The sequence below is a fragment of the Glandiceps talaboti genome, chromosome 7, assembly GCF_964340395.1.
Source record: "Glandiceps talaboti chromosome 7, keGlaTala1.1, whole genome shotgun sequence".
Lineage (NCBI taxonomy): Eukaryota > Metazoa > Hemichordata > Enteropneusta > Spengelidae > Glandiceps > Glandiceps talaboti.
This window is the reverse complement of record NC_135555.1, coordinates 23980693-24052781: the sequence shown is the minus strand read 5'-3', so window position 1 is coordinate 24052781 and position 72089 is coordinate 23980693. Positions and strand designations below refer to the sequence as shown.

Here is a 72089-nt window from a genome sequence, read left to right as displayed (position 1 = left end):
AATTTATTGAACTTTTGTTCGATATAAATGTTAATGTCGATTGCAAGTATATAGCACCAACTGGCCCAAAACAAAATGATACAGTAGGGTTAATTATATGGCGTACAAAGTCAATACAAATGTCATGTAAAATGGTGATTACGAAGTACGAAAATACCCATCGTCGCTCATAAAAGAGTCCATCCTTTCATTATTGTGTCTTACCATCAATAATGTTAAGATAGTCATATATACAGCTTTCTAATTGGAAGTCCACCACTCTTAGATGAACTCTATGACCTGGTGGAACTGATATCTCCCATCGACAATATGAATCGGCTGGATAGCTATTAGGATAATTGGGAGATGTCAACGTGCCTGGTGTGTCTGACGGAGATTTGTACAACAGCGTAGTTGTTGATGAACACTGAGCATCTGTTGAGGAAGAGTTTGTGAATAGATAAAAGGACGACAAGGCAACGATCAGCTCGCTAATACAGACACAAAGTAAATCCGATGTTATTGCAATATATTGATACAATGATAATCTATGTGACTGGACGTTGAGGTACTTAAACTCATCATAGTATGGCGGCGTCTCTGATAGGGAGTTTTCCTCAAGTTTTTTCAACCTCATTCAGTGTTTACACTATCTTGTGAGTACATCTACATAACCACGGCACCACTATCACCAACTTGTGTAATCTGCCATATGCAACATCAATAGTTTTAGTTTGTGTCTATTTAGTTTGCTGATAGTTTGCTTTCCATGGTAGTATTACCTACTATGTACACGCAGTATATACTGTTATAAAAAGTTTTGGTTAAAACACCAAAACCTGTCATTGCTCACGAATGCTAATACGTTCTGCACTATTTTCGTGAATAAATGGTGAAAAGGGCATTGCAGTTTTATCATGAATTTCTGTTACGGGGTCATTATTGTGTTCCAATTGTAACTATTAAATTCTACACAGACAGACGTCGACATTGACAAAACATTTGCATATCACGTTGACCTGGACACATAGAATTCTCACATTTGTTGTAAGACACAGACACATAGACAGACAAACAAACAGACAGACAGATACATAGCTATAGACAGACAGACAAACAGATAGACACAGACAGACAGACAGACAGACAGACACATACATACATACATACATACATACATACATACATACATACATACACACATACATACATACATACATACATACATACATACATACACACATACATACTTACATACATACTTACATACATACATACATACATACTTACATACATACATACATACATACATACATACACACACATACATACATACATACATACATACATACATACATACATACATACTTACATACATACATACATACTTACATACATACATACATACATACATACATACATACATGCATACATACATACATACATACATACATACATACATACATACATACATACATACATGCGTGTAAAAAGCATATGGTATAATAAGAAAATTGGAGATTACAAGTTGTTGAATTAATCAATCCAGGGTTTTTACGTGTACTCTTTTCCTGTTGTTAGATAATTTACTGGTTTATTTGTATCTAAGTGACCAGTTTGTCCAACAAATCCATAAATAGATGTAAAAAGCAATAGCTCTATGGATAAGCTTATATATATATATCAATCTGCTAAGACAGTGCTCTATACCGCAGTGGCAGAGCGCAATATATATATATATTATCAGTATATAACGACATTAACCTAGCTAGTTCCTATGTATGTACATTTAGTAAACTCATAAACTCACCTGACGGTCTTAGTGTTCTAGACATTATTATGCAAACTATCCATAAAATTACCACTGGAAAAAAGAAATCAAACGAAAATAGCTTAGTTAGTGAAAATGGGTAGGTGGATTCAATTATCATTGATTGATAATATCTTACAAAGACAACGATGGTTTGATATCATGTCATGTCATGTGAAATGTCCAGTGCATCAACTGTATTTCTCTGCATACCTTGGCGCATGGACCCTGCTTGGCGCAACGTCATTCAGTGACGTCAGAACAATAGAACAAGTCTCACATGACGCTGACGTTTACAACAGAACAAATTCTATTCATATGTAAATTTCAGAGTCAAAAAACAAATTTGGAAACCAATGACTTATAAGCTATCATAACCTATAAATGTTTTTAAGTTATTTGAAATTGGTCAATTTATAACATGTCAAACAATTCACGTTTAATTCATATTCAAATAAACTTACCCTTTGACCTTACTATTTTGATCAGTGTACACTGTTCTTTGAAAGTGAATGTTCTCCTCTTCTTCATATCTGAAGTAGGTATGAATACTGTGCATTGACTTGGTACAGATGTTTTCATTGAGATGGTCGACTGTTCGTGTGTGTAACCTTTACAGTATGATCATTTCTACATCTTCGTTAAAACGTTCCACGGCCACTGTGCGATCCCCACTGTCTATGTTACGTAACACGTCAACGAAAATGGCTATTGTCATTCCATATTCATACAATGCGTGCAATGGAAGTATCACGGTCTCACAATTTACAGACTGCAGTCCCACTCACTATATATTTGGTTTTATAAGCAAGGTTACCTAATGTAACAATAAGCTCCCACACCAGTAAACATAAATGACACCTACACTCTGTTTTTATAGGATACCAACTATAGTCCTAGCTGTCAAGATGTCGCTGAGTTCCACAAACGAATAGATCGTCTAAACGTGATCGTGCACCCACCATTCAAAACGTTATGTCTTGCCATGGAACACTAAGAAACTAAGAAGTACAAAACCCAAACTGAACTGTCCAGATAGAAGAGAAGACGGCAATGTTGTTTTGCATACGTCATGGAGTTGAAAGTCTGACATTGTATTCACTCGATCGACTGACTAGATAACGATTGAACTTCACAAGATCGATCACACTAGTGACGTCACAAAGGAAGCTCTTTGATTGTTTACAAGACAATAATGACATTGTTGATGACAACGTATTAATATTGTGACTTGCACGTACACACCAACAAGTGAAAGTAAAAACGAAAGTATCCGTGATCCTGCCGACGAGCTGTTTTGTAACGAAACAAGATGAATTTCTTTCGTATTTTTTTTGTAGGACGCTTTTGTAAAATAAATAAATAAATACTTAGTAAAATATGCAGAGCGACATCCCGAACTATTAAAAGAATGTAATACTAGTAGTACCGACTATTCCACATCAAGAAAGAGGCGTGACAACCTACTATTTAGTACTGTTACAAGCAGGAGAATTCTAAAGTACTTTTTTACACCTATTTTACACTTTCATATCTACTTTTAAAACTGTGTACATACTACGCCCATACTGTAATATATATATATATATATATATATATATATATATATATATATATATATATATATATATATATATATATATATATATATATATATATACACATGTATATATATATATATATATATATATATATATATATATATATATATATATATATATATATATATATGCGAAAGGATTATCACCACACAGGCGTAACACTGGCGGTGTCCTTTAGATCTCATCCGTGTTCAGGTACGTGAGCACGGTCTATGAGATCGATGATATTAATGCTTGAGAGGGCAGATTTGAAACTGTCTATTGTCTTTGCTTGTTGAATGGATAATGGCAAGAGATTCCATTCTGGAATTGTCCGAGGAATAAGTGGATATGCATAACTGTTTTTCTTAGCGATTATGGATAGGAAAGAAGAACCAGGTACATTTCACCTTGTAGTAGAATGTGATGATGATTAAGGTAGTTTATTATCTTGAAAAGAAATTAGATTGTTTGTAGCTTTATATAGGAAAGTTAATCTGCTAACTGCCATGTGATTATTTTCAAGGCATGGCCATTAGATATTCCATAGCATATCCATATCGCATACACTGACATCGGATACTCTGGCTTCCCTCTTGTAGTTTCCGGTGACAAACTGAGCTGCTCTGCGTTGAATTTTTTCAACAGCATTTTTGCAAACTTTGATGTAAGGGTCACAAATATTCACACAGTATACGCGGTCGTACAAGGAACATATATGCGGTTTGTTTGGTACTGGGAGGACAATCATGTAGATGTCTTTGTAGTAGTCCTAGGATCCTTGATGCTTTAGATGTGATATTTGATATGTGGTGCTTCCATTCCATGTCATGTGACAGTTCAATGCCCAATATATGTGGATATATGCTTATAAGTATGCGTGTCTGTGTGTGTGCATGTACATGTACATGTACATGTACATGTGTGAGTGTGTGTGTGTGCGTAGAATTACTTTTCTTTCATTGATTTTGATCTAGATACTTAAAGTATACACTACTCCAAACTGTAGACACATGATTTTACCACGATTGATATCTTTACGGACCTTTAGTTCCCAGTTGAAGCCAGAATTGATGTTTATAATACATCATGTAATGAATGAGGTAATCGTACAATTTCTAATGTCAAAGTGTCTAACTGTTTGATTGATTCAAAATATTACATGAAACATTGATTGACTTGTAACCATATTTTTATCTTTCATTGCACCCTTTTGACAGTCTATTTTTCCATTCCAAATTTCACTGAGTAATGTCAATATGATACTTTTTCACTAGGAATGTGTTTGTAATTCAGGGTAGGGTGGGGTGGTACACTCTTTACTGGTCGATAAGTTGATGTATTAAAGTTGTAGAATTGTATACCACTCCAATTTGATCCACAAGTGCACTAGATACTGTAGGTGAGATTTGACCAGTCCTTTCATTGGCTGTCGTCTCCTCTGAGACTTCTTCGATGTAGTACCAGAATGAAACAAAGATGACGGGCAAAATGTCCCAATCTCTACAAATATAGCAGTACAAAGTACCCCATAAGGGCAAAAGTTTGATGGGTTTCTTTTTAGCTGAGCTGAGATTCAGTAGTACTATGGGCATAGCAAAGCGTCTGTCTGTCTGTCTGTCTGTCTGTCTGTCTGTCTGTCTGTCTGTCTGTCTGTCAACAACTTACGGTCAAAAACCACTGACTGATTTCTATGTATTTGATGGGGATATAACGTTAGGTGTCTATTTTGGAAATTGTGGAAATCAAAATGGTCGCATCACAAGTGCGTGGGTTTTGTCAAAAGTGTCAATTTTGGTAAAAAAACCCCGTAAACTCAAAAACTTGGTCTGAAATTTGGTCGGAATGCTCTTAATATATCAATCGTTTATTCAGTACTGTTGGCCACCAGCCAAAAAAATACAAACCTTAAATATACAAAAATGAACGGATCACCAGAAAATGTCAAATTTGTCAGTCCCTTTGAATCTCAGAGTTTCTAGTAGCATCTTTTCTAAGTTTAGTAACATAAAATATATATTTACTAAGTTTTCTGAGAGTGTCAACCTTTGACACATAGAGGGCGTCGATTGGAACGCAGTACTGGCTAACCGTGCTCTGAATCTTTTACGAATTTTGACGAATTACAACTGAGGACACAGTAAATTTTCAGAGTGTGATAACTACAAAGTATATCTGTATCCCCTTGAGGGAAATTTAGGTCATGGGTATCTCTATTGAAGTACGGAGGACAAGAATTGGTACATTCAACCACCCTACCAGTGCAACAGGCAAAGTGCATTGTGGACTGCTCTGAAGGAGGTGTACAAGAAATCTTCAAGACACGATGATCCCATTAGTGATCTAAATTTGGTGCACAACGTGTCGTTTAGTGAAAATCCTTACATCTAATCGGAATATGATTGACTGTTCATTCGGTGTGGTAATGTCTCTGAAGTTGAGGTACTAAATGAAACGTCACTGTAACTGAAACCATGGTAATAATTTAATTACAGATATTTGTATTTATATAACGGGAATTGGTAGAAGTGAACTAATGAAACAAACTGAATAAAAATATATCGTTGGAAGAGAAGATTATAAGTTATCCTTTACCAGGGAAAGAAATTAAACAGCAGAACAATCTCTTTTATTTAGCCAGCAATACCAACAATATAAATAAATGAATGTATCGTACGTGCTTGCAGTGTGGATTTAACCTGGTACTCTTCACGGTGAAACATCACAATTTGTTTAGAGACTGGGTGGGTAGATTTTAGATGTTTTGCAAGTCGCAAAGCTTGGGCAAAAGCACTTCTAACACACCAGATGTTGTAGAAAGATTATATGTACATGGTATTTTTATACTCTTCCGGGCATTTTAGAATAAATGTAACCCCTTGGTTCCCTTGCTAGTACAATCGTCGACAACCTCAAAGGCCATGAGTGGTAGCTGTTTTTTTTGTGTGTGCATACACTGAAACATGTATGTTTTTTTGGGGTAAATCGTTCACTTCCTCTGTAAGGGCATGCAATAATTTCAAGAGCCAAATTAGTAGCAATCTTAAGTAATGAAATGTATTTCCCTCGGAGTGTTCTGAATAATACTTCGGTATGATTTCGATATTGATGTTAATAAATGAATAAATTAACAGATGGTAGGTGCATACAACGTCAGTTTACACTAAATGGGTGTGGTCACTTTGTACAAATATCCTCTACTTCACATCACTATACTGTATTTTGTTCTCTACACGGAAGAGTGTGACCAGGATATGTCACGTGACAGGCAAGTATTACTTTAATTCTTTGCATCCTCCGTGACTTTCTCACGGTTCTTCTGGACAAGTTTTAAAGATTGAAAGTATCTTAATTGGAAAGGGGGGGGGGTAACGATAGCCACGCATATCTACACTATTTAGACACAGTATGGATTGGAGATTCACTTCTACAATCACATATATACATTCAAGTCAATTACATCTATTGTCCCCATGTGGTTTTGATAACATGTCCTAACTGTTATATGGCATTTAGATAGGACCTTCAATCCCTACAGAAAATATGTGACAACGGCAAAATAAAACTTGTTGTAGACAAAATATTGAGCGTGTATTTTCACAAAGAGAATCGAATAATTGACTATTGTAGTCTTCATGGAAAGTATTTGATATGTATGCACTAAATGTCTTATGTCCCTTCACTTTCTGTCTTAAAGTAAATTGTCTAACGTTTGCTCTCATTGTCGTGGAAAGTTTATCACGTTATCACTGCACGATAAACTATAATGATACGATTATTTTTCAAATCAATTCAATTTAACGTGTTATTTTCATTGACAGATGTCATTGTTGAAGAACGAAAGGATGGATATAGCGTTATTGTGGATGTTTACACTGGCATTACACTACTCCACACCAGTCTTATCAAATCCTATCAACATCGACGATTTCAGCGACGACAAACGTATACTTGATGGTAGGGATGACTTTACAATCACTTTGACTATACTAGTCGACAATTTACAAAATTGTAACCCATCAAAAAGTACAGACTTTGACCTGGTGCCACACCCAGCCCACGGGACTTTTGTAATGCGATCTTGTGTTTTGTATCTAGAGATATGTGTTATGAGAATATGTTTCATTCTATCATTTTCTTTTCCAAAATGATCAATGGCACATGTACACACTATCTACAAATATCTAGATCAACATGTCCCTCCCCCATCAGTTAAAAATACATTTGTTTTAATGACTCTCACAAGGAAATAATTATGCAATTAATTAATGAAAGGGTATTTACTCGACATTTTAGAAACCTTTTTAGATCTTATCAATGTATGAAATATTGTGTTGCGTTAGTTGGCCTACCTTTGACATATAATATTTGTAGTGGTAAATTCAAGATTTATAGACAAAATACTACTTAATAATAATGAATACTTGTTGTGTTACGTAAACCTTTTTGAAATATAGAGGATTTATATACAGGGTTTATTACTCGTATCGAAAACGTGATGTTCAGTTTGTGGAACACTTGAAGTAATATATACCATAATTGTCTATATAATTTGCATTAAATTAAGGCAGCAGCACGTCGCTTTTTTCATTTATGGTGCTGATGATTTTATCATGCAATCATTTGAGTATTGTATAATTTATGTTTATAAGAACTTAAAGTTGGAATAGAGTATAGATTCATTTTAGAAAGGAGCGAGCTGAATGAAACAGCTGGGGCCAGACTAAGAGCTTCGATCTGCTCCGTGGCTACTTCTAAAATGATTGAAAGTTAACCATGAACATTGTATGCAGTCTGAGTTAATTCCCTAAAGGCCCAGTGATCCCGAGTACAATTGGAGATATGAGAGTGATTCTAGTATAGTTAAATGATCTGTCAGCTAGGTGCGGAGATCAAAGAGTAACACTGGTGAAAAAGTAACGTTATAACATTAGAGGTTGACGTGAGACTGTGAGTAGCGAGTCAATGACCCATTTGTTACAGTGGTGGAAGAACCAAACTTGGATAAAGGACCATTATGTGCGTAATAGCATAAAGTATAAACTTTACGAAGTATTATTGACAACCTTAAGAAGAAGAAAAACAACGCCGCTGGATGAGTAACAAATAATACTATATACTATTGAACGAGAAGGAAAAGTAGTTACAAAAATGACGTGGAGATGATACGAGACCTTTTTCGAAGGGAAACTTTAAACTGATTTGTTAGATTGAAGGGAATCCTACTCGAACAAGATATGGTAACATATTGCAGTGACGGAATAGGAAATCACAGAATGAGAGATTGTGTCTGAGAGCGTGGAATCGTGAATAAATAGAGAATGATAGAGATTATGACACCCGACATGCGATTGGTATAAGTTTTATTAACCCATAGTTATAGTGAGTTGAAAACTCTACAGATAAATGCGTTGCTCACGCATTGAGTCCGACTTTGTGATTTAAATTTCCTACAGTAAAGAAAGGAACCGTATTGATATAGTACTTTATGGAATCTGCAGTACGAGATAAAGATTTGATTTCAAATTTGAGAGTAAAACAGAGATCCGACCGAAATGAGCTGTACTATTGACTATGCAATATTCCTTTCAAATTTCGCAAGGATTTTGGAAATTCCTCAGATGCTAAAACCCCTTATTGAAAAAACTATCACTTGTTTAATGAAATTATCATCTATTTCATGATTTTTGAGTTGTCATTGAAGAGTACCTGTATGATTGAGTTTGCAAGTCGAAATTCAAAAGGGGTTTATTTTTTTATCTGGGGGAAAGACAGGTATGACTATAGTCTACGGAGCTGGGAGGGTCAGCATGAGAAACCCATGTTCAAATCCAAGTCACCTACCTCCCACCAAACCGCGCTAGTGAAAAATGACCGGCACCTAGCGATATCTACAAATCCAAGGATACATTGTTTACAAATCCTAGGATACATTGTTGCCCAAAATATCATAAAATGTGGCGGATATACTGATGATATTATGAAATGTGGCGGATATGCTGATGATATTATGACTTACAAGTATCGTTGATATAATTAATGGACATGGCTAACATAATTTGCATAATGACAATCAACAAATAGGAGGTGTATTTTTTCACATTTCATATTGTTGAAATTTCATGTACTGACAATGTGTAAATGAACAACAATCAAAAAGTGTTCTTTTTATCATTACGGAATGTAATTAGTTTATATTTAGTACATGATTCTACTTTCAGAAAAACAGCGTTTGCAGAAGGGCAATGAGAGAAGAATATCCAGACAAGCTAGTATTCCCACAGACACTGATATTGCGATGTTGCCTGGAAGCACCACAGAGATGTATTTTGGATACTTTCATGAACCATATGATCTGAAAATGCATGGTCCATTTGAACTATCATCAGCGACATTAGACATAGACATTATGGCCGATGGTACCCTACTTGGTATTAGTGCAAGTTACGAGTTACAGATAATGCGATTTGAAACCTTCGAATGGTCTGTCATATCTGGAAGTTGCTGCGTGGTATCAGTAACCGGTGATTCTGAAGAAGGCACAATTTTTGCATTAAATGAACGACACATGTTAATATTTCGAGAAGATATCAATGGCGTCTGGTCTGAACCAATTCCCGGTAGTGGCCCGGTTAAAACTATTGAGTTAACTAAGATTCACCTGTTGGCATTGTCCTTCAGTGGTAACGACATCCTTTTCCATGCTGGGGGTGATAATTTCTGGGGATCGACCAATGCTGATTTTCAGGGTCGAACACTTTTGGACTTTACTATAATGGATACTGATAATACTTTCGTGAGATTAGAGCCAGAGAATGATCTGGGTGCTATTGCAATATGCAGCGGTACTGTAGGATTGAACACTGTGGCTGTTACAGGTAAATTCAATGTTCCCATAATGTCAATAATCAATTCAGAAAAGTTCGGTGCCAGTAACCCTTATGGTATGACGTTGCCTTATTTTTAAGTCTAAGCTAGATTACAACTTTGACTTTGGGAATAGGAAGTTGAATACATAGATTCTTGATTTTAAATGGCAATGTACTAATTTAATATTGCTTGAAAGATTGTGCAATGTGATCTAGTTTAATCTCAATGTGGTCGAGAGGGAAGTAAGGTTGTGGTAGGTATATCTCCTCAAAGCATATATTTTGAATAAATTATCATATTGATTATTCCTTCATTTTTAGCACAACTGATTAGGTTCAGTAGTGTTATAGGCAGGGTGAAATGTGGTCTCTCTCTCTCTCTCTCTCTCTGGTTAAAAATGTGATTTTGGTAAAACACTTGAACTCCAAAACTACTTGGCAAATTAGTCTGAGATTTGATGGGAATGTCATAGGGGGTGTATACTATGAATTGATCATGACAGTGATATGCAAACTAGGTCTAAATATATGTTTACTTCCCTAATATATATTTTTATGGCTATCCTTTAGGTTATATATCATTTTCGCAAAAACGGCTGGCTCAATTCAAACGAACTTTGGTGCACATATTCTTTCAGATATTGGCTAGAACTGATTAGGTTTTGGTAAACGTGCCATGAATATTAATTAGTGCTTTACATAACTAATTGTTTTTGGTAATTAGTCTATATCTTAAGAATGCATGATTCAAATTTAATATAATTTGGTACATACTTTGTGATACCAAAGCACATCTGTCATGAAAATATTGTAGATTTTAGTTTTAATTAGATATTTGCACATTTATGTTTCGGCAATTATATCATCAGTAGGCAAAAGTATGCAAACTCTTGGCACTGTGTGACCTGTGCTAGCTTAATTTGAATATTGGCCAAACTATCTCATTGCATGTTGGCCATTCAGTACCACTATAAATTAGACCGCATCTGTGGGCAATCTTGTTACCTTTCATTTTGATAAAATGCTCTATTCTTATCAAAGAGAACTTCTTCTTTGTTTTAACGCAACTTGTCACTGTCAATGATGATTAATTTAGCCAATGGACAAATCGCAGACTGATCTTTGTTATGTTCTCATCACTGCCTTCATGTAATGACACCCCAAATTAGCATTGGAATCTTTTATATTATCTGTGGTAAAGTATCCATGGTATTGAACACAAAATTTCTTTGGAACAAACAGATCAATGGGTCATTCCCTAATTCGCTATAATTTCTGACATTTGAATCGTGCGATAAATATTGTTATTTAAGTTGTCATGTCAACATTATAATCCATAAAAAATCTGCGTGAATTATCATTTACATATTTTTAAAGTATTATTGACGTTGAATAAGAGTATTTTGTCATTCAGCTTCGGTATTTATTATTTACGAAAGATCCCCAGAGAGATAATTGAGAAATTATATGTGGAAAACTTACAGTTTTTCACATTACATTCGATTCAGCTGGGGCAAAATGACCAGGGGGGGGGGGGGCAACGGGCCTACTTCCATTTCTTTCTTATTATGTATTGATATTATGTATTGATCGGCACATACAGTGTATACATTTTATTTAGATTATATGCATCATCTGTGCCAAATCTATTATGTACTTATGTGATCTGTATTTCGTACAGATTTCAATCTGACCTAGCAAGTTGCGAAAGCAGTGTGGGTTTTATGACCGGCAGTGTGGGTTCATAGTGATTGAAACAACACAGAATATTTTGAGGTAGTAACTAATGGATATACAATTTGATGTCTGGTAGTGCATAGTTTTTTCTTTGCCACACAACATGAAGGAACAACAATCTAAAAGTTTGCCCTTACGGAAGGCATTCTGTTTACATGTATTTTTATGGATGGAAGCCCTTAAACTTTGCATACAGTTCGAACCGGCAACTTGAACAGCAAGAACAACAAGTAGGCCAGAACCCGGTTGCGTCTCGTTTCCTGTAGCAAACGAATACGTAAACGAATATAGTGCATGATTGTTACAGTGTCTGAAATTTCAAAGTTGTATTCATGTATGGTCGTTCTTTTCTCTTTATACAGGTACTGGAAGAGGGTCCGAGTCTAACGCAGGTGTTAGTGGGTCAGTAACAAATGGACATGAAGGTAAGGTGTACGAGTATAGCGCCCAAATATGAGAGCAAATTAATATTAAAATAGTTATTAATGACAAGATACAGAATTATGCAATGAACAAAGCATGGAAACTTCCTCGCGCATTCAAAGATATTGATAAAGGCAAAGATAATGACTTGTGGTGGGTTTGATGAAATAATTTGTTAAATATATACATGGCAAATCAGGTCGCCGTATTTCAGCATAGCTAGCAGATTGAATGCTTTAAATATGTATCCACTGTTTCATCCATGCACTTTGTTATCTGCAGGAATTGAAAACATCTCTTCGATCGTTTTTACAGACAATAATGGAAACCATCCATACCTGACAACCACTACGCAATATTTAGCAAGTCAGTATCTTAGTGGTCAAATGAATATACTTAATGTCCTCGCAGTGGGATATGACAACAGTTTATACACAGGCCGATCAGTAGGTGGAGGTGTCTATGAATACACAGGACCCCTGGAAGACACTTGTTGTATCATTGATATTGAGGTTCTACCTGACGGTTCGCTCCTCGCTGTTTTGGAAGACTATACCCTATCTGTGAAAATAGCACTCGATGGTAATGGTTGGTCTGACACTTTACCTAATAGCTGCTGTGTGATTGATATCAGTGTTACAGAAAATGGTACACTTATAGGACTTGACACTGGCAGAAATTTGGTTGTTCGTTATGATTTATATATGCAATGGAGCGAACCTCTGCCGAATGCTAATAGTGGCAGTGCCTCAAAGGTGAAGGCAACAATGAATGGTGTCATTATTGGTATTCACAATGGATATCTGATGGTGAAAAAGACGATAGAAGGATCCTGGATAAAGCTCACTTATGATGTATCTCAAAGTTCGATGCCAATTATTGACCTGTCAATCACTTACGAGGCTTTTGTAATTCTCCAGGAAGGAGACGATTCAAACAGTGAAACGTCCATAATATCACTAACAATTGGAAATCTTCCTGCTTCGAAAGGTAATGTATCAATTCATCTGTCTTCTGTTCATACATATCCGTAGTAAAGATGTTAAAGCTGGAACTAGGACATTTTTTTGAAATGTTTTGTTAGATAAAGTAACTTATTGTAATATCGTACAACCTGAACAGTATTGAATAACCTGTTGGTGAACATAGTTTTGTTGCTGTAAACGTGATATGGCACAATAATTTTGGGGTCCGCTCCCAAACATCAGCACCCTCAACGGCGATCACGATTTCACCCTGTTACTGCAATAATTACGAATGTGATATAACACTGATTAGCATGTATGATGTCTAATTATTGATGTGTTCAAGCAATAAGTGAACAGGCAAGGTGTTTGATCGAAAAATGATTCTACAGATATAAACTAGTGCAGTTTTAATATCATGCGTCAGATTCAATACCAAGCTTTCGCTCTAAAGATATAAACTTGTCACGCCACCAACGGAAATACTGATCACTAATTAACAGATAGAATGTCGTTTTATCAGTAATTGACCATTTTAGGTTCATCTTTGGTTACTTGATGAAAACAAAGGTCCTTGTTGCAGCTAGTGCTAATGAAAATAATTAAATAAAATGCACATTATTCATTAAACTATAAGCTACATCAACAAACTTTAAACTACATATGTAGAACTATGGACAACGTATGTACTAAATTGTATTGAATATGAAACATTCGTAAGATATCGCCTAATAACTAAAAAAGAGTGTACCCCACATTATCAAGTACAAGCTTTGACCTTGACCTCCAGATTAATTATCAAAAACAAGCTATTTCTTGCCTATCACATACACATAATATGAAAGAAGAGAAATATCATAGTGATATCACTTTGTACTGAATGACAGCCAACTGTGGAGTACAAAATCAATATGCCACTGCTTAACTCCAATAGATTTAATACATGGGAGATTCTGTTTGATTGTCTAACCCCATACAATTACATGCAGGCTTTCTTGTAAGACAGTGACCTTTCATCTTGACTATCAAATTTAAGCCAATTCTTGTAGGCGTTATGTAGCATTAATGTGGGGTCAATTTCTATTAAATCCCTACTGACTGTATTTCAAAATATGAAGTGCTCATACTAGTTTTTACTGAAAAGTGGTCATATTTGTAGTGAACAATTGTTATTTAACGCATACGTAACAGTAACGCCAAAACACTGATACATAGAAACTCCACCTAACTGTTTACACCTATTATCATGTGCAAACGTCTTTTGGGATCGTGATATTTGACCTTGACATTCAGGGTCAATCATTAAAATCCAGCCATTTCTTGCACATCACAGGCATTGTAGCATTTATTTGTAGCATTTATTTGGGTTGTCGGTGGCCGAGTGGTTAAACCACTTGCCCCTTACCACTGCGGTCGGTGTTCGAATCCCATTCAGGGTTCGATTAAATTTACCACGCTGTAGGTAAGGAGAGCGTCGTTCAGTTTAACTCTACCCCGGGTACTCCGGTTTCCTCCTGCATAACACTGAACCCATGAGGGATAGCCCTCACTGGACTTCTTGGGAGACAAGTGTTTATATCTTAAAGAACTATCCAGTATAAATAAATAAATAAATAAATAAATAAATAAAGACTATTATTATTATCATCATCATCATTATTATTATTTGTTGTCAAACACTTGCTTTAAATCTTGTCACCTTTCATTCAATATAAGTAAAGTATAGTTCATAGAAGCAAAGTATTTGAGGGACTGTATCATTTACGAAGACTTGGATCATGCCATTTTAATATGATTTCTCCCAAATGTGACATCAATATCGTCACTAATACCTAGATTTATCCAGGTAAAGTTTATCAAATTTCATTGATTTTATAGAAGGAGAATCAAGATCACGGGTAGTAGGATCAGACGAATTTCCTGAATCTGGTACGTGAAATGTGTTTGATTTGTCAAATCGATGTGATAAAGTAAACGAGAAAGGTGGTGAGAAGAAAACTACAGACATACATCGGGATTGGATATACGAATTGTTTATTTTGCAAATGTCTGGAATTCTCTGCGTTTTGTGTTAATCCAACAGATATTTTAATATCATTGCAATTTACTTCGTCATAGATATGAGGACTGACATGGAGAGCACTGCGGCAGCTGTGTCGAAAGGTAACAATATGAACAGGCTAACTTTCATGTAACGATGCAAACATTTACAAACGCATACATCGTATATATGTACATACGCGTATAATTGTATGCATATCATGGTACATACGTGGTCACCTTCTGTGCAGGAAATTTGCCTTTAGCTCTAGTCAAATTAAAGTTTGTAATTTAAGTCGTTTTGTTCTAATTTGAATTGTTGTCATTTGTCATTTGTGGTCCAATGTTAAGTTGATAACATACAACAAAGTTCGAGTTGCGTACAATAATTGTTTTAGAAGATGTTTTAATCTGTCCAGTTGCTGTAGTTCTGTGTTTGTTGTTTATTCAGTTTTGTCTTTTTGGCGAACTTGTCCTGAAAAGTGTCTACAACTTTGTCAAGAGCGTGGCAGACAGTAGCAATATATATGTGTAGTGTGTTTATTCATGTATGTACAGTCATTCTCTCCAGTGCAGGCATTGAAGAGATATTCTCTATTGATTTTTGTTCTTGGTTTTATGGGTCTCGAGTAGAGTATGTTCAATGATGGATTATTTACAAGGCAATTTATAAACATGACAAATGCGATTCCTTGTTGAAATGTAGGCTCACAGCACATTCATTGAGAAATCATATTTCTCGTGTAAACTTTATCTTTCACAAGAATATTCGCCTTTATCGCAGCATACTTCACAAAGATATGTTTTGGTAGGGGGAACAATTGATTACATTTTGGCGCACATACATCAGTAAATTAAATATAAGAATTTGGGTTTTGAATATGCCATTATGTGGTCAATGGATAGAGTGGTTGGCTTGGAATCTAGAGGTTGCAAATTCCATGTATTGAAGCTGCCAGTCGTATCGAGCTTCATAATTTGGTAGCTTGTATGCTAGATGTAGTAATGTGAATACTTTAATAATAGGCTACAAAGGGTTTTGTGCACCCCAGGTATTTGACAATGTATAAATGACCGTTTTGATTGTATAACTAAAGTGTTGCGCTAATTAATGATTACAATTATAACGAGCATTGAGCACAGGAAATTTCTGTATAAAAACTAACATTATTATTTCTGAAAACGTTTTTGTTTCAACTTTTAAAAGGGAACGTTTTCTGAAAGATGTACGTGTAGTCATAAACCGTTTTGTATATTTTTAATTGTACGAATTATAAGAATTATTATTTACTTTTTAATGTGCATATATTAATTTCAGCTACAATCTTGTTCATGTCTGATACGCATACTTGACACGAAGAACTTGGTTTTAGTTAAACAGTATGATAAATTGTGGATTAGAATTCTTTCATTCTCTTTAGAACAGTTAACGTATTTAAGAGATGGAAAACATTATCTCAGAAAGTTTTGAAGGAAATCTATTGATAAGAATACATTGTTAGGTAGACCAACAAGTTGCCAAATTTTGGCCTGAATGCATTGGTACTTTCAATCTTTTTACTACATTTTTGGTAATTTTTAATTTTTGTATGTTTCCTAAGGCTTTTTCTGTTTAAATGTTGACATTAAAATTTGCTAATGGTATGAATCAATCACTGCATGTTTTCACGTAAATGCATGCAATTATCATTGTATTGCCAATTTCTGTGATTTTTGTTTGTATGCCAGAAAGATAAATATATTGCAACTTTCTAAACACATAGTGATTAGACAAATTGTCATTTTCTAACGACATTAACGTGTTTGGAAAGGATATTCTTTTTAAAGGTTGGAATATTGTGTTTATTGTGTACATGGATAGCTATTCAGAGGCACAAGCTGGGTTTCTGAGCAAGTGAAAATACTTAAAGGTGATTTGAAATGCCCCATATCACAATCTTAAAAAAAATCTTTATATCTCCTGACCAGTAAATGCAAGGCTAACTATTCAAAATTGCGTGATAAGCGTCCGACCCGAGCAGCCATGACTTTGCATATACTGGTATATTGTTTTCCCTTTTGGGGAGTATGGCGTCATAGAGAGGAACAAAACCACATTCCAGTATATGTTAATGTTGATGTATGTCTTCTATAACATTACAAGTGTCTTCTGACATGGTTAGAACGGCTGATTGCATAGATAGGTTTCCTGAATATGTTTTATACGTATGATAAATTATGTCAGCGGATCGTTTATGGATTATATCTTGATACCAGGTTTGAGTTCAGTCAATTACGAGTGATGGTTAAATGTATACCAAACAAAGTACAATACTGCGAGTGCCTTTTAAATAAACAGCGAAAACTACGCCTAAATATGTATAACCTCAACTTGTGCTCCTTTAGGTACAAGAACAAGTGATGACATTTAATTTGCATGAATACATAAGTACATGTACTTATTAGTATTTAGGTTTTTGATTTGCCTCATTTCATATCTTTCGTGATGAACAGTTTTGTTTTGCTGTACACAAAATATATTTTCAACAATCGTGTCATATCTTATGACCATCTTTAGTTTCAGTATGATGTGTCATATTCTTTACAGATGATCAGCACCAGGTTTCTCTATTGGGCACAACCGACATTGGGGATAAAGAAAATAGTAAAGAGATGGAAATATTTGTAGATACTGAAGAAGAAAAATTTGGTATTTAAACCCATTCATATTACTTTGGATATTATTCTCTAATATATGTTTTGTTGCAGTCGAGAAACATACAAGTGACCTAAGGAGTCGTTTCACCTAAAGCCGAACACGAGTAGTGACAGAACATGCATGTCTCAAGTATTCATATAGTAGTCAAACAGTACAAAGTAGTCAAATACTAGAAAACAATGTTAGCAAACTAATAAAAAACTGTTCTTTCTTTTTATATATTTAGATAAATAGGTAAATATTCTTCAAAATCAATGCCTATTGCTACGTTATATACCCTAAGCAAAGTATATCATTTAAAAAAAGAGGAAATGTTATTTATTTTCTGATATTGTTCATTTTTAGATAACAAATATAAATACAGTTCGACCTGTACATGTACACTAGTGAGGTCCTGACAGCTATTATACACCAAGGGTCAACTTTGTTAAGAAACCGTGCGTTTACAAACATTGTGCTAAATAATTGAAACAATAATTGAAACATTGTCAAGTAGATTATACGATATTCCCTACAGAAGTAGCTTAATTACACCAAGTTCCAAATCCACGTTTGTACAACACGTTTGTAGAACACGTTTGTAGAACACCTTGGAAATAAACATTATATTGTGGTTGGGTGGGGTATGGGGGACGGACTACGTGCACACTTAACTTGAATGATCTCTACCATGACGGGCAGAAAGGGAAGCAAATCAGTCCAAGAGAACATATCACACTAAATACATTGGATACATTGGAATTACCCACGATGCTTAAAAAGGTCAAAACTCTATTGTACATTCCAGAATCCAATCAATCTATCGATGGGATTGTTCTACCGATTGCTCTTCTGGTCATCGTTATAATCACTGTGTGTGTGATAAGACAATACAAACAAAAGATGAAACGAAGAGCTGCTGATGCTGAACAGGACAGTGTCTCTGAAGTGCAGAGAAAGACCAAGGCAAGGCAAAGATCAAGGAATGGTTCTGACCATAACCAAAAAAGATAATTTATTAAAGATTACTTACTGTAACTGTTTATATTGTTATCAATTATTAATGTTATTGTTATTGTTATTATTATTATTATTATTGTAATTTACAAATTATGTGGCTTGGTGTAATATGACTCTGATCAACAAACTATTAGGTTTAATGCATTTTAGAGGAATGTCGCTTTTGGCTGTTTGGGTGGGAAGTGCAAGGTGGACGTTTCACACACATAATTGTGCAAATCATCTCGTTCAAGCTACTAATCGTAAAAGTTTAGACGAAGTTTGATACTTTCTATGAAAAACGTATTGTAAAGACTCTTTCCTTGAGTTGTCGTTATGGTGGAATCAGAATGAACATTCAATATTATATTGTTTAATAAACAAGGTAACTTCTGACACTCGATTTTTTGTTATGGTAAAATTATAATATATTATGCATTGGGTTATATTAGCATGACTGAGAAATTTTTAGCACTGTAATACTCCCAAACCAGGCATTTTGCACGTTACGTGGTTGACCTTGAAACCTGCGTAACGATACGTTTTCAAATATACTAATGGGAGATTTTAAACGGACTAAATTTGCAAACAAATAAAAGAATAATATTATTAAAAATATTAAAATGTTATCATAACTCTTAATTCGAGATGAATAAAAACGAGATTTGTTAACGATTGAAGAAAAAATACATTCAGATGACTGAAAGTCAATGTGTTGACCCTGTACTAGCTGCAACTAGGATAATTTTTGACATCAAGTAACCAAGTTAATTAGTGGTCAATATTGTCTGTAGGTAGTTTAGTGACAAATTTAAAACTTTACTAGTCGTATTAAACTGGAGTTAGGTAGTCTTCAGTAATTACAAGGGGGGGGGGGGCTGGGGGAAATTAGGCTCAGACTGTTGCGTAAAACGAGACCCTCCCCAACTCCGTTGTGCTAAAGAGTGGCCCTCCCTCAACTTTCAATCTCTAAAACGTGACCCTCCCCCTAATCAAAACATGAGTTAAATGGTGTCAGATATATGTAAAAGGACATGCGTCCCAGAATCAACGGTAAGGACTTCATCCCACCACTGCCACCAATGTTGAAAGTTTTAAAAGCATTAGATAAGTTCCCACTACTACCGCCATGTGGATGTGTGTGAAGGCACTGCATTAATAAATACCTGTGTTTGGATCTCATTGACTGAGTTCAAGGCTACAATTCAACTCCTCACTATTAGAATGCTATAATCCTGACATCGTCGAGAGCAAGGCCATCATCTCCATTACATTATCCCTAGTATCTTACTCAACTGCTTCTGTTTTACACATGTGAGCTCCATTCCTCTCCTGACACCACAACTGACTACTAATTCATTACATGGTTGTGAGCAGCAATTTGATATAGGCTGATATCATGGTACCTAACCCTAACCTAACTGTAATTCTAACCGTAACCGTAACCGTAACCTGAATGGCAAAAATGGGATTTGGAACCGGTGGCAGCGACGGGGTGACAAAAATCTCAAAATAATGCAATGTTAGGCAATACAATAATAAGTCAAAATTAAATGTGACCTGTAATCCAATTTTGTACAATATGGGCCTACCCTGAGATCGAGAGCCGATTTGTAAAAAGTGACCCACCCCACTAATTCCCCTGGCCCGCCCTCCTTGCAAATACTGTAGGCTCCCTTACATCATTTTTTGTTCAGACAACCACAATATATATTCACTGAAATTGTTAAAATACTAATAATTAGACATTGTATATGTTAATCAGTGCTCGATTTCAAAGTCTTTGGTGTGGACCCAAAAATCGATTTGATATGAATGTATCATGTACACATTCAATAATACGTTTATCCACAGGTAAATGCTATACTCTTCAGGGTGTACAATATTAAGTTACTGATTAAGTGACTAGATCAGGCAGAGTATTTAAAACATGGAAAGCACAGTTTAGATACTAATTAGGTTGTGTATGATTATATAAGAGAAAGGTCACTAGCCATTTTTTTACCATTTGTCAGAAAACTTTATATGTACAAATATTGCTTTCTAATACAGAGTCAAAATCATTTAATTTGTATGTATACATATAATGGGAATATTGATTAACATTCAGTATATGCAATTGTCATGGGGAGGGTCACGTTTTACAAAATGGGACAAAGGAGAGGGTCCCTTTTTACATAACTAAAAGATTGTAATACACAAACACTCCATTCTAGTGTCTACACATATAATCAGATACAAGCTACCTTTGGAGACCTTGAGCTTTCACCTTGTCCTCGACCGCCAGGGTCAATGCTCAACATCAAGCCAATTCCCACCTCTCCAAGACACATTGTAGTATTTACATTTTGCCAATTTCTTTTAAATCATGTTTACAAGTAATAATGAAGAAAAGAACTATACACAAGCATTATTTTTGGTGCTCATATCACTTTTACTGAATGGCAGCCATATTTGTAGTTAAAAATCATTATATAATGCATTACTCAAAAACCATTCTACATAGAGACTCATTCCAAGTGTCCATCGCCATATTATCAGATACAAGGTATATTTTGAAGGCATTGACCTTTGAGCTTGACCTTGAGAGCCAAGTATCAAAATCAAGCCAAATCCTGCCTATCACAGACACATGATGCAATGTTTACATATTGCTAAAAAGTATACACAAGCATTAATTTTGGTGTTCATGTAATTTTATTTGGAGTAAGAAATCACTATATTACTGCATAACTCCAACTCCTCAATACATAGACTCTGTTCAAGTGTCTAACCCCATGTAATCACATGCAAATTTTCTTGTATGGGTGACTGTTAACATTTACCTTGACATACAGGGTAGACCATCAAAATTAAGCTATAACTTACATATTGCAGACACTTTGTAGTATTAATGTGTGGTTAATGTCTTTTAGATCATGTGTATACATACTGGTAAACCAGATAACCATACAAATACATTATTTTTGGTGCTCATAATCACTTTTTACTCAATGGCAGCCATATTTGTAGCAAACAATCATGATAACTCAAAACACGTTAATACATAGCTAGAGACTAAATTCAAGTGTCATAATTTCTTTTGAAACATTGACCTTTCAAATTTGATGGGAACATTCTTAGTGGTGTTTAGATTAAGAATTGAATTTTGTTTATTATTTGCCAAGGAAACGGATGTGCATATCCCGCGTATGTAGGGGATCATGAAAGCCGAGCGAAGTCGAGGATGGCAATCTTGAAATTCCCGTGCTGAGAATAGGAGGCGGGCATTTGAACAATATTTTTGACAAATAACTTTCATTGGGACTTGAAAAATCACAGATATAGAGCTAACTTTCTTGCATAAATCATGAAATTGCAAGACTGTACCTTTATGGAAGCCAATCAGTAGTTTAAATCTGGTGAAGGAGTATACTATTTCATTTGCCTAATTCTTATCCCTAGATCGATTTTATTCTGTCCACTATGTGAACATGATTTGCGACTACAATCTGAGATGTGACTGACATTTAATTTTGTAAATGACATTCCAAATGTGGGAGAGCTAAATGTCACTAGCTGTCTGATGACCCAATTCTGTGTACAATGGACTGTAGAGTGCGCTGTATGTATAGGTGGTGATATTGTGGATGTTTTACCGGTCGTAGTATCCTAAAGTACTATAAGATAAATTCACGAGGTACTTTAACTATCAAGCTATATTATCTCACTAGGCATGTACGCATGACAGGATTTGTAAAGTATAATCATGGTTTTTATACGTAAATAACAAAAACTACAAATGTATATTGAAATAAATCATCATCATCATCATTAGCATCATCATAACCACAACCACCACCACCATCACCACCACCACCACAACAACCACTATCATCATCATAACCACAACCACCACAACCACTATCATCATCATAACCACAACCACCACCACCACCACAACAACCACTATCATCATCATAACCACCACCACAACAACAACCACTATCATCATCATAATCACAACAACAACCACTATCATCATCATAACCACAACCACCACCATCATCATCAGAACCACAAACATCACCATCATAATCATCATCTTAACCACAACCACCATCATCTTTATAATAACCACAACCACCATCATCATAACCACAACCATCACACCCACCATTATCATTATCGTAATACCACAACCACCACCACCACCACCACCATCATCATCATCATAAACACAACCACCACCACCACCACTATATAACATGAAAGATTCGAAACTACAAATACAAAATAGGACAATATTTCTGCTCGTTGGGATATTTTTTAAAGTGATAATCTAGCTATAAGACCGTTGGACTTGATTGATCTTGATATTGACAATTTTTGATCATTACAGATAGCAATTCGAAATTATGTTTTATTGGAATGCCATTCAAAGAAATAAAGGCATCATGACTCCCAAGCTCATATTTCCTTCAACGTAAAACATCTCTCATGAGTATTCATTGTTCATCCATAAATATATTATTTCTGCTAACTCCCATGATGCTTTGACCCATAGCAATGATACCCTATAAGGGCACAATATCAACTTGATGTTTATCTGAAATTGCAAGTAATTGTAGGCGATCTAAAAACCTGGAATGATTCTCCAGAACCCATACTTTCTGAAAATGTATCTATTTCCTGGAGTGCTGAGGGCGTTCCCATTTAAGTAAGTTTTATTTTATATTTTGATGAACAAAATAATCCAATTAAGAACATTCCAACGAAGTGAAAAACTTGTGAATGCTGGTAAGGTTCATAGAGCCTTACAGCCTTGTTGGAAAACCACCAGCTGCAACCAGTATTTCTCCAGTTATATATGACGCGTCTTCAGAACACAGAAATGCAGCTGCTTTTGTCATTTCATCTATGGTTCCAAGTCTGATATAATGGATTGAAGGCAAGGGATAAAAGCATTGAATATTATATGATATAAATATGAAGAAAGACTATATACATCCACTATATCGAGATTCATTTACGTTGTAAAAGTTGAGTTATATAAGCTTTTCACGAGTATAATGTAATCTGGGTTTAATATATATATTACATTATTTTGGTATTACACTGCTATCCCTGTGATTAAAATCTGATTTGGTAAATATGGCTGATTTCATTGTTGTTCTGAGAGTGAACGTCTCCTCCTTAGGGTGATGACTAAGACCAAAGCATGAACATATAAGGTTGGGGTCAGAATTAAGGCTGGGGAGAAATTATTTTGGTCAAAAAATGTTTGCAGCCTCAAAAACTTTCATGCCCCCAAATGAACCCAAGAATATTCGTAGCCGCCCCCTCCTTCCAGCTACACATATTTTAATGTGTAATTATACAGAACCCCCCCCCCCCCCTCAACTTCAGAGATGTACAGTATAGTGCACTACATTAAACTGACAGTGGAAATCAACTTCTATAAAGAAACTCAAAGTGGAACAGCCCTCCTATATAATGAAATCTAGATAGCGGTGGACTCATAACAAACTTACCTTTTCATGTCTATTAAAACATCAGCTAACTTCAAGATTTCAGGATCGGTTCGAAGCTGAAACCAGCCAAAAAAAATATGAATTTAAGTATTATGCACATATGCTTATGAACTTTATCTGAAACGGATGGCCGCATCGTTTACCGATAAGTGGTTTATTTTGGAAAGCAATAACTAATTAAAATGGGAAGGCTGGTGAAAATCAAGCGTGGCCTATTGCATAAAAGTGACCACTAAATTTTCCTTCTCCAAAATATAATCCTCGCCTTGTTCAAATATGTTAAGGGCCATGTATTTAAATGCTATCATTGTGAATATGGACCAAAGTTTGAGACTCGAAGTAAGGATTTCATCCCAACACTGCCATCACATTGATAATTGATAAGTTTACGGCATTGGTTGTTTCCCACTACTGTCACCATTGATCACTAAATTTGTGTGAAGACACTGCATCAATTGATCCCTGTGCTTGGATCAAGGGCCAAATAACAAATAGTGTGTTTCCGAGAACCCGACCCACCCTTGTTTAAGCCTCATACCCTTAACAGATTTTACATGCAAAAAGGTAAAATTATGACAATTTTCTTTATATTTCCCTGTAGAGACTTTCTTGACAAAGTATCTTTAGTTATTTTTTTTCAAATCACATTCCAGAGAGGAATGATGTCATTTCAGCTTATAACAGCAGTGTCTGCATTGTGTTGTCTACTTTTGAATCGATAACTGTCTTCATTTGCTTCTATTACACATCAACAACTGTTATTGAAGTAGTGTGACAAACGAGTACCTTGTCTTTGGATCGAAGCAATTAAAATAAAATAAAACCTAAAATAAAACAAATTCCCAAACCTACCTACCCTATTTTCTGTAGTCAGGTTATCGGAAATAAACATTTTGTTTAAATTTCTGCCTAAGGAGCCAGTCATTGTAAACAAGATGGGGGCTGCTGTTTTGAAGTTGAGCATGGGTTTTGTCAAACTACCCCCCCCCCCCCCCCTCTCTCTGTAACTCGAATGATCAACCTAAAGCAAAAACCCCTCCAATAGAGACCATATATTCCAAATTGCCCCAATCCAACCCCATGGATAATTTTGACAAATCACTTATTTCTTACCTACATACAGATGATCTTACTATAGTGCATTTACTATAACACCAAGCATAAATGATTTTATTTAAGGATATGAAAATACATTTTGGTATGTTTCTTTTCTTTGGACTCACCATATTAATATTGAATCTATGAAACATGTATATCATATCATTTTCGTGTTGATTTATTCTGTTAATATTATTTTCAATGCCGCTGATTTTAGAAATAAAATGTTGTGTTCAAATAAATAAATGTTGATGTTTTTCTCAATATTAATCCAAGATTTATTAATCTTAGATATAAGTGATTAAAGTGGCCATATGGAGTATACAGTATTGATTTTGGATTTTTAATAAAAAAGAATTATGATTTCCAACTTGAAAGACCATATGCCAGGCCATTGTATGTATCTCAATATATTGCAAAAGAGTACTAAAATGTGTAAAATGTTTATTGTATGTACAATAACAAACTATTTACACACTTTTTAGCCTTTTGCAATGTATTCAGTTACAAACACGGAATTGTTTCATATTGATTTTTCAAGTAGGAAGCCATGACAAAATTGTTTTATGAATTAAAAATCCAAAATAAATATCCAAACACTCATCCATAAGACCACTTTAATATACACGTGTGAATGATAGCAATATAAATTTGAATGATTGATATAAATTTGAATGATTGATAAATTTGAATGATTGATATAAATTTGAATGATTGATAAATTTGAATGATTGATATAAATTTGAATGATTGATATAAATTTGAATGATTGATAAATTTGAATGTTTGATATAAATTTGAATGATTGATATGAATTTGAATGATTGATAAATTTGAATGTTTGATATAAATTTGAATGATTGATATAAATTTGAATGTTTGATATAAATTTGAATGTTTGATATAAATTTGAATGATTGATATAAATTTGAATGATTGATATACACTGAATGATAGCAGTATGCATTGAATGACTAATATATATATATATATTGATTAATATGCGTTGAATAATCCATGACACATTGCGTCCAGTAGGTCAAGAAGATGAATATGAAAAGAATGTGAATTCAAAATTATGAATACACACGTAATATGATACTTTTTGTACGTACAACATCAACTATTGGTACATAAGAAATCTGAAATGCGTATCTGTTACTTATTAGTTTGGTAAACTGACATGAAAGAGGAATCAAATTATTATTGAATAAGTGTATACCATATCTGTAATTCACTAAATAGCAAATTAAGTAATTGAGTTATGGAGTGACATGTTATATGGCACATGATTGTAAACCTCCCAATTAGAATTGACCGCTGTGACCTACTTTGACTTCATTACCTGGAAATGCTCATTATAACAATGTGTGTGACTTTACTACCTATAAGGTTATGTTTTGGTGATGTCTGACATGTCTGCATTTGTGTGTCTGTCTGTGTTATCTTTTTTAATCAATATACATTGAATGATAACAATATTCGTTGAATGGTTTTAAAATACATCAATGTGTGTGTGTGTGTGTGTGTGCACTGTGTGTGTGTGTGTGTGTGTGTGTGTGTGCACTGTGTGTGTGTGTGTGTGCACTGTGTGTGTGTGTGTGTGTGTGTGTGTGTGTGTGTGTGTACACAACACATCCATAAAGGTCCCTAATACTTCAAATACAATATAGAATAGTAAATGCCTTACCTCAACATTTGAATCTGTCGTAATGAGTCCTGGAGCTAAACAGTTGACTCTGATATTTCTCTTCCAACATTCAGGAACAAATGCCTTTGTTAACCCAAAAAGTGACGTTTTGCTAACAGTATACGCATTTCTTATCTAGAGGATCAATGAAGACAATCGTATCGTTAATATCAAATGAATTACCTTTCTATCTAAATATTAGTTTCTCTGTCTCTCTGTCTGTTCACTTTGCAATCACGGATATATTATTTCTGCTGACTCCCATCATGCAATGGACCACAGCAAAGATACCCTGTAATGGCACAGGATCAACTTGATATTTGCTAGAAATAGCAAGTAATTGTAGGGGATGTAAAATCATAAAATGACTCTCCAGTTTGTCAAAATGTCTCTATTTCCTGGATTGGTTAACCCATTTAGTTGCATCATCATTATATCATACCATTAAAGTACAACTTCAGATACAAATATGTCATACTAATATTCTGATGACGTCATGCGATAGCCCTAACTTGTGACATTAAAACGCTTAAATTCAAATCGTCCCTAGATATACGTACCCAGCCACCCGTCTGATAGCCTCCAGCCGATGAAACAAACAGTATATTACCACCCCTGAAGTAAATAAAACAAGTCTTTAATATATATATCACTCGGTGAGTATCAATCTGCTAAAACAGTGCTCTATACTGCAGTGGCAGAGCGTAATAGTATATATATATATATATATTTGTGTGTGTGTGTGTGTGTGTGTGTGTGTCACTTCTGTGTCACTAATGGACAAAATGTTTATTATACATATATATGGAGCTTAAGTTTTTGTTGCATTTTGCAAGTGCAAACCGCGGGTAAAGGTCTGGGTCAAATCCAAATACACATTAGCAATCACAGCAGAAAGGTCATATCTGGTAATATTGAGTAATGTACACGAACAGGCAAGGTATAAAAGCTTTCCACTGATAATTCTGGAGTAGACATTTGAATGGCGAATCTATGCATTGCAAAATTTTAGTTATTCAGAAACAGATAGTTTACATCAAATGAATAACTGTGGCTGAAATAAAGTCATTGTTATTTAAGAGCAAGGAGGTCAAATGTAATGACAGCAGCAGATTAGTCATTAACATTTCAGAATAGACACTTAAATTAAACTGACGATGTCTTATGGTTACTGATCATATAATAAGCCACTATAAAAATATATTAGTTGTACATAGATGTAGCTGCCAAAATATGTGTGCATTACCCTTTATTTGTTCTGCATTAGCTGAGTCTGCAATCAGCAAAACATACCTTCATTTCAATAAATGCCCCTGAAGGTTAAGGTCACAGTCATCATAAATAATAGTTTAAACTTGATAACAGTCGTGCAGTAAATTCTTACTTATTTACTAAGAATATGGACACCATTTTGTAAAAAGTGACAGGAGCATGAAAAATAATGCATCAATATATTTCCCTTGAATAATTACCCTTGCACAATATGTAAAAGAAATTAGCCACATTAAAATGTCGCAAAGTTCTGCAATATGCAAAAATAACTTGATTTTGATAATTGACACTGATAGTTTCGATTTATGTGGTAACAAATTGATTTTTCATCAACAATATGACCGCCATTTTGTCAAATTTGCATATATTACAAAACAAAGTGATGTACTTATATAACTTTTGTGACAAGTTTCAGGAAAAAGGTATATTACTGATGGACGCATACATATGTTACATACATACATACATACATACATACATACATACATACATACAGTTTACAGTAATTGCTCTAAAATGTACACACCCTCTCTCTGCAATATGTGGTATTGTATTCTGTGTTAGGAAGAACGGTGCCGTAAAATTCACAGCCATGACCTGGAAGATAAATGAAACAAGTAGTACAGTATGTATGTATGTATGTATGTATGTATGTATGTATGTATGTATGTATGTATGTGTGTGTGTGTGTGTGTGTATGTATGTATGTATGTATGTATGTATGTATGTATGTATGTGTGTGTGTGTGTATGTATGTATGTATGTATGTATGTATGTATGTATGTATTAAATTTATGTATGTGTGTGTATGTATGTATGTATGTATGTAAGTTTGTATGTAGGTCTTAATGAAGTCATTGAGTCGATTGCATAATGAATCATTTTTGGTAATTAGGGAATATCTTATTGCAATGTGCTTCAAATGTCACATTATTTGGTGCAAACATTGACGATGACATATGTCCTATGACTTAATAAGGCATGCTTGAAATTTCATGTGATTTGGTATATGCATTGATGATAACAAAGGATATATGAACAACAATCCTTATTTGACGCATTCAGTTTATATCTTGTTTGACAAAGATGTCTCAGTATACCAACCTTTTCCCACAGTTCTTCGGTTGTCTAATTTTGGAAAGAAAACAGTGAATGTTATCGTACCAGAAAATCTGAATGTCTGAGTGAACTTATAATATTTTCAATTAATTTGATACCATCAACCAATAGTATCAGATCATCAAAATAGTAGCCTAGGAAAAATGCAGAAAGGCATGAAATTGCTGACTTTAGGTATAACCAAAGTTTTGGGATCGAGTAATAAATGCTATGTATATGTGTGTGATTAATTTATATATATGTCTGATCAATTCTTTTAATGTGTAGTTTCACATTCTCCTCTCCCCCTCCCACTGTTGATGATATATTCCTTCATTGGCCTCCTTCAACAACATACCAGCAACTCTTATTTGGTGCACGTGTCCTGTAGGGTAATGTCAAGAACTGGTTAGGTTTTGGTAAACATTTCATACATGGGAAGATCATCGGTTAAACCAGGTCAGCTTCAACTTCCAGGTCAAATTACCCATCTTTCTACAGAAAATTTTTGAACAAAAATTCTGGTTTCAAGTCGACATCAGTTCGTCAGTTCATTCGGGGACATGTATGTATGTATGTATGTATGTATGTATGTATGTATGTATGTATGTATGTATGTATGTATGTATGTATGTATGTATGTATGTATGTATGTATGTATGTATGTGTGTGTGTGTGTATGTATGTATGTATGTATGTATGTATATATATATATGTATATATGTATGTAAGGATCAACATATCACACACACACACACACACACACACACACACACACATACACATACACATACATCAGTGAACTTACCTCCATCAAAGATACACGAGTTGGCATAAATGCAGCATTATTTACCAAAATATCAATTCCTCCAAACGTAGACACAGTCTAAAAAACATTTAAAAATGCAACATAAAAAGTTTTTTTAAAAACCTCTTAAGTTGTCATGCTTTCTATTAAATGGTCAAAAAAACTAGAAGTGATTTATATACAACAAAGAGCATACAAACTAAGACATTAACATTTTTAACACTGCCTCCAGCTCCCTGTGGTGTTGTTGTTTAAGGTTCAAGATTTAATAGTTATCAGAACGTCCTGGCTTCAAATCCTACTACAGACAGAGAATGTTTCTGCAGTAAGATCCCACCACAGTGATATTTTTAAAGGCATTTGTTGTTTCCCACTATTACTACCAAAGTGACTTTGTGTTTGAATTAATTCAACACCTGAAGGCCAGAACTCTCAAATCTAATTTAATTGACTGAGCTGAAGGCCAGAACTCTCAACTCTAATTTAATTGACTGAGCTGAAGGCCAGAACTCTCAACTCTAATTTAATTGGCTGAGCTGAAGCCAGAACTCTCAAATCTAATTTAATTGGCTGAGCTGAAGGCCAGAACTCTCAACTCTAATTTAATTGGCTGAGCTGAAGGCCAGAACTCTCAAATCTAATTTAATTGGCTGAGCTGAAGGCCAGAACTCTCAAATCTAATTTAATTGGCTGAGCTGAAGGCCAGAACTCTCAACTCTAATTTAATTGGCTGAGCTGAAGCCAGAACTCTCAAATCTAATTTAATTGGCTGAGCTGAAGGCCAGAACTCTCAACTCTAATTTAATTGGCTGAGCTGAAGGCCAGAACTCTCAAATCTAATTTAATTGGCTGAGCTGAAGGCCAGAACTCTCAAATCTAATTTAATTGGCTGAGCTCAAGGCCAGAACTCTCAACTCTAATTTAATTGGCTGAGCTGAAGGCCAGAAATCTCAATCTAATTTAATTGACTGAGCTGAAGGCCAGAACTCTCAAATCTAATTTAATTGGCAAAGCTGAAGGCCAGAACTCTCAATCTAATTTAATTGGCTGAGCTGAAGGCCAGAACTCTCAACTCTAATTTAATTGGCTGAGCTGAAGGCCAGAACTCTCATATCTAATTTAATTGACTGAGCTGAAGGCCAGAACTCTTAAATCTAATTTAATTGGCTGAGCTGAAGGCCAGAACTCTTAAATCTAATTTAATTGGCTGAGCTGAAGGCCAGAACTCTCAAATCTAATTTCATTGGCTGAGCTGAAGGCCAGAACTCTCAAATCTAATTTAATTCGCTGAGCTGAAGGCCAGAACTCTCATATCTAATCCACCACATTATCCCCAATATCTTGCCACACCATGCACCCTTTACTGTACTGTGATGAGACCCGCTCCTCTCCTCATACAACAACTAGTGGTTAATTCACTTCATTTCATTCATACATTATATTACTTTACAATTCTGGCAGTGGTGGGATGTGGTAGCAGTATGATTTGGAGCTGGTGGCAGCAGAGGGGTCATGCCAAAGTAACAATATAATGCAAGCTTAGATTTAAAAATACGAGTTAAGGTAAAATGAGACCCTCCCTAATTTGCCCTTATTTTCATTTTCTTAAATATGGCCCTCCCTGAGGACCGATTTGTAAAAAGTGACCCACCCCCTAATTTCTCCAGCCCTCCCTCCTGTAATTACTAAAGGTTCCCTAACACCACAGTAAATTTGGGTGAAGCTACTGCTTTAATTAATACATGTGTATGGATCAAATTGGCAGATATGAAGGCCACGACTCCCAAAACCCGGATGGGTGCACTACCCACATTGTCTGAACCCACAACAACATCGCCAGTGCACTCCCAACATTATCCCCAATGTTTGACCCCAGTAACTGTTTCCCTTCACTCTTGAGAGACCCAATCCTCTCTCACACCACCATAACTTACAATTACTTCACAACATACAAAAATGACTGGGAATTTAATTCCTGAATAAAAACTGCAAATAAAATCGGTATCCGACTCGTCTACTCAGGCTGACAATACATAGTAATGCGCGCTTTCAAGACGTTTCAGCAAAAAGCACAAGTTGTGATCAACATCGAGTACCGTGACCCCAGGTGACCTAGCCATATGTATCTCGAAAACACCTTGTTGGTCGATAGTGTCTTTTTAGACTTTGTACATACCTCCTTAATCAATCTCTCCCTATGATCTGCTCGTCCTACGTGACAAACAATTCCAGAAACACTCAAATTTTCAGACTTTAGTTTATTTACAGCATCGTCAACATTTGTCTCTTTACGACTTGATATCATAACATCAGCGCCCTCTTGAGCCAGTCTTCTTGCAATGCCAAGTCCAATTCTAATGTAACAGACCATGTATGAATATAATATTTGAAAATAGGCTTTTAAATGATCACTAGAAAACATTAAAGTGAATCATTTAAAAGCTGTAGTAAATATTCCATTTGTGATTAGTTACATAAGAACAACTGTTTGCAGTGATCATAAAACGAGAAAACAGCCTGATAAATATTGTAAGGCTGGAATGGACCACATTAAGCCCCCTAATAACTGGAATTTTTATATTTGCACTTCTAAACTAAAATACATGTATGCTTTGGTAGGCATGTGTTATAGTTAAATCAAGTAAACAGTTGATTGTTGTCATTATTTAATTTTATATTCAATGGCCGCAGACCATTATCACACGTATTAATCTTGTTGTACATTATATACTATAGACTATAGTACAAAATCTGATACCGCCACATCCCCAATATCGTGTATTACCCTTTCCCTTTTTTTAAATTTATAGCACCGATACCCTTATTTGTAACCTGAAATTGAAGTTGGACTCGTGTTGAACACATCGTTACGATCCCTAGGTCACTCCCATAATGCAACTAGAAATATATCCCATGACCATTGTGTACAGAAGGGGGTCGGGGTCGAGGTCACTGGTTTAGATACAACAGGTCAGTTGTTAAAGAGAGAGTATGATAACTTACATATAGTGTATATTGCACTGATACCTTTCCTTCAAACCCACGACAGTGCAGTGTTTCAGCCAAGCATTTCCACCTCCCGTCGTAAATATTTCGTATATATTCTATAGCCTTTCACATAAATTAATATGTACATAACCTCCGACCACTTCTCTTTGTGGTTTGAGGTGTAACGCTACCATACTCTGTACCGTATTCATGCATTCGTGTACCCCATTTAATACTGAATAGTGAAAACACTACTCACCCATCAGTTGATCCTGTAATCATTACAACTTTGCCTACGAATCGTTTGGCTGTCGGCAAGTGGAGCATGGTTGATGACTGAATATCTCGTTATTCAACAGAAGTTTGAAATTGAGAGGTCAACACAAGTACGCGCACTAAGACACACGTAGCGAAATAGGCCTACAATTAGTAATCTGGCTTTAATATTTATATCATGGGGGGTCAGACCACGGGGGGTCATACCACAAGCCAGTGCACGGTGAACGAGATTTGGGCGATTTAATTAGAGTCCCGGCGTCCCCTTCGACGACGCGATGATTTGGTATATTAGTCGTATCAAAAGTAGCTGGTCACATTGAAACATCTCTTTGACAATTTGATAAAATCACGTATCTCATGACAATCCTTTCAACATTGAATAACTTATATTATGTAGTCTGCAAGGTACGACGCTCGCTCATGCCATGCAATAGCTATGACCACAGACAAGAATAGCCACAGACAAGATTCTTGTCTGTGCTATGACTCACTCAACGCCTGTAACGCTGCGGTCAGGATTTACAGCGCCCCCATTCGTCCGAAAGGTCGCAACGGGATTGAGGGGTGTGCCATCATCCAAGTTCCATGACACTGCAGTCCATGAATTAGGATAGATGTTCTGATTGCACTCGTGGCTTCATACACAAACTTACAGCAACAAGCTATTTACATTGCTGGGTTACGCTGCCACCAGGCTTTAATACCTCACTAGAGATGTGTCCAAAGACAAAAGTGATTACACATCAATTGTTGTCGCAACTTAGAGACAAAGTCAGCTCTAGCTTGGCCTCGCACTAAAAACCAGAGATAAAAAGACCCTTCGTTGGGGAAAATATAGCTCTGGAAAAGCATAGGCCCTACTTTTTAACGGCTTAAACCTGACTAAGTAAACACATATGAAACATCTGCATGATCTGTTGCTCTGTACGACACAAGTAATTGTGAAAAGGGGGACTTGCCTAAAATGCACACACAAAGCAATTAAAAAAACAAAAAGTCAATGGTCGTTTCTTGGTGACAGCGCTTGGACTGATGTCCTCAATGACTTCTCCTTTACTTTACAGCGCCCTACAAGAGCGCCCTCAATATGCCACAGGAACATTAATTTGTGTCTATACGTTGTAACTCTAGAAATGACATTGTTACAGATCTTTTCACTGAGTTTCCTCCAAATTTACTTTTTAGCACAACTGAACTGATAAGGTTCAGTAGTGCTATAGGCAAAGTGTGTGTGTGTGTGTGTGTGTGTGTGTGTGTGTGTGTGTGTGTGTGTGTGTGTGTGTGTGTATAAGCAACTTGAAGTCAAAAACTGCTGGACTGATTGCTTTGATATTTGGTGGTCATGTTACTTTGGGTGTCTAGTTGGGAAATTTTTCAAAGGAAAATGATTTGGGTTTTGGGTCAAAAAATGTTATTTTTGGTGAAAAAACTCCAAAACTACTGGGCAGATTGGCATGAAATTTGGTGGAAACATTCTTAGGGGTGAATAAATCAAGATTATTTGTTCATGACATGATGATTCCCTACGTAATATGCAAATTAGGGCTAAAATGTGTCTTTTTATAATTATATCACATGTTTGCTGTCTACTTTGTCATTTAGTCTGTCATGAGGGATGTAAAACTATATGTAGGGATGATCAGCTACGTTGGCAAAACAAAGTTTTATTTGATACCAACGTTTTTGTATTCAACCCCCCCCCCCCCTCTCTATGTAGAACGATCTAGTCCCGAAATAAACGTGTGTGTCCGACGACGCCTCAGCTTGGCGTACGTAAATTATATTGCACACTTCAATTCGTATCACACATAGTACAGAAACAAAGTGTGCATTTCACTGACATGCAAAGCCAGCATGAGGATATTTTGCCCATCACCAAAAAAAAATTGAAATGCCAAAAATATGGGTAGGTAGAACAGCTTTTTTTTTCTGGCCTTATGTGTAGTTTTTTGATGGAATCCACACTTTTATTCCATGTTAACGTTATTTAATCAAAATAGTAAGGACATACTTTGCATTTTCCTTATTCGTTTTATTGGTATTTGTTTATAAATGTACCTGACAACCTTAGTTTTCTTGTGCCAAGTTGCCCATGGTTTTACATGAAACATTTGTTGGAACATTCAACCCTCGACTCCTCCTCAGATGTTTGCCGTATGATCACGACCTTGCTATTGTTTCTATTGCACATTGTCGTTTTGTCTAGGGCCGGCAGGAGAAGAGCACAGCAGTATATGTGTAATAAACATTGCAACAAACTTGCAAATCAATACTAGTGATCTACAAACATTTTGATCAAGTTCGTCGTTCTTTATTTTGTCGAAACGGATGTAAGTAATTGTGCTAATGTTAGAGATGAACGCCAATCACAGTATCATACTCAAGCAGTTTTGTCTGTTTGGCCTCCAAGTGTCAGTGAAGAAATGCCAAATGGAATTGTTATCAGGTGATCAGCTTGTTCTTATAAGACGAACAAAGTTCAGGCTGGCTTTATTTTAGCTGTTTTTCTTTATGCTTTTAGGGACCTAGAAAAGTCATCTTCACCAAGTTTGCATAGTGTGAACTCAGTACCGTAGCCTGCGGGGGGGGGGGGCAAGGGGGGCAGCTGCCCCCCCCCCCCTGAGATTTTGGAAAAAAGCAAGAAAAAAAGCTACTTTTTGAATACATAGTGATGCTATTAAAATCGTTATTTACGTGACGATTCAATGGATAGTTCACTAAAGTGACTGTACACTGACTCATGGCTAATATGTATCTTATATCGCTATTGTACGCTGGCTTAGCTTTGAATTAAAATGTGTCCTGTTAAAAATTGTAACATTTTGCAGCAAATTAAAAAATGTTTGCGCGGGAAAGTACAAAAGAAGTGCGCACATGCACTACATTTTCTGCGAGTAACAATAGTCTTGAAAGTCTCCTTCATTTGAAGATAGCAAGTCGCAATTATAATGTCAACGAGTGAAACTCAAAAAAAAAAAGACGGAAAAAGTCGTTCAACGTGAGGTTGCTTGCTATGCTGCATGCAATGACTCGTGACTCCGAAGATGTGCTCGATCTCATTTACATCTTGTTCCTTATATTAAAACATTTCATGCTGATAAAACGGCTTTTTGGAATATTTGGTGGCCCTGAAAAACTATTAAACTAGGTACGCAGTTTAAGATCCACTATTTGAAGATATTTATTTCAATAATTGTGTTCGACGTTGTCTTTGGTTAAAATGTTGTTTGATATAATTATCTCATTGCACACTGACACTAGCGTTATTCCGCAATTCATTTTGAAGCGACAATTTGTTATGGAAAGAATGGCCCTGAATGTAAACAGAGCTGTACCTTCGACATCAAAATCCAAACTTCAGTTTCCATTATAATGATAATGACAAGGAGAATTCACCTAGTTCACCTTGGGTTCCAACATAAACGAGGCCATAACAGTTTTGGGAGTTGGGTAAAGAAAATGATTATTTTGTTGTGTTACTTATTTGAGAAAGCACCATCCATTTTATTTTTACTTTGAATGTGACATCTTTTCGGCAACTACTTTGAAAGATACGGCATTAGGCTAGAAAAAATGAAAAAGCTGTTCAACCTACCCATATATGTTTTTCTGGTGATGGGCAATATATCCTCATGCGGGCTTCGCATTTTTTTTTCAAAATTAAGGATATTTCTTTATATTTTCTGAATAGTACATGTAATAATATACATTTGAGTCTATTCCAAATTATATAATATCTTATACAGTGGTTTACTTGGCTCTGATGTTGCATACAAGCATGAATTGAGATTAAATATCCAATCTGCGCTAAAAAGAATTGAACAAAAGTTTACAACCATTGGGCCATCAAAAGTCTGAAAGTCTTGAAATGTTTTGCTCTTTATTCGGGATTTTTTGGAACGAAATTAAACTTCAGGAGAAGTAATTTACCATGTGCACATCCGCATAATATCTTTCAGCTTTGCCACAACAAAATACCCTTCCAGATAATATGTAATACATAGCATAATTGTTTCAATTCTGGTATGTTATCATGTCTATGGTTTGATATTTTGTGCCTCTAAATGGCCTCCTACACTGTTTTATTTTCAATTTTTTTTTCACCTTTGGAGTTGTCTCCTTCCAGTGCATCGCTGTACCATATGATCGTATATCTCCACTGTAGTGTAAGTGACAGAAGCCTGAGAAGGGGTGGCTAAAATAATGCTTGAGTTTCAATTGGCGGGGCTTACATTTTTTGAGAAGAGAGGGTGCGAGGAACCACACCACTTGTTTAACCGTAAATTGTATACATTTCCTATAGCTGTAGCTATGCAGACAAATTGCATGAGATAGTATCAAGATGACTGAATAAGTTCTATCTAAACTCGACCTGAAATATTTTGCTGTCATTATATATGGTTTGTTTTATCCTTGTCAAGCATTGTGAAAAAATGAAATCGACCTACTTACCCAATGTGATGGGTTAGGTTACCCGTTGACAAGCATTTTTTATTTTTTCTGACCTTACATATGATATTTAATTGCGTATGCTAAATAATATATTATGTAAATTGCATGCAAATTTATGTAAATTAGCAATTTTCTATATTTTATATGCCTGATTGCACCAAGACAAAGTTCTGCCCCCTTGGCAATTTGGTCAGGCTACGGCCCTGGAACTCTCTGAAAAAGATTAATATTTGCAAATCAGGACCTTCTGGGAAGCAGCTGACGTTAGGAGCTCCTGATCTCTCTTAAAACAATTGCCTCAACATCGTTTCGACAAGTGTCCCATTTGTTCCCTATCTAGTGAATACCAGGGATGTACTTTACCCAGTATTGTTTTCCATCTCTGGTCCTTTGAAATGTTTTGCAATAAGTCAGTCGTAACTCCTATCAAATATGTAGGTGATATGTCACTGGGTGGTCATCTAAAAGATGTCACTATTTCTCAGTATTTTTCTAAACGTGAATAGCTCAATATCTGGTTTAGGAAAAGTTTCCTACAACATTATTGTATTACTGTAAAAATCGGAAATCTAGATCTAGGGGAGAACCATTTGATTTCTGGGGGGGGGGGGTATGGAGTATTTTGAGAAAAAAATTATTTCCATGTGAACCAAAAAAAAAATTTGATCCTGTAATGGCTTGAGAAAAAAAATTGTCATAACAGACAGAAGTAAAAAAAAAAATTGTCACAATGCACCATAGGCGGCGCAAATGTTTTTAATACAAATATAAATTCCTGTTTTCTTTCCAGCACCTATCATTAAAGCGTCCACTATATAGCTCTGCTTTAAACCCAAGTGCACACAAAGTTTTCCTTTCCTTTTCTGACCCAAGAAAACATATTTCAGGATTTTTGTTGCAATATCTCAATGACAGTCAATATCTGAAGGGGACTATTTGGCTTATGTAAATTAAGACAATTTAAAAAACAAGACAGGAGTCAATAAACTAGTGTTAAAATCAATATATTTTTCTTTCAATATAAATCTCTTATAAAGATGCACAAATAAATCTTTCTCAAGTTGACAATGAAAATTAAGGAACAACAAATATAACGAAATACAAAAAATAATATCTTCCCTGAGAACTTAGAGGAATTGACTGATTCAAAGAAAAGCAGGTTTAGTACTGATCAGAGTTGATTTTGGAAGTGTTCTATAATTTAAAGTTGTAATTTAACGTTTTCACACAAAAAAAATATTTTCCCCTTGATTTGCATCTTAAATCTAAGTATCCTAAAGCTATTAGTTCAACTGTACTTTTCTACTTCTTGTGTCTGTATTGTGCATTTATCTTGTTTTGTCTCTGTACGTTTTTTGAAAATTTAAAAGCAATAAAAAGTTGAAAAAAAGGTACAGTTGTGAACCATTGTGACGTGGTATAGGTATGAACAACGCATTACAAACTTAATTTGAATTCAAAAATTGCTGTCACTCTGACCGGAAAAAAAATTTGCTCCCATATACCTACTTCCTCCATACCCCCCCCCAGAAATCAAATGGTTCTCCCCTAAATAAATGAAATTCAAATGACCAGCGAGGAAAGAATGGATACAACTGTGATTTCCAACTTGAAGATAAACTCAATTGATAAGACCCCTGTATATTAACAATAACGCTCTTTGAAAAGTTCAATTCAAACAGTCACCATCAAGTGTGGTATCAGATAACAGGAGGTTGTATGTATCAGATAACAGGAGGTTGTAGGTATCAGATAACAGGAGGTCGTAAAATACAACGATGCGTCTGTCTAGACTCATTGACTCAACGATTCATACCTTCACTCACACAGTCTAGTCAAGGCCCTGACAAAAGGTGTTAATTATGGTTCAACCTCATAGTGAGCGAAGCAATAAAATATTCATTTGGTACAACTGTTTTGACGATGTCCAATGTCCAACCAGGACTCCACCGCCAGTCCGTTTAAACTAAATCATGTGGGGACGAAACAACACAATTATGTTTATATCAACACTGCAGGAGGGAGCACAGGAATGTGTGCACATTGAGGCCATATGACCAGAATGTGTTGTGGTTAGGGTACCGTTAGTCTTAGTCTGTAAGGTACGCCGTGACGGTGCGCCCTCAAACATCGGAGGCCGGTGAGGGCGAAACGTCACGACGTATCTTACAGTCTACGTTAGTCTGTGAGGTACGCCGTGACGGGGCGCCCTCAAACATCGGCCAACCCCTATGTGAGAGGAGGCCGGTGACATATCTTACAGTCTAGGGTACCGTAAGAAACCATGTGCACAGTCTAGTCATCCAGACTACATTGAAGTTGACCTTGCTAGAAACACTATTTTTATAGACAATTTTGCAATACAATGGATTGAACCCGAGACTGAGATTGAACACAAGACATTTAGTGTTGATTGTTTGAATAGGACTTCCCAAACAGTGTAATTGTTTATATACAGGGGTGTTATCAATTAACGCTATCTTGAAAATCACAGTTGTGTCTATTGTGTGGGAAAACAGAAAGAAGAAAAACACATCCATGTCAATTATAGACTGTAAGATACGTCGTGACGTTTCGGCCTCCTCTCTGTTAGGGATTGTTTGATGTTTGAGGGCGCCCCGTCAAGGCGTACCTTTAACAGACTAAGGCAATTATAACAAAAGGTCGAGATTACACTTTCTTAGGGATTGAGTGAAAGATTACAATGTCTTAATGAGAGGGTGACAGATTACATTGTCTTACAGGGTGAGTAAAATAGTACTCTGACTTAGGAAGTGCGTGAAGGTTACACTGTCTTAGGGAGTGAGTGAAAGATTACAATGTTTTAGGGAATGAGTGAAAAATTACAATATCTTATTTGGTCCACAACATTGTAAAGGTCAAAATGTTTACAGACATGTTCACTTCCGACATGTCAATAAACCTGCAGTTGATATTGTTGTAATTTGTTGTTTTTTTACAAATATTTACAAAACATATATTACATTGTCATTCCTCACAATGAGTGTTATAAACTTTTCTTGTAATTTGTTGTTTGAAATGCAAATGGATGTGTCACTCACACTGACTTCCATAGCAAATATCTCTCTTTTTCCAAATTCAAGTACAAGATTTGAATCGCCGCATTTCTTTGATAAAATTAAAATCAACATAATGTGTAGTTCTTCCTACTTTATATCGGTTAACAGTACTTTATAACACCGACCTTACCTCTTGACTTCCCTTGGTATCAATAAGTCCAGGTGCTAAACAATTGACTCTTATATTTCTCTTGCTACATTCTGGAACTAGAGCTTTCGTCAATGCAAAAAGTGATGTCTTACTAATGGTATATGCATTTCGGATCTAAAATGGAAGAAGGGGAAATACTAGAAACTACAACTTTATTTATAAAATTTCAAAACCAGAAAAAGGCTCATTTCCACCTTTAACCTCATCAACACTTGTTTATTTGGTATTTTGTGAATTTAGGCCTACCTAATGTAAAAAGTAAAATGGTAACCCAAACTGTCACACCAAGTCTAGTTTTATATTTTGAAAATTAACAGTACGTAAATGCAAGGAAAATATTACATAATAAATAAATAACTATTATAATGATATGAAAATAGGTTAACAAATAACTAAGTCTTATAACCTGATGAAAATCTCTGGAACGACGATGGGAAATATTGATTTCTTATGAAACCATGCTTTTCACATTTCAGAACAACTATATCTATATATATAATCCCATGAAATCAATGTTAGCTTTACGTCATATAATGCTCGGCATATGATTCCGCGGACTAATACAAATTCGAGTCGGTAGGTGAGAATTTGTAGTACGTGGAATCATACGAGGAGCATTGTGATGTAAAGTTAACATTGATTTCGTGGGTTTATATATCTATCACATAATTAAGATTATCACATATTTTTTTTACAATTTTGATTACAAATACTGCATCGTTTCATGGTAAAGTTTATTCTTCATCGCGTATAAAAAAATGGCGCCCGATAGTTATGCTAATTATGTAATCCCGTGACCTGTTCCGAGGTCAAGTTTACGCATATGTTATACTGTGTTGTGGTTTCTCAACCAAATTATCGGTTATAACTTTGCAATGTACATTTAATATGGGCCGTCGCAGGCAGAAAGGGCCCTTATGTCGATTTTTGCTACATTTTAAGTTAAAAGTTAGACGCGTTTAAACATTGTATCACTTTTCGTTACCCGTGAGTTCGAAAGTGCGAATGACCTTGATGACTCTCGGCATGATGTTTGATCGTTTTGGGTTAATATTTCTTTCTTCTCGAAAAAATGTTGCTCATTTTCGATGAAAATGAATAAAAATAATTAAATTGATAAAGGTTTTAGCATTTCTACGATATTTTTCCGACTCCAAACGAAGTTCCGTGCTGCACATTCCCGCCAGATCTCACACGTGACCACTAACTTCCGAAATCAACTCAACATTTCAAAGCGTAAGCAAACCTCTTCACAGCTCTTATTATATTAACCTACTACAATGTCCTTAGAAATCCCAATTTGTCGTGAAATAGACCCGGAACTACGCGCGTTACTTGAAAATCGTCAGGATGACATCGCCGAAACCTTTAGCCCACCGCAATCGACATCCAATTCGCAGATTTCCCAAGATGAAAATACCACTACTACTAATATTATTGTCCAACGCGATTCAGCCGAAGCAGAAGGTAATTCCGAAGACGAAGACCACCAACTCGACCCAGAAGAAATAGCAAGATTATTTTCAATATCAGACGACCTATCAGCAGACGAAGGGCCCCGGGATGATTTAGCCAAGAGCGCAGTAGAGTTAGCGATGAAAGACGGATGTGGATGTAAGAATGAGTGTTTTACCAGTTTGAGTGTCGACCGAGTATGGGAATACCGTTTAAACGTGGCAGAGTTTCCAAGGGACCAGTTAGATGTACTTATATTATCAAAGTTAGAACAGAGTGAAGTCTTAGGTGATACTATTCGTGGAGGCAAGAGGGAGCGACAATACTTCAACTACACCTTTGTTGGACAATCTGTCTGTGAAAAAGCGTGGCGTTACATTCATAGTATAGGTGAGTATTTATGTTTTCGTACTTTTATTAATTGTTGATTTTCCCTATGTCGACATGTCGTCGCTGCTTTTAAAATTCACTAATTGCAGTTTTAAATCAAAGTCTGAAAGCCTGGTGGAGGGTCTATGGCCTGAAGTAGTAATGATAGATGTTCATACCTTAAACATCGATGTCAAATAAGGCCGAAACATAGAAGAGGGGGAAATGACGACGCTGGAGTCGATATTTATTTGTGTCAGTTGTAATGAACGCCCGGTCGGCGAGGTGACCTCGACTTTATTTTAGCGGTAATGGTATCAAACTGGGATCATGGTGGTACTTTCATGTTGGATGTTGTAAACTGAACGGTTTATGGACAGGGGAGGGATAATCATTATTGATGGCAGAAATGGGATGGTTACGTTTTTCAGAGAATACATTTGTAAAACTGTTCTTGGTAATCGAATGTAATCGATGAGTACAAAATATGCCATAGGTCAAATTGTGTAAATAACTTACTACTATTACTACCCATACAGCGTCAACACGTACCTGAAACAATTTGTATCTACAGTCTGCTTACTGGAAGTTTGATTTGATTGTACTGAAACAATATGATGTAACGTTATAACTTATACAGTGCCATTCAAGCTATTGTTATTGTATTGGTAATTCACTACAAATTTATACAATTGTATAATTACTTATGTAGTTTGAGTCATTCACCTAGTCCTATCACTTGTATACAATTGCCATGATTTTGTCGATTTTGTCAAAATTGTTTTTTGTTAAGGTCATTACAACTAGTCATTGATATTCGTTAAACCTCTGTATTAAACTTTTTATTAATAATAGTAATAAGTAAGTATCAGTATTTTAAGATATATTGTGACATTAGTTACTCTTTTCTTCATTGCTATTAGGAGAAAAAAGATTTAAGAATATAAAGAGTAATTACAAGATGTATGGTGTTGTCCCAAGAAATCATGGTCTGAAAGGCAAGAGACCAGTTAATGCATATTAATTTGAGGTAAGTCATTAGTTAGTATTGCTGAGTTTATCTATATATAACACTTGTTGGTAGGTAAAGCTATCCCATTTCTAATATTAAAGTATACTTTATAAGTTTTGTCATCATGTAAAAATAACCATCTCCCTTGGTTGTTTTGATGTGTCATTTTGTTCACGTTGAGAGGGAAATTTCAGTAAACCTGAAATTGTATTTTATAACATGACATAACGTATATGTAAAGCTCAATCTGATACAATCATTTGGCTGTTGCAAAACTATATATATATATATATATATAAGAGTGTCTGATGATCGCAATATGCGTGAAACTCCGAGTTACACCCAAGAAAGAGTTCCAGTACTACCAAAACTATATATATATATATATATATATATATATATATATATATATATATATATATATATATATATATATATATATATATATATATATATATATATATCTCAAAAAATATAACTAATGTGTAAACATAGGGTGCATAACATTTTTAGATTGTTGTTTTCCTCACAGGCAAAATATAACAATATTGTGACTTTTCCCATACCTTTATGGAAAGAACACAAGGGGATGTGTATAAGTTACTACTATAAGCTGTTATTTGAAAAATACAGTATTTAGTTTCAAAGTATTGGTTTGGTAAAGTTGTAGGTAAAATCTAAGTGTCGAAACAATATATTTAAAAGCATTAACTTCAAAAGGTGACCATGTACTATATGCACCGTACCATTGGTGAGTGTGTCATTGTTTTTTTACCCTGTTCTTTAATTCTCACTCTGAAATACTAATATATTGTATTTATTCTTCTGAGTGTTCCAGGTAATACAAGATGTAGTTCAGTTTTTAATCCGATATGGCGAAGAAAATGGTTTACCAATGCCGGCAGCACCACATGGAAGAGATGGGAGGGCCCCTGTATACTTACCTTCAAGCGAGTCTAAGATGGATGTGTACAACAAGTATGTTGAAGCGTGTAGAGACTGTGAACCTATTAGAGAATGTGTTGGTGAGACTTTATTCAGGAACATTTGGCAATCATGTGTCCCCCATATACAGAAGATGGAACCATGTACTGATGTATGCGCAAAGTGTGAACAATATAGAAATAGTATTAGGTTTGCTGTTACTGAAGATGATAAATTAGGAGCAAGTTTAGCATTTTCTGAGCATATTTTGAAGGCCCAGAAAGAGAGAGAATTTTTGAATATTTGTATAATAAATGCACAAGATGAGTTAAGTGATAGAGAGGTTTTGTCACCTGTAAGTCCATGTTCACAAGATTTATTTTCTGTCCACTACACTTTTGATTTTGCCCAGAGTTTTATGTTACCTCATCAGTCTAGACAAGTCAGTCAGCTTTATTTTTTGAATCCACTACGTGTTAATTGTTTTGGAATATGTAATGATAGTTTGAAATCGCAGATGAATTATTTATTTGATGAGTCCCAAACAATAGGAATAGATAATGGCAAATGTCATGGAGCCAATAATGTAGTAAGTACAATGTATGTTAGATGACTATTTTGATCACCATGGTTTAGGAGAAAGGGTTTGTCACTGTCATGCTGATAACTGTGGGGGTCAGAATAAGAATAAAACTGTTGTTCATTATTTCTGTTATCGCACTAGTATAGGTTTGCATGATGAAATTAATTACCATTTTCTAGAGCCAGGCCATACTAAGTGTATATGTGATGCATGTTTTGGAAAGATACGCCAACTTTATCGTAGAAGTGATGTAGATACAGTCAGTCAGTTGAGTAATGTAGTCAGTAAAAGTGCTAAAATTAATAGTGTTAAGTGTTATATGTGTCAGGGCACAGTACCAACTTTTCAGTGGTATGAATGGGATATGTTTCTAAATAGATATATGACACCACTGAAGGGGATTAGACAGTACCATCACTTCAGGTTTACAAAGGAAGATCCTGGTTATGTGTATGTCAGGAAGACAGTGACAGACAGTGAGGAGAGGATCTGTCTTGTCAGGAGAGGCATTACATGGCCACCATCTCCAGATTGTAAAACCTGAAGTGATGGCAGCAGGTGGATTGAGTCTAGCTAGATTGAGAGAGTTGCTAAAGCAAATAGTTCCATATGTAAGAGAGCCATACAGACAAGTATTCTGCCCTGAGGAGTAAAATGTTATAGTCAAAAACAGTGTCAAAAAGGAAGTATAACTTGAGTATCATATGATTTATCAGTACAGTATTGGAAGCAAAGGACAAGAAAATTATATCAGTATGTCTTTCTTACATTACAATTTGCATAAGGTATGTTCTCAAAGTGTCACATTTCATTAAAAAAAACTACTTTCAATCAAAAGGTCACATTTGATATAATTTGTAGACAGATGGTCCAATGCAAGACATTCACATATATTGTTATATCAGGTCATCATAGTATAAGGTACATGTGGTTCTCATGTTCGGAAGTATACCATTTAGTTCATTTACAATTGAAAAGTGAGGAATGATATTAGTAGGATATCTAATTTTGATGTTCAATATTTATATGACAGGGTTACTTTTATTGTCATCATCATTTAACCTTTCGCCCTCCACCTATTCTCATATGTTGACTGTAATACACAAATATATAGCCATAAGATGAATTTCACATTTCAATTGTAGATTTATTTTGTTTGAGACAGTTTATGAAATTTAAGATTCCTTGTACATATGAATTTTTTTTAAACTTATGATACAATGTACATATACACATCAATCAATCAATCAATCAGCAAAGTTTATATAGCGCCAAAATCCAAAACATTGTTTTGCTCTATGACGCTCAATGGCTAAACCACACTGTATGCTTTGGAGAATAAGTGTGTTTTCAGTTTTCTTTTGAAAGTTTCCAAGTTTGGAGATTCTCTGATGTCGAGTGGTAGTACGTTCCATAGTTTAGGCGCAGCATATGAAAATGCACGGCCACCATATGTGATGGTTTTGTAGGTTGTAGATGTTAAAAGTTTCTTGGTGGATGAACGGAGTGTACGAGTTGGAATATAGGGCTGGAGCAGATCACTGATGTACGCAGGAGTCTGGTTGTGAATGGCCTTGAAAGTTAACAGCAAAATTTTGTAGTCAATCCTGAGACGAACTGGTAACCAATGGAGATGGATGAGAACTGGGGTGATCGGTGCAAATTTCCTGGTGCGTGTGATTATTCTTGCTGCAGTATTTTGAGCTCGTTGTAACAGGCCTATTGTGTTGTCTGGGAGTCCATAGAGAAGTGAATTACAATAGTCAAGTTTGGCTGTCAAAGTTGCATGTATTAATGTTTGGCATGTTTCATTAGTGAGGTAGCGTCGTATGGATCCAATCCGGCGGAGGTGGCTGTAGATTGATTTGCAAGTGTATGTAATGTGCTGACTGAACATGTGATTGTCGTCAAAGATCATGCCGATATTGCGAGCAGATGAAACGGGTATGATGGAAGAAGAACCAATGTTGACACTGTTGAGTGGAGCAGGTGCACAGTTGAATTTGGAGCGGATCAAAAGGACTTCTGTTTTGTTGTCATTGAGCTGGAGTTTATTGTGAGTCATCCATTCCTTGATGTCATGGATACATGTTTCGACTGAGGACAAGGCTACGGGAGAGTCACGATGAGAAAATGAAAGATAAAGTTCATGGTCATCTGCATACTGGTGAAAGTTAAGATCATGCTTGTGAATTAAATTTCCTAATGGAGCAATGTAGATAGTGAACAAAAGAGGGCCTAGGACAGAGCCCTGTGGCACTCCAAAACTGAGTTCTGATTGTTCACTGACGATATCGTTGATTTTGACAGATTGGTCCCTTTGCATTAAGTATGAGTTGAACCATTTGAGTACAACATCATTGATACCAAGATGAGAGAGTCTCTGAAGTAATATCTTGTGATCAATAGTATCGAATGCAGCGGAGAGATCGAGGAGAATGAGTAGAACATAATTGCCAGAGTCCACGGATAAACAAATGTCATTGTGTACTTTCAGTAGGGCAGTTTCTGTACTGTGAAATTTCCTGTATGCTGATTGAAGTGGTTGCTGGAGCGAGTTTTCTTTGAGGTAGTCGGTGATTTGAACAGCAATGATCTTCTCAAGATGAAACATGAAAGTAATGTTTAGAATGTATTAATAAGGTTTCCTTTACATGTTTGAACTCAGGTGCGGTGTATATGGTTGCCATGGCAACAATTTAATTGCCATGGAGACATATAAGAGTGTTGTGATTTAATATATTTTTTCAAGTGTATACATTTTGCAGTTTTCTTTAGTAATTATTCAATAAACTAATTGTTTGGTATTCCTATGTGTGCTAGTGAATCTTCCCCCCCCATAAAATAATGGAATGATCCAAAAACAAAAACAATAATTATCAGCCCACATACTTCTCATTGTAAATAAAATTATCCATAAGAATGATTCCAACTTGTAACATTATCATCAGTTGACACTCCTATACATTCACTATACAGTGCTTACACAAGGCAATGTCAAAAGCTTTTGTCAAAATACAAAGGTCAGAGGTCACATCTTTGGATGGGCCAAAATGGTAGTTTTAGGCTGTTTTCAGCAGAATCCTTTCATACACTGAAAATTAGCCATATAAACTATCTAAAATGCAAAAAAGTCAAAATCGAAAATTTTCGACATAAGGGCCCTTTCTGCCTGCGACGGCCCATATCAAATTTAGGTTTAAAATGTCTGAATGCTGACTTTTGTTCCGTCATAATTACATTCGCTCGCGTTGTGTATTAAGTTCTGAGCTCTGAGCTCTGAAAATCATTATTACAGCTTAACAAATAGTCATTGATAATCTACATGAATTTTAGATGGAATAAAATCTATTAAATAAAAATAAGAGTATCATACTCATGCCACCCACGAAAGTATTAAAGTAAGGTGTGCAATTCCGTTTTGAATGCACATAGTTATTTTGATAACTTGATCGTAGCCCGGGGGTGGGGGGGTGGGGTACTCGGATGGATAATGGGTACATATGTACCTTGGTGGACAAAAATTACAACCACAATCTCTACAAAAATTCAAAAAGTAGAGGTCAAAAGTCTGCATTTTAGCCAGAAACAGGGGTCAAGTGATACACTTTCATGTGCATGCTTCAGTTATCGCTAGTCCGGTGCCGGGGGGGGGGGGGGGGGGGGGCTACTTCCGATAAAGATAACTGAAAATAACCCTACCGTGGAAACAAACTTGTTCAAAATATGGGTTCAAAAAGTCGTACGTGCATCCAAAAAAGTGGGTCAAACCTCTATAGATGAATACATAATGCTTTATAAATCAAGACTCAAAAGTCTACGAGTCGAAAAAAGGGGTCAAAACCGCGGTTCATACGTATATACCCTTTCTATGGGATTACCCCCCCCCCCCCCCCTCGGGATCGTAGCGCAGTACTGGCAGGAACACTCGAACAGATGAGAGAGAAAAAGTTCGGTAGAACAGGGGTGATATTGGTTTTTGATCTGCCCTGTTGAACGTCACACAGGTGAAGATTTGCACTTGTTTATATGATAAATATAAATATATATATATATATATATATATATATATATATATATATATATATATATATATATATATATATATATACACACATATATATATATATATATATATATATATATATATATATATATATATATATATATATATATATATATATATATATATATGTATATCAAAACGTTTTATACGTCCTGGATATTTCTTAAATAAATCGTACATACTTACCCATCCAGCCGTCTGGAAGCCTCCAGCTGAGGATATGAAGAGTATATTGCCACCTCTAAAGCAAATGAAAGTAACAGAAGTGAAGAATGGTAATGTAAGATAACAAAAAATCTCATACATACATACATACATACATACATACATACATACATACATACATACATACATACACACATACATACATACATACATACATACATACATACATACATACAGTTCGGAAATTAGGAGAATAGTAATGAACTACACTATGATTCACTTTTGTTACTCTGACACTACCCTCTCACATTTGGGTAAGGTGAATGAATATTACATACCCTCTCTCAGCTATATGTGGCATTGTTGACTTTGTAAGAAAGAACGCTGACTTGAAATTCACTTCAAAAACCTAAAATAAAGTATGAAATTACACAATATGCATACATGTATGTGTGTATGGGGGGGGGGGTATGTATGTATGTATGTATGTATGTATGTATGTATGTATGTATGTATGTATGTATGTATCGAAAAAAGCTAAATGTAATGCAAGTTTTAACAGTATGTACACGTCACTATTAGCTACGTATATGTAGTTAAGCAAAGTTCCTTTAGATGAAGTAATATAGGTATAACATTGCCAGAAGAGAAATACCACGGTTCAGACACGGTCATGCCACTGTAGAAATGAATTGCACTGTCGTTACAAGTCAAAAATCAGTGAACCCACTCATTAAGAATTTTCAAAACAAGATGACCCCCTCTAATCCCAATGTCAAGAACAGGGAGACCCCACCAATCCATCGACCCCCTACCGGCCAAAGAAAATGGCTAATCCCTTATTTTGATATTATCTTACTAGTACATACATTAATTAGGGTATACCAACCTTGTCCCATAGTTCCTCAGATGTCTAATTGGTAAGAAAAGAACATACATGTCATTTGGGGGATTGATTATTGATGCATATGTTAAAAAGTGATATATTACAGTGACAGAAATTATCTTCCTGTGTATCGTTACGAAAACCATTCATCATTGGCTTCAGATAAGAATGAATTTAAAATCAACAATACGTATGTATGTGTACACTTAGCCGGTAATGACCCACCTGACTGTACACACACCCTCGCACTGTACATACAGTCAGCGAGACCAACCGTTCAACCATACACCTGATGATCCTTTTGGTGAAACGGACCGTAGTGTAAATCCATAAAGAAATAATCGTCTTCAATCATTTTTATGTATATATGTGTGTTTGTATATATATATATATATATATATATATATATATATATATATATATATATATATATATATATATATATATATATATATATATATATATATATATATATATATATAGTTTTACTATTACGTAAAACTATTACGCTCTGCCACTGCGGTATAGAGCACTGTCTTAGCAGATTGATACTCACCGAGTTATATATATATATATATATATATATATATATATATATATATATATATATATATATATATATGTGTGTGTGTGTGTGTGTGTGTGTGTGTGTGTGTGTGTGTGTGCGTGTGTGTGTGTGTGTATGTGTGTGTGTGTGTGTGTGTGTGTAAACACACATTAACTATACATATTAGTTACCTCCATCAATGGCACAAGGCTTGGCATAAATGCGGCGTTATTAATCAAAATATCAATTCCTCCAAATGTATTGATAGTCTGAAAGAAAAACTTAATGATCACTACTTATACACGTTAAAGCAGTTTGTTGTACCAGAAACCTCCAACAATTTCCATTCTCGTCTGTCGCTTGTCATTCTACTCCATGTTGCCATATTCATGTACAATGTATGTGGTTATTTCACCGAACTGAGATAACCCACATACATTCATTCAATCTCGTTTCATTCTCAATAAAATTCAAACCTTTTCTTTTTGAAATTCATAAATTGAGCTCGAGAACGCATCCTCTTATGAGTTGGGGGTCCTTGGGGTCTCCCCCTGGAAGCTCTGGAGGCCTTTACTGATAAAAAGCCAATTTTTAAGCTATTCAGAGCCTTTCAGACAATAAGTTCTAAGCTTTACAAGACAACACCATCAGGTATCAGAAATTAAAATATTCTTTACACGTAAAGTTGAAATGTGTTCTTCAAAAAATTACATTGCATCGATATCATTATAGTGAAGGTCAGCACATCAGATGGTTATATCATTGGTAGGGGGAGAGTTGGCATTAATAGTGAAGATATAGTGAAGGTCAGCACATCAGATGGTTATATCATTGGTAGGGGGAGAGTTGGCATTAATAGTGAAGGTCAGCACATCAGATGGTTATATCATTGGTAGGGGGAGAGTTGGCATTAATAGTGCAGATATAGTGAAGGTCAGCACTTCAGATGGTTATATCATTGGTAGGGGGAGAGTTGGCATTAATAGTGCAGATATAGTGAAGGTCAGCACATCAGATGGTTATATCATTGGTAGGGGGAGAGTTGGCATTAATAGTGAAGGTCAGCACATCAGATGGTTATATCATTGGTAGGGGGAGAGTTGGCATTAATAGTGAAGGTCAGCACATCAGATGGTTATATCATTGGTAGGGGGAGAGTTGGCATTAATAGTGAAGGTCAGCACATCAGATGGTTATATCATTGGTAGGGGGAGAGTTGGCATTAATAGTGAAGGTCAGCACTTCAGATGGTTATATCATTGGTAGGGGGAGAGTTGGCATTAATAGTGAAGGTCAGCACATCAGATGGTTATATCATTGGTAGGGGGAGAGTTGGCATTAATAGTGAAGGTCAGCACATCAGATGGTTATATCATTGGTAGGGGGAGAGTTGGCATTAATAGTGAAGGTCAGCACATCAGATGGTTATATCATTGGTAGGGGGAGAGTTGACATTAATAGTGAAGGTCAGCACATCAGATGGTTATATCATTGGTAGGGGGAGAGTTGGCATTAATAGTGAAGGTCAGCACATCAGATGGTTATATCATTGGTAGGGGGAGAGTTGGCATTAATAGTGAAGGTCAGCACATCAGATGGTTATATCATTGGTAGGGGGAGAGTTGGCATTAATAGTGAAGGTCAGCACATCAGATGGTTATATCATTGGTAGGGGGAGAGTTGGCATTAATAGTGAAGGTCAGCACATCAGATGGTTATATCATTGGTAGGGGGAGAGTTGGCATTAATAGTGAAGGTCAGCACATCAGATGGTTATATCATTGGTAGGGGGAGAGTTGGCATTAATAGTGAAGGTCAGCACATCAGATGGTTATATCATTGGTAGGGGGAGAGTTGGCATTAATAGTGAAGGTCAGCACATCAGATGGTTATATCATTGGTAGGGGGAGAGTTGGCATTAATAGTGAAGGTCAGCACATCAGATGGTTATATCATTGGTAGGGGGAGAGTTGGCATTAATAGTGAAGGTCAGCACATCAGATGGTTATATCATTGGTAGGGGGAGAGTTGGCATTAATAGTGAAGGTCAGCACTTCAGATGGTTATATCATTGGTAGGGGGAGAGTTGGCATTAATAGTGAAGGTCAGCACATCAGATGGTTATATCATTGGTAGGGGGAGAGTTGGCATTAATAGTGAAGGTCAGCACATCAGATGGTTATATCATTGGTAGGGGGAGAGTTGGCATTAATAGTGAAGGTCAGCACATCAGATGGTTATATCATTGGTAGGGGGAGAGTTGGCATTAATAGTGAAGGTCAGCACATCAGATGGTTATATCATTGGTAGGGGGAGAGTTGGCATTAATAGTGCAGATATAGTGAAGGTCAGCACATCAGATGGTTATATCATTGGTAGGGGGAGAGTTGGCATTAATAGTGCAGATATAGTGAAGGTCAGCACATCAGATGGTTATATCATTGGTAGGGGGAGAGTTGGCATTAATAGTGCAGATATAGTGAAGGTCAGCACATCAGATGGTTATATCATTGGTAGGGGGAGAGTTGGCATTAATAGTGCAGATATAGTGAAGGTCAGCACTTCAGATGGTTATATCATTGGTAGGGGGAGAGTTGGCATTAATAGTGAAGGTCAGCACATCAGATGGTTATATCATTGGTAGGGGGAGAGTTGGCATTAATAGTGAAGGTCAGCACTTCAGATGGTTATATCATTGGTAGGGGGAGAGTTGGCATTAATAGTGCAGATATAGTGAAGGTCAGCACTTCAGATGGTTATATCATTGGTAGGGGGAGAGTTGGCATTAATAGTGAAGGTCAGCACATCAGATGGTTATATCATTGGTAGGGGGAGAGTTGGCATTAATAGTGCAGATATAGTGAAGGTCAGCACTTCAGATGGTTATATCATTGGTAGGGGGAGAGTTGGCATTAATAGTGAAGGTCAGCACATCAGATGGTTATATCATTGGTAGGGGGAGAGTTGGCATTAATAGTGCAGATATAGTGAAGGTCAGCACTTCAGATGGTTATATCATTGGTAGGGGGAGAGTTGGCATTAATAGTGCAGATATAGTAGAGTCCCTTTAGAGAACTGTTAGAGAACTTTTAGGTGCGTATAACTACTATGTATAATAAAATCTGGAATCTGATGAGATGTGGTGATTTGCAATGTGTCATGTAGTGTCCGAAATATAAAGCATGCAGTGTGTAGCAATCCCTTAATACTGAAGTGCAATATATGTGAAGCATATTGGCCATTGATTGTGAAATACTCGCTACCTAAGACATTGTAATATTTCACTCCGGTAGGTAATACATGTATTATGTATGTGTATAGTTATGCTTGGATGTCACTACAGGTGAAGTAATATTAAAGAATATAGGAAAAGAAAAAGAAAAGAAAAAATCCACGGTTCAGACAAGTTCATGCCACTCTAGATACATGGATTATTTTCTTCCAGCAAAATCCAAAACACAATGACCACTATAAAGAATTTTCAAAACTGGGTGATCCCTACTGCCAATTTCAAAAAAGGGTGACCTCTACCAATCCACCACCCCCACCCTCCACCCCAGGCCGGAGAATAGGAATCGGTGAATTTCTTGAGCCTGGAGAAGGTATGTGGATTGAACGGGGGGAGGGGCAGGGCCTAGGGGGGGGGGGTCACCCTGATTTATAAATAGGAAGTCATCACATTTTGAATGGGGGGGGGAATGGTGATGTGATTGTGTTTTGGAATTTGACTACAGAAAAATGAATTCTATAATTGAATGACCGTGTCTGAACTGTACTACTTGTTCTTGTTATCTACACGAATCTACAAGAATCTTTAAAGTGGCAATTGCAAAAAGCTAAAAACAAAACGTATTGGAAAATGTTGTCATGATTGCGCCAACCTTTTTACTGCCATGGTGTTATCAATATTAAAAATTAATATACTAATGTTAGATGACACTGTCTTTAAAGCTATCTCTGCTAAAATTCCTGCTTCAACACATTGTTCTCAATATCTTACCACACTGTTTCCCTTTCATTACAGTATGTCACTACACCAATTGTGCCTCGGATAATAACCCCCGCCCCACCTTGTAATTACTGAATTTAATCTGCGCACTTTAGTCTTTGTCAACAGATTGACCCACTATTCGGTACACGAGACCTTGGGGACACGTGAGCCTGAGGGGGCAATCAGTTTTTATGGTCGGAGTCAAATCAGGAAGGTCTCCTTAATTTGGACTCAAAGAAAGGAGTCATCATTTTCACAAAGTGAATTAAAGGGGTCACCTTATTTTCAACAACTAAAGCCACGCTGATGCACTTAAACTCCCATACATGTACATTTATGTGCATAAAATTAGCCATAAACAATAAATAGCTATAAATATACATTCAAATATAACGTAAACTGTTTGACTCTTGATACATCCCATGCATATATGACATGGAGTCATAACACTGTACTATGGCCACCTTTAAGCAACAGTTTTGTTAGAAATGACTTCTCAATGCACGCCATGAGTTGCATTTTGTCATCTTGTGGTATAAAAACGTGCAAGTGTTGCTGTGCACATAACACATAAGAAATGAAATACCTTAAAATTTACTGGATGGGCTGACTCTAAAATCTGTGCCTCCATTGACCTGAACATGTTGAATTGCGCACAAAATATAACCAATCTAGGGTGAGACACACTTTGAAATAAAACAAACACTGTGACTCGACTGAAAATGCAAGACCTATAGCCTGTGTCTAAATATTGGATATTCAATGTCCATGTATATAGTTTAAGTCTAGTTCCTATATATTTTTGTACGTACGCGTTACGATCACTACGATTATCTCCATTGGAAGTCCCAAATCGATAGGGTTGAGATGAATAGTTCAATGTAGGATAAAAACTAAATTCTTATAGTGTGAGGTGGGGGTGAGGGAGGAGGCTAGGCCTCATCCCACATGTATGAAGAAGATATTACTTTTATAATGAAATCTGTTTTATACCCCAATACAAACATTTCTAAAATCGTCAAATTGAAAAATAGAAGAATTGTTGTTGTACATCTAGTAAATGTATGGCACGTACATTACTGCCAATAAAAGAGCTATCATTCCTCACTGTATACTGGCTTTGTATTCATAGCACTACATAATACTACAGACACGGTGCAAAGTTATGAGGAAAATTAGATTTTACATTTCCCCCGGAATGTGTTAAATCAAGTATCCATCATTGAGTGACGTTCTGTATAATATACGTAAAATTTTGTCATCAGATCATAATATTTTTATTCTTAAGGGTACCTAATAAAGTGGCAAAGTGGGACCGTAAAGTGCGGGACTCCAACTTTGTGCCAAACAGGTAAAGTAGGACCGGAAGTGGGGTCGGTACAACTTCACGATTTTCGGCAAAGTTGGACCGGAATCTTGTTCCGTCAGAATGCATTGCAATTGAAAGATAATTTGGACTTTGTCAAAGGCTTTCTAAACTCTAACAAATTTTGTAAATTTAGAACGATATTTATAAAGCGCTATTTATCGTTTTTATCCGATATATCGTCCGTGGATAATTTGGACTCTGCCAAGTACTTTCTAAACTCTAGCTATTTTATAAATTTAGAACGATATTAAGCCGGAAATCTCAGTAAGACGTAACATTAGGAAAATGATATTATTTTCTTGGTTCTACCATACAGATTGTCTAAATTTATAAACTTCGGCTAGTTTAGAATATTAGATCGCTATTTGGAAAGCTGTAGTAGTGATCCCATGCATATATGACATGGAGTCATAACACTGTACTATGGCCACCTTTAAGCAACAGTTTTGTTAGAAATGACTTCTCAATGCACGCCATGAGTTGCATTTTGTCATCTTGTGGTATAAAAACGTGCAAGTGTTGCTGTGCACATAACACATAAGAAATGAAATACCTTAAAATTTACTGGATGGGCTGACTCTAAAATCTGTGCCTCCATTGACCTGAACATGTTGAATTGCGCACAAAATATAACCAATCTAGGGTGAGACACACTTTGAAATAAAACAAACACTGTGACTCGACTGAAAATGCAAGACCTATAGCCTGTGTCTAAATATTGGATATTCAATGTCCATGTATATAGTTTAAGTCTAGTTCCTATATATTTTTGTACGTACGCGTTACGATCACTACGATTATCTCCATTGGAAGTCCCAAATCGATAGGGTTGAGATGAATAGTTCAATGTAGGATAAAAACTAAATTCTTATAGTGTGAGGTGGGGGTGAGGGAGGAGGCTAGGCCTCATCCCACATGTATGAAGAAGATATTACTTTTATAATGAAATCTGTTTTATACCCCAATACAAACATTTCTAAAATCGTCAAATTGAAAAATAGAAGAATTGTTGTTGTACATCTAGTAAATGTATGGCACGTACATTACTGCCAATAAAAGAGCTATCATTCCTCACTGTATACTGGCTTTGTATTCATAGCACTACATAATACTACAGACACGGTGCAAAGTTATGAGGAAAATTAGATTTTACATTTCCCCCGGAATGTGTTAAATCAAGTATCCATCATTGAGTGACGTTCTGTATAATATACGTAAAATTTTGTCATCAGATCATAATATTTTTATTCTTCTGCTTCCTGCCAGACTCGGGACTAAAAGTCCCAAGGTCACTTCTCGCGCCTTGCCGCTCAGGGCGCACTTGGTGCGCCTTACAAAGCTAAGGGACGATCAGTCACGATAGTCACAAGTCTGGCAGCAAGACTACAGGATCAAAACCTACAGCTGGAGTTTGAATTTTGAACTAATCTTTGAGATACATTGAACGCTGTATACGTGTAATTGTCTCCTTAGATATTATCTATCTGTTTTAGGATCTACTGATAGATGAAAATACAAAATGGCAAGCAATAAACTGAAAGAGGTAGGTAAAGGTAATATTTAAATGGATCTATGGATATTGTGGATAGCAGGTACCGTGGTTTGTTAGTGACACTTGGTAATTCTGACGATTTCACTTTGTATTTCCCTGTTGATTTTCCACCCATATATATATACATAAAAATGAAAGAAGACGAGTCTGATATTACATTGTGGATTTACACTACGGACCGTTTCACCAGAAGGATCGTCGGGTGTAATAGTATGGTTTAATAGTAGTCGTTGGCTATACATTCTGCTTTATGTACATAACTTATGTGTGTTCACTGACGGCTGTTGTACACAAAAATAATGAAAACAAAAGGTTACGTATTATCAGTAAGAACTTGTTAGCGTGCCGGCATTTACTAATTAATTCAGTTCTGCTGTTCAAGGTCGTTGATTTGTCGGCAGTTAGGGAGTGATCAGTTTTTACGGCCGGGGGTGGGCCGGTGACTTTTTGTTCATGCTGTACGTAAAAATAGTGACCCCTTGCAATTCATTCACAAAACAATCCAACCCCCCCCCCCTCTGACAAATACAAAAACAAATGACCCCCCCCCTATCTGTTGACAAGAAACACTCTTTTTTTTCTTGCAAAAGACACTCTATTCTCAAAGCATAATACCGCACACTGCACAGTTAATTTTACATGTTACATTTTCAGTAATTTTAAGTGTATCTGTTAAATTGCTATCCCAAATCCATTGCTTCACATGTATAAAGCTCTTTAGATAGGAACCCTATGAGAAGTGTGATTGTCTGTTCACGGACGTACAAAATATTCATGGTTTAGTAACCAAAAGTTCAGTCTAGGATATCTCTTAGATTGAGTGAACTATTAATATTGATTAATTCAGCTAATTACCAAGTACAATATTATAGATGGAGTTAATATACTTGTAAACCCATGTCAATAACTGTCACACATAATGATGTACTTGCATCATATAATGAATTGTTTGCATCATATAAAGATAAGTTCACATCATATAGTCAATATATTGTTTTCTTTCGACTTAACACAACTGCGGCTTTCCATACATGTACACGTTTGCACTCCTCAAGGCATTTGTTTGTCCTGTGAGGTATGTAAGGGTACCTAATAAAGTGGCAAAGTGGGACCGTAAAGTGCGGGACTCCAACTTTGTGCCAAACAGGTAAAGTAGGACCGGAAGTGGGGTCGGTACAACTTCACGATTTTCGGCAAAGTTGGACCGGAATCTTGTTCCGTCAGAATGCATTGCAATTGAAAGATAATTTGGACTTTGTCAAAGGCTTTCTAAACTCTAACAAATTTTGTAAATTTAGAACGATATTTATAAAGCGCTATTTATCGTTTTTATCCGATATATCGTCCGTGGATAATTTGGACTCTGCCAAGTACTTTCTAAACTCTAGCTATTTTATAAATTTAGAACGATATTAAGCCGGAAATCTCAGTAAGACGTAACATTAGGAAAATGATATTATTTTCTTGGTTCTACCATACAGATTGTCTAAATTTATAAACTTCGGCTAGTTTAGAATATTAGATCGCTATTTGGAAAGCTGTAGTAGTGATTATTTAAAAAGTTATATTTTCACCTGAATATAGCTGTGTTTATCGTCTTTAGCTAGTTTAGCTGCCATAGGTAATACATGGATTTTAGAAACCACCCTTGAGAAAAGACACAATTCCGCACCTAACTGATCAAGAGATACCGACATCAACAGGCATCTTTTGATTCAACGTAACAGGCGTCACAAACCCGGCCTCTTATAGTTATACAACGTCGGTTTTTGTTCAAAACCCACCGTATGCGTTTTCAACGTCCCATTATCAGTAGACAACGGGGATCGTCAGTTGGCACCACATATACTTTATCGATGACTAAAGTCGACACAGATTGTTTCATACATACAAAATGTGAACGCACTCGTATTCCAACAGCTTTAAACTTGGTTTGGGGCACGGGTCATTGATTTAGAGTCACTTCGCAACAATAGTAACTCGTACGATACCAACTCGCCCGGATCCAAGTCTCAACAATTCTAAGTCGCACCACTGATCGCAAATGCCGTTGAATTCGGCATAATTGTGAACAAATAGGCAATAAAAAACAACGTGAAGTGATTGATAAACCTAAAATTGAGAATACGGGCAATTACAATTGCCAAAATCACGGTCAGTATAAGATGACCGTGGTCACTATAAGATAGTGACCGTGCCAAAATCTACCATTATGCGTGAACAATCGGAGGGCGTTCAACCGCACCTCATGTGTTGACGTCATAACTCGTGCGTATAACAAAACATTCACGAGCGTTAGTTCAGTTGGTTAAATGCAGCTGACCTCGGGCGAGTTGGCACTGTTGCGAGTTAAACTCGGCACAGGGTAATTTTATCAATGAACGCCCAATTGCAATGGCATACTCATCTTATGATCGGTGCCATAACTGCAGTTTAGTAAAGTTGCACCGGTCCAACTTTGCCGAAAATCGTGAAGTTGGACCGACCCCACTTCCCACTTCCGGTCCTACTTTGCCTGTTTGGCACAAAGTTGGAGTCCCACTTTACGGTCCCACTTTGCCACTTTAGGTACCCTTACATACATGGTCCTGTTCATAATTGTTCAGTTTAATCATGGCACTGACTCAAAACTCCACCCCCCCCCCTCCATTCATTGACCACGCTGATAATTTTGAAAGGTTTTGAATAATGAAATGTGATAAATGTCATCGGTTTCAAAATAGAAATTAAAAAAATGTCATAAAAATGTTTTCTGTACTATAGCAGTTTCTAAACTAGATTACTAATTCAATTCACTTACTACTGGCTATGTTATCCAGTATATTGCTGGCAACATGATAGCCTTGAAAATAAATACACTCTAATACCAAGGAAATGTAACATTATGATCTGCTGACAAAATCCACTGTTTACATACTGGAAATGCTGTCATTCCAGTTCCAAAGCATTGAAAATGCTGTCATTCCACTTATTTTATAGAGTGACGGCTTTTATTCCACTGGTTTTACAGTGCAGAGGGTGTCCTTCAACTAAATAAATGTAGAAAAGGGTGTCATTCCACTGTTTACCCACTGGAAATGCTGTCATTCCAGTTCCAAAGCATAGGAAATGCTGTCATTCCACTTATGCTATAGAGTGGCGGCTGTCATCCCACTGGGTTTACAGTGCAGAGGATGTCCTTCAAGTAACTGAATGTAGAAAAGGGTGTCATACCACTGGATCTACTGTCAATCGTTTTCCGTCATTCGGGTTGTCATTCGTTTTAGGGTCACCCTTAATTATGGCTTTAGGATGGTTTGAATTCTTGTTGACGTAGTTGGTGGTGTTATTTGGTTTTGTGTACGGTCGGTATGACTCGTCCATCAAGGAAGTTGACAATTTTGATACCTTGGTCGGTGGTGATTCTAAGGCCGAGTTTCTTGAATTCTGAAGTTAGCTGCTTGGTTGACTTTCGATTGTGAATGGTTACGGACTACAGCTAGGCCATCATCCCTGTATAATCGTACCTCATTATCTAATATATGTTTGACTTTACTAAGTACATGTAAGTAGGTGCCTATAAGTTCGCAAGCTTCTGCCCCGTCATAGCAGCCCATATAATAGTAATATCAAATAGGTAAGGCGGGTTAGACTTGTGCCATGGTGAATCATCGTGGAAAAGTAGGGTTTTCTTTGTATGCATTTGTTAGAAATGACTTCTCAATATTGCAGGCCATGATTTGCATTGTGTAATCATGTGGTATAAAAACTTGCATGTGTAGCTGTACACGTAACACATAAGAAATGAAATACCTTGAAATTCAAATTTACTGGATGGACTGACTCTAAAATCTGTGCCTCCATTGACCTGAACATGTTGAATTGCACACAAACATAGCCAATAGAGACACACTTTCAAATAACTTAATGAATTTGTATCTCTAAATGGTAACTGACCTCCACAGTGCACTGTGTATGTTTCCCCAAATATTCTCACTTCCTACTTAATATTTATTTATTCATATATTATTATTTGTGTCAATATGACTTGAAATGATTTAAACTTTTGAAACCCTAAAATTAGTGATACTTTTATGATATAACTGAGTTGTGTTTTACTTCTGAATGGTGCTCTAAATGGCCTCCAAAAGGTGTACATTTTTCAAAAAGCTCACCATGGGAGGGGGACACCCCCAACCCCCACCCCACCCCGCGCTTGTATAGCAGGCGTGCACACGCGTAGCGTGCACTTCACAACATACTTTTTTCAGTTCTCTCCCTATTTTGCTGAAACCCCTAGGTTTACAATTATATTAACTCCATTTTTAATATTGTACTTTATAATTAGCTGAATTAATCTAGAATGGTAACAGTTCACTCAATCTAAGAGATATCCTAGAACTTTTGGTTACTAAACCATGAATATTTTGCATGTCCGTGAACAGACAATCATATTTCTCATAGGGTTCCTATCTAAGGAGCTTTATACATGTGAAGCGATGGATTTCGGTTAGCAATTTACCAGATACACTTAAAATTACTGAAAATGTAACATGTAAAATTAACTATGCAGTGTGCTGTATTGTGCTTTGAGAATCTAGAGTGTCTTTTGCAAGAAGAATGTTTCTTGTCAACAGATGTTGGAAGGGGGGGGCAATGTTTTTTTTTATTTATCAGAGGGGGTTTGGATTGTTTTGTAGATGAATCACAGGGGGGGGGTCATTATTTTTAAGTACAACACGAACAAGAAGTCACCGGCACACCCCCGGCCGCAAAAACAGTTTTCTCCCTTACCTGCAAAATCGTATTCAAAAACGCAATCGGGTTCTGGTACTAACTGACCACAACTGACATTTTCAGTTTAAATTTCGAAATCAACTTTAAGTAGCAAATGCTAATAAACAGTATTGGACATTTAGCGTTATGAATATGACAAAATCATTTTAATAATGCAGACAATTCACTAAAAATATTTTCTTTCATCCGGCAGTTATTATGAAAGTTGGTTAATTTTTTCATTGTTATGCCAAGTATGTAGCGCGTTAGGTTGTTGTCTGATATTTCCTACGTAACAGTAATGATCTCGTGGGGTTGGCACTGGAAGTCGGGCACACCTCTGTGTTACACGGCCACGGTGGCCTTCAGACATGTAGATAAGTCACATGGGATATTTTTCCCGCTATTGCCAAATATGGAATACGACCTCAATAATAGGACGTATTCCATTGTACACTGCACTGGCCTACTTATGTGTGGGACTCTTTAGGGAGCCTTCAGTATTTACAAGGGGGAGGGCCGTAGGAAATCACACATGGTCTGTTAATTAAAACATGACCCTCCTCCATTCTCCATTTCTAAATAGTGACCCTCTCCTCTGTCCCATTTTGTAAAACATGACCCTCCCCATGACAATTGCATATACTGAACGTTAAATCAATATTCCCATTATATTTCATATACATACAAATTAAATGATTTTGACTTTTGTATTAGAAAGCAATATTTGTACATGTAAAGTGACAAACAGTAAAAAACTGGCTAGTCACCTTTCTCTTATAATCATACACAATCTCGTTAGTATCTAAAACCTGCTTTCCATGTTGTGCATACTTTGCCTGATCTGGTCACTTGTAAAAGTTCCCTGATATCATTGTCATCATCATCACGTTCACCTTCAGTATTGCCATTATCAGTGTCACTTAATCTGACTCACTGGTACTACTTCAGTCAGTACATGTATCTATGGAAAGCCACAACTGACTTAAGTGTGCAATTACTATTATTGTATGTGCAAATACTATGTTATTATGTGCATTCAATAGTTTATTATGTGCTTACCTTAAATTATTATGTGCATACTGTATTATTCTATGTACAGTTACTATTATTGTATGTGCAAACACTATGTTAGTATGTGCATTTAATAGTTTATTATGTACAGTTACTATTATTGTATGTGCAAACACTATGTTAGTATGTGCATTTAATAGTTTATTATGTACAGTTATTATTATTGTATGTGCAAACACTATGTTATTGTGTGCATTGAATAGTTTATGTACAGTTACTATTATTGTATGTGCAAACACTATGTTATTATGTGCATTAAATAGTTTATTATATGCAAATCTTAAGTTATTATGTGCATACTGTATTATTATATGTACAGTTACTATTATTATATGCGCTAACACTATGTTATTATGTGCATTAAATATTTTATTATGTGCAAATCTTAAGTTATTATGTGCATACTGTATTATTATATGTACAGTTACTATTATTATATGCGCTAACACTATGTTATTATGTGCATTAAATATTTTATTATGTGCAAATCTTAAGTTATTATGTGCATACTGTATTATTATATGTACAGTTACTATTATTATATGCGCTAACACTATGTTATTATGTGCAAATCTTAAGTTATTATGTGCATACTGTATTACTATATGTACAGTTACTATTATTATATGCGCTAACACTATGTTATTATGTGCAAATCTTAAGTTATTATGTGCATACTGTATTATTATATGTACAGTTACTATTATTATATGTGCTAACACTATGTTATTATGTGCATTAAATAGTTTATTATGTGCAAATCTTAAGTTATTATGTGCATACTGTATTATTATATGTACAGTTACTATTATTATATGCGCTAACACTATGTTATTATGTGCATTAAATATTTTATTATGTGCAAATATTAAGTTATTATGTGCATACTGTATTATTATATGTACAATTACTATTATTATATGCGCTAACACTATGTTATTATGTGCAAATCTTAAGTTATTATGTGCATACTGTATTATTATATGTACAGTTACTATTATTATATGCGGTAACACTACGTCGTTATGTGCATACAGTAGTTTATTAAGGGCTTTCGTTAAGATCCCCCGCTAGAGGGCACACTTTCTCGCCGATTCAAACACGCACGCGCAGACTCGAGTTGCTGTTGTGTTATCCTTTTGTGAGCACGTCCCGTCGTCGTCTGTCATGGAGTCCCACGTCTGTTCTGTCAGATTTAGGTCTGTCAGCTTTCACAGCACGTTTCTTGACAGAGGGAGTCACTTTCTCTCATGTGCTCGACATGATTGAGGAAAATTTATGATTTCGATTTAGTAACACAATCACCCAAGATAGCAACAACGTCTTTTCTTGTTGTTTGAACCGCGTTAACGTAAACATTGGATCAGCGGTAAAAATCAAAGTGCACAACTAGAGTTTGATGATAAAGAAATAAATACAATGTATATGATGTAAACAATTTGTGTCCAACTGCACATGGTTTAATCACATAAACATTGATGCTTTTAAAATCAGAACCCTCGTGTCATTCTTGAATTAAATATTCAATGTGGTTGAATGTTGGCTGAACATGACTCAGCCGCTGTGGATGAAAGTTACCCCAAGCATAATTTAGCCGCCGCTTATTATAGGAATCACACACTCAGATTTGTTATAATAATATTAAAATGTTATTATCAACAACACCTAAAACTTAAGACCACATGGTAGTCGAACGTCAATTAAATGCGTTTGCAAAACACTGTAAACACCAAAACAACAAAAATGGCGCCTGAACCTCGGAAGTCACTTTGAGTAAATGACAAATGACGCATTAAACGGAAAATGCTAACAACGATAACTGAAAGTGTTTATTGTCTGATCAATGTTTGTATGTTTCATCGTACCGTTCTGGAGAAGCAGGTAACGGCGGTGGTGGAGGCTGTTTCGGGGGTGGACTTGTAGGTAACGGGGGACGGCCTGTATTGGCACTTACAGCCTGGGTTTGTAAATGAGTAGCGGGTGTCTGGTACCACGGGGCAATAGTTGGCGATGTATACCACGGGTACTGGTATGGATAATATGGATACATTGCCGGCTGAAAACTTGAAACACCGGGGTGCTGGTATATTGGTGTTGCCGAGTTTGTTTCCAACGGTAGAGTTGTGGCCGTGGTGTTCACTGCAGTAGCGCTAGCGCTAGCGACATCTTCGTTTGCTGGTTGTGAGGTAACACATGGTTCGTTGGTAGTACTTGGCCTTTTTATTTGATAACGTGTAGGGTTATTTTGGATAAGGATATCAACAGGACTTTTTTTATGCTTGCCCACAACAGATGCTGCAGTTAAGTTGCTAGTTTCTGTATTGATGATCGATTGAAAAGTTTTAAATGCGATTTCAAGATTGGGCGGTACTTTATTACGATAATGTTTTTTCAAAATCGCTAAATCAGCATGGACCACTAAAGTCTTTTTATGTCGTCCTAAAGAATCCAATAAATATTTATCTGGGTTGGATCGAATTAGATACGACTCAACTTTTTTTTCGAAGCTGTCAGTAACTTTCTCATATGCACGCATTTTCGATTCCACTTCAATCTGTAGTCGTTTTACATCTTTCTCGATTTTATCCTTTTCCTGGGCTACTGCGTTTATTTCGCTAAGTTCATCTTTGTGGTGATCTACTTCGCCACACTGAACTGCAGACTGACAAGGTGTATTAGGACAATTACCCTTGTGATGTCCGGTTCCCCGAATATGGCAATTATTGCAAATCCGTTTACGTTTATATTCCCTTGACCGTTCGCTACTTCTTGGGGTATACTTGTTTTGTAAACTCTGGTACAAATCTTCGTATTCGGCGTGCTCTTGTTCTTTTACACTGAGCTGTGCTTTCTTTAACTCTATATCAATCTCCATTGGGCTCTTATACACAAACCCAGTACTACCGTCTGCTTCCCTTGACTTCTTTCTTGGAGGACTTACCACTGGTAAGGTTGTATTCTGGCCAAGGCTTTGGCATGAAAATAATTCACGGGGACGTCCACGACCATCGCTTGATTCTCCACTCGTAGTGCTCATAGATGATTGTGTTTTCCTTGTAAAGGGGGATGTCCCATCAACGACTCTCAAATGTATAGTCGCTAAATCTGATGTCACGCTCCGCTGGGCCACTTTGATAATCCTGTGAAAGGTTGACGCAGTAATGTCAATCCATAGACCATCGTTATTTCTATAACACAGTCTTATCGAATCCATACGTCCAATATATGATATACTTTCTCGCAATTTTCTGATTAATCCCTCGTATCCAGTACACAACAGAGATGTTACATTTATTAGGATGGGAGTGCAACGTTCTTCACCGTAATAGGCATAGTGAACGATAAGTTCTATTTCTTCTTCAACATTGCTGAGACATTTAGACAACGCCATAGTTGATACCACAAAATTGTAGCTCGTGGAACTGCATGCGAAATTGTGGCGGGATAAAACACTCTCCCTCTGAGAGCGAACGTGAGTCTTCCATTTCACCATCTTGGTAAGGTGGACAGTAACGCTATGGGATATTGCAAGAAATTTGCAGAGAAAATGAATTTTTTTCCATCCTGATAACATTTTAAATGCCATTTAATAAAGTTTTTTTTAAAGAGTAAATATTTTCATAATTTTATATTAATAATTCGAATTAACTGACTTTTCCATAATTTCGTAATATTTGACTTCCCCATGAAAAACGCCGGCGTTGAGATAGAATAACCCAACCAAGTATTCATATGCAAATTAAAAAGTTTTTCCATCGACTATTATTAGAGTTTCCGGTGCAGCAAAGATTTCCATGGGCGGTTGAAATTTGGCGGTCTTTCTTTCGCTAGTATATTTCGTCCGAGTAACACTGGCAGTCATGAGGAGAACATCTCAAAATGGTCGGACATATGTTCGAGGAAAGGAACTTAGTTTGGACTTTAGGCAGTTCATTTTACAGTGTCTGCTAGATGCGGGAGGAGACCGAGACACTGGCGAGATTCCCCATGGGAAAGTGTCTGAAGTTGCAAGACAAACTAAAGTTCACCACACAACAGTAACAAGAGTTTGGAACCAGTATTGCCGATCTGGTGAAATAGAGAGACAACCACATGAGCCGGGAAGACGGGGAAAGTTGAACGAACAAGATCTACTCTATGTACAGATGCTAAAGAGAGAAAGACCTTCAATAACATACGTTGAAATACAGCGAAATTTAGCACAAAATGCTAATGTTGAGATATCGACGTTAGCTCTGAGTAAATATCTGAAACACCGTCTCAATAATGGTGGGTGGACCAGGAAAAAAATGGCACGACTCGCACGCGAAAGGTTCACAGAAAGAAATATGATTTACACCCAAGCCTTCATCGATTACTTGTCCGGTTGTGATCCGCATACACTGAAGTTCATGGACGAAAGTGGGGTGCAGTTACCCCTTGTTGGCCACCCAAGTTACGGACATTCGCCGATTGGAGAAAGGTGTCTTGAAATACAACGATATGCTAAAACCCCGAACGTGACTTTGAATATGCTGATGGGCATTAACGGAATATGCTATGCTAATACCTTAGATGGGGCATCTAACACAGCTTCGTTTCTACAATTTTTCAATGAAGCGGCTGGTGCGTTCATGGATAACGGTGAACCAGCAATACGACCTGGAGATGTAGTAGTAGTCGATAATTGCCCAATCCACCATCATGAAGGTGGTCGCGCCCTTCGACAATTTCTGGACAATCTCGGAGTAGAGTATGTTTTCACTCCTACATATTCACCAGATTTAAACCCTGTAGAGTACTTGTTTAATGATCTGAAAACAATACTGAATCGCCACCAATATCGGGATATCTTATATCAGAATGTCAACTACTCCATTTTCCATGCTTTAGGTGAAATTGGTGCAGCTGAATGCCATGGATTTTTCGCGACTGTTGGATACTTACGCGATTGAACAATTTTAATGTGAGGACAAGTATACGGACATCTTAACTTTGAGTCACACACTTGACATGAATACTAGTATCTCGGTCCTTCACGTACAGTAGGAGAATTTCCTCAATACCATTACCAAATGTTTCGTTGTAATTTTGTACTCCTACATGTACATGTATATCCATTTGATTTCCAACCAGTGAGAGAGATTGTTTGCATTTTATTGTTGTAGGGAATCGCATGATTTATGAAGTCTCGTTTATATGAGTTGTTTGTATCACACAGGAACCTTTCCTCCTTACCAAAATTCATTATGTGTCTTATGCTATTAATTTTAATGTCGTGATTATCCCCTAGACTGCAAAAACGGGAAGTAAACTAATTTTATACAACCATGAATACACTAGTAGTATGCAGTAGCGACTAGTAGTATGCTGTTAACAATTGACATTCAAAAGAATTTCGTGTTAATAAAATTAAAGCGTTTGAATTACATGAGTGTGATTTGATTTCTAAAAGCTGTATATAGAATAATTGATGTGTATGAATCTGTGTGCATGCAGTAGACAAGTTGTATACATTGTATTTATTTATCATCATCAAATTCTCGTTGTGCACTTTGATTTTTACCGCTGATCCAATGTTTACGTTAACGCGGTTCAAACAACAAGAAAAGACGTTGTTGCTATCTTGGGTGATTGTGTTACTAAATCGAAATCCGTTGTAATAAGTTTTGGTGTCAGAAGATTGGGTATGACCGACTTGATTTAAGAAGTCGGTGCCGGGAAGCTTTGGGGCGGGCCGGGCCTGGGAGCTGACAGGGGGTCCAACTCGTGCGGCAACTAGATCGCCTAGTGACGTCTAGATCGAGATCTACCGTAACTAAGGGGAGAACCGTTTGATTTCTGGGGGGGGGGGGGTATGGAGGAAGTAGGTATGGGAGCAATTTTTTTTCCCAGTCAGAGTGACAGCAATTTTTTTTCTACTGTCAGTCCTGCATCAATTTTTTTTTCAAATGGAGTAGCAGTGCATTTTTTTAAATTAATCATTAAGTTTGAATGCGTTGTTCATACTTATACCACGTCACAATGGTTCACAACTGTACCTCTAAATAACTTGTTCTGTGCAAGTAGAAGAATTAGCAGTTAGTATGAAAGACGTCTGTCTACGTTAAATTACAACTTTAAATTATAGAACAGTTCCAAAATCAACTCTGATCAGTACTAAACTTGCTTTTCTTTGAATCAGTCAATTCCTGTAAGTTCTCAGGGAAGATATTATTTTTTGTATTTCGTTATATTTGTTGTTCCTCAATTTTCATTCTCAACTTGAGAAAGATTTATTTGTACATCTTTATAAGAGATTTATATTGAAAGAAAAACACTAGATTTTAACATTAGTCTATTGACTCCTGTCTTGTTTTTTAAATTGTCTTAATTTACAGAAACCAAATAGTCCCCTTCAGATATTGACTGTGTCATTGAGATATTGCAACAAAAATCCTGAAATATGTTTTCTTGGGTCAGAAAAGGAAAGGAAAACTTATTAAATTTTCCCCAGTCATGTCGAGCACATGAGAGAAAGTGACTCCCTCTGTCAAGAAACGTGCTGTGAAAGCTGACAGACCTAAATCTGACAGAACAGACGTGGGACTCCATGACAGACGACGGCGGGACGTGCTCACAAAAGGATAACACAACAGCAACTCGAGTCTGCGCGTGCGTGTTTGAATCGGCGAGAAAGTGTGCCCTCTAGCGGGGGATCTTAACGAAAGCCCTTAATAAACTACTGTATGCACATAACGACGTAGTGTTACCGCATATAATAATAGTAACTGTACATATAATAATACAATATGCACATAATAACTTAAGATTTGCACATAATAACATAGTGTTAGCGCATATAATAATAGTAACTGTACATATAATAATACAGTATGCACATAATAACTTAATATTTGCACATAATAAAGTTATTATGTGCATTAAATATTTTATTATGTGCAAATATTAAGTTATTATGTGCATACTGTATTATTATATGTACAGTTACTATTATATAGTGTTACCACATATAATAATAGTAACTACATATAATAATACAGTATGCACATAATAACTTAATATTTGCACATAATAAAATATTTAATGCACATAATAACATAGTGTTAGCGCATATAATAATAGTAACTGTACATATAATAATACAGTATGCACATAATAAACTATTAAATGCACATAATAACATAGTGTTAGCGCATATAATAATAGTAACTGTACATATAATAATACAGTATGCACATAATAAACTATTAAATGCACATAATAACATAGTGTTAGCGCATATAATAATAGTAACTGTACATATATTAATACAGTATGCACATAATAACTTAAGATTTGCACATAATAAAATATTTAATGCACATAATAACATAGTGTTAGCGCATATAATAATAGTAACTGTACTTATAATAATACAGTATGCACATAATAACTTAAGATTTGCACATAATAAAATATTTAATGCACATAATAACATAGTATTTGCACATACAATAATAGTAATTGCACACTTAAGTCAGCTGTGGCTTTCCATATGTATCACTGTCCGTGTTCTCTATGACATTCAAAACTAAATCATCATCATCATCATCATCATCATCATCATCATCATCATCATCATCACTGCTACCATCACCATCATATTTTAACAACAACATTCACGTACAGTGTGAGTGATAAGGTGAGATGGGTACACTCAACAAAATGCATCGTTTTATTAAACAATTTTCTTACAATATATGTATTTTAATTTTTGTATATTTGTATATTTGCATGTAAAGTACTCGTAAATATAAATGTTGAGTGCTCATCTCACTTTTACATCTCAAAACAAATTGACAATAATTGAAT

The 72089-nt window shown here is 36.0% G+C and overlaps 1 protein-coding gene across 1 annotated transcript; it reads right to left on the bottom strand.

Moving 5' to 3' along the window:
* Window positions 1-23261: 23261 nt before the first annotated feature.
* LOC144437661 (dehydrogenase/reductase SDR family member 4-like) lies at window positions 23262-34111 on the bottom strand. Its single transcript, XM_078126658.1, has 9 exons — window positions 33806-34111; window positions 32735-32912; window positions 30559-30636; window positions 29757-29780; window positions 29179-29249; window positions 27941-27995; window positions 27381-27515; window positions 24593-24648; window positions 23262-23990 (listed from the first exon to the last, which is right to left on the bottom strand). The coding sequence occupies exons 1-9, from the start codon at window positions 33871-33873 to the stop codon at window positions 23876-23878; spliced, it is 780 nt and encodes a 259-aa protein (XP_077982784.1). The 5' UTR covers window positions 33874-34111; the 3' UTR covers window positions 23262-23875.
* Window positions 34112-72089: the final 37978 nt, after the last annotated feature.

Excerpts from the sequence above, each read along its gene's own strand:
- LOC144437661 (XM_078126658.1), bottom strand. The coding sequence starts at position 33,873 with ATGCTCCACTTGCCGACAGCCAAACGATTCGTAGGCAAAGTTGTAATG. Across the intron at positions 27,996-29,178 it reads CCACATATTGCAGAGAGAGG|GGGTGGTAATATACTGTTTG; the intron begins GTGTGTACATTT and ends TATTTACTTCAG. Across the intron at positions 23,991-24,592 it reads GTTTTAATAGACATGAAAAG|ACTTGGAACCATAGATGAAA; the intron begins GTAAGTTTGTTA and ends CCATTATATCAG.